Here is a 72,089-nt window from a genome sequence, read left to right as displayed (position 1 = left end):
TGAAACTGGTGCATTTTTTGACACTTACACATCTGTTTGAAGATGCGGTTAATCACAATGTTATCGACTTCTCTATAACTTAACTGATAGGGATGTACTAAGATGAAGATGTTAAGATGTGAGTTATAGTTTTTATTCCCACTAACTTGTAGCGTAAACCTTCCTCCCTGAACTTATCAGATCACATAATTGCTATTGGTGTATCACAACCTAAAAGCATTGCACTGAGAAGGTGCCGCCGTCACTTGGCTGGCAATCACACCTTTTTATCTAGGTCCTGATGTAGGTGCTAGAGTTGTGCAGAGAGTGGTAGCAAATGGACATAGGATTGAGAGATGTACGCCAGGTTGAACATGAAAACTGATATTTAAATTTTTAGTAAGCTGTGGATTTTCACAATATTACTGACGTCATAGTACTTATTATCAAGGCTCAGAAAATGTGTTTTTCATTGCTGTGCTTACGTTAGAAAATATTCAAGTTCTAATGGACTAACAGTGGACTTTTCCATCTGCAGAATATACTGAATGACCAGAGGTGGCAGTGTTGCAGAGGAGAATTTGTCTGCGTTGCCCGGACCGCGCTCCCCCCACCCCCCCAAAAAACAAGAAGCCATTCCTCAGCACTCTGCTTCCCTTCATCAATTTACGTGGTACGTCAAACTCACGTTGAATACTTTTTCTTGTCATTAAATAAGTTCATAGCATCTGAGGGCCCGGAGACCCTTTTTACTGCGGTTTTTGGCATGATTATATTTGTCACGACTGTAGCAAAATGGATGACGTTACGGTTATCATCATATTTAATCAAAGACTTAGTCTCCAAAGCTGACAAAGCCTGATTTAGATACCTGTGCTAACAATGTGTTTTCAGAGGACATTACTGTCTTTAGGGCTGGAATGAATTGCCTTAATTTGGAGCGATGGCGTTACTTTCTCATGGAGTGAATCTCATTTGACCGTTTCTCTGCACTCTGTATGTGCGACTCTGATACTCCAGATGGATTGCTGTTTAGGATACTTTGCTGTCTTCCAACTCCATCCCATTTTCAAAAGGGGCCCAATGCTTTCCCAGTACACCGCCTAGCTGCCTTGCACTCATAATTACATATAGTTACCTAGTGCATAATTGCTGGTGTCTCCTCCTCCTGTGTTTCCTAGTCAGCCAGGGCGATTGGTCACGTGCTGTCCTGACATCATAAAGCTAGAGCAGGATGTCATCTGACATGAGGAACAATCAGTTGCCTAGCAAGCACTAAGATGCATTTATCATGGTATTGAAATGGGTTGCAGGGAAAACAGGGCATCCAGCTGAAGACCTAGATGGTGAAATGAATGAAACTGGTGCATTATTTGACACTTGCACATCTGTTTGAAGATGCGGTTAATCACAATGTTATCGACTTCTCTATAACTTAACTGATAGGGATGTACTAAGATGAAGATGTTAAGATGTGGGTTATAGTTTTTATTCCCACTAACTTGTAGCGTAAACCTTCCTCCCTGAACTTATCAGATCACATAATTGCTATTGGTGTAATCCAACCTAAAAGCATTGCACTGAGAAGGTGCCGCCGTCACTTGGCTGGCAATCACACCTTTTTATCTAGGTCCTGATGTAGGTGCTAGAGTTGTGCAGAGAGTGGTAGCAAATGGGCATAGGATTGAGAGATGTACGCCAGGTTGAACATGAACACTGATATTTAAATTTTTAGTAAGCTGTGGATTTTCACAATATTACTGACATCATAGTACTTATTATCAAGGCTCAGAAAATGTGTTTTTCATTGCTGTGCTTACGTTAGAAAATATTCAAGTTCCAATGGACTAACAGTGGACTTTTCCATCTGCAGAATATACTGAATGACCAGAGGTGGCAGTGTTGCAGAAGAGAATTTGTCTGCGTTGCTGAGACCGCCCCCCCCAAAAAAAAGATAAGCCATTCCTCAGCAGTCTGCCTTCCTTCATCAATTTACATGGTAAGTCAAACTCACGTTGAATACTTTCTCTTGTCATTAAATAAGTTCATAGCATCTGATGGCCCTGAGTACCTTTCTAGTGGGGTTTGTGGCATGATTATGATTCTGTCACAACTGTAGCAAAATGGATGACGTTACGGTTATCATCATATTTAATCAAAGACTTTGTCTCCAAAGCTGACACAGCCTGATTTAGATACCTGTGCTAACAATGTGTTTTCAGAGGACATTACTGTCTTTAAGGCTGGAATGAATTGCCTTAATTTGGAGCGATGGCGTTACTTTCTCATGGAGTGAATCTCATTTGACCGGTTTCCGTGCACTCTGTATGTGCGACTCTGATACTCCAGATGGATTGCTGTTTAGGATACTCTGCGGTCTTGCAACTCCATCCCATTTTCAAAAGGAGCCCAATGCTTTCCCAGTACACAGCCTAGCTGCCTTGCACTCATAATTACAAATAGTTACCTAGTGCATAATTGCTGGTGTCTCCTCCTCCTGTGTTTCCTAGTCAGCCAGGGCGATTGGTCACGTGCTGTCCTGACATCATAAAGCTAGAGCAGGATGTCATCTGACATGAGGAACAATCAGTTGCCTAGCAAGCACTAAGATGCATTTATCATGGTATTGAAATGGGTTGCAGGGAAAACAGGGCATCCAGCTGAAGACCTAGATGGTGAAATGAATGAAACTGGTGCATTATTTGACACTTGCACATCTGTTTGAAGATGCGGTTAATCTCAAGGTTCTCGACTTCTCTATAACTTAACTGATAGGGATGTACTACTAAGATGAAGATGTTAAGATGTGGTTTATAGTTATTATTCCCACTAACTTGTAGCGTAAACCTGCCTCCCTGAACTTATCAGATCACGTAATTGCTATTGGTGTATCACAACCTAAAAGCATTGCACTGAGAAGGTGACGCAGTTACTTGGCTGGCAATCACACCTTTTTATCTAGGTCCTGATGTAGGTGCTAGAGTTGTGCAGAGAGTGGCAGCAAATGGGCATAGTATTGAGAGATGTACGCCAGGTTGAACATGAAAACTGATATTTAAATTGTTAGTAAGCTGTGGATTTTCACAATATTACTGACATCATAGTACTTATTATCAAGGCTCAGAAAATCTGTTTTCCATTGCTGTGCACACGTTAGAAAATATTCAAGTTCTAATGGACTAACAGTGGACTTTTCCATCTACAGAATATACTGAATGACCAGAGGTGGCAGTGTTGCAGAAGAGAATTTGTCTGCGTTGCCGAGACCGCCCCCCCAAAAAAAAAGAAAACAAGAAGCCATTCCTCAGCACTCTGCCTTCCTTCATCAATTTACATGGTAAGTCAAACTCACGTTGAATACTTTCTCTTGTCATTAAATAAGTTCATAGCATCTGATGGCCCTGAGTACCTTTCTAGTGGGGTTTGTGGCATGATTATATTTCTGTCACAACTGTAGCAAAATGGATGACGTTATGGTTATCATCATATTTAATCTAAGACTTTGTCTCCAAAGCTGACAAAGCCTGATTTAGATAACTGTGCTAACAATGTGTCTTCAGAGGATATTACTGTCCTTGAGGCTGGAATGAATTGCCTTAATTTGGAGCGATGGCGTTACTTTCTCATGGAGTGAATCTCATTTGACCGGTTTCCGTGCACTCTGTATGTGCGACTCTGATACTCCAGATGGATTGCTGTTTAGGATACTCTGCGGTCTTGCAACTCCATCCCATTTTCAAAAGGAGCCCAATGCTTTCCCAGTACACAGCCTAGCTGCCTTGCACTCATAATTACAAATAGTTACCTAGTGCATAATTGCTGGTGTCTCCTCCTCCTGTGTTTCCTCGTCACTCCGGGCGATTTTTCACATGCTGTCCTGACATCATAAAGCTAGAGCAGGATGTCATCTGACATGAGGAACAATCATTTGCCTAGCAAGCACTAAGATACATTTACCATGGTATTGAAATGGGTTGCAGGGTAAACAGGGTGTCCAGCTGAAGACCTAGATGGTGAGATGAATGAAACTAGTGCATTATTTGAGACTTGCGCATCTGTTTGAAGATGTGGTTAATCTCAAGGTTCTCGACTTCTCTAGAACTTAACTGATAGGATGTACTAAGATGAAGATGTTAAGATGTGGTTTATAGTTATTATTCCCACTAACTTGTAGCGTAAACCTTCCTCCCTGATTTTATCAGATCACATAATTGCTATTGGTGTATCACAACCTAAAAGCATTGCACTGAGAAGGTGACGCAGTCACTTGGCTGGCAATCACACCTTTTTATCTAGGTCCTGATGTAGGTGCTAGAGTTGTGCAGAGAGTGGCAGCAAATGGGCATAGGATTGAGAGATGTACGCCTGGTTGAACATGAAAACTGATATTTATATTTTTAGTAAGCTGTGGATTTTCACAATATTACTGACCTCATAGTACTTATTATCAAGGCTCAGAAAATTTGTTTTTCATTGCTGTGCTTACGTTAGAAAATATTCAAGTTCTAATGGACTAACAGTGGACTTTTCCATCTGCAGAATATACTGAATGACCAGAGGTGGCAGTGTTGCAGAAGAGAATTTGTCTGCGTTGCTGAGACCGCCCCCCCCCCAAAAAAAGAGAAGCCATTCCTCAGCACTCTGCCTTCCTTCATCAATTTACATGGTAAGTCAAACTCACGTTGAATACTTTCTCTTGTCATTAAATAAGTTCATAGCATCTGATGGCCCTGAGTACCTTTCTAGTGGGGTTTGTGGCATGATTATATTTCTGTCACAACTGTAGCAAAATGGATGAATTTACGGTTATCATCATATTTAATCAAAGACTTTGTCTCCAAAGCTGACAAAGCCTGATTTAGATACCTGTGCTAACAATGTGTTTTCAGAGGACATTACTGTCTTTAGGGCTGGAATGAATTGCCTTAATTTGGAGCGATGGCGTTACTTTCTCATGGAGTGAATCTCATTTGACCGTTTCTCTGCACTCTGTATGTGCGACTCTGATACTCCAGATGGATTGCTGTTTAGGATACTCTGCTGTCTTCCAACTCCATCCCATTTTCAAAAGGGGCCCAATGCTTTCCCAGTACACCGCCTAGTTGCCTTGCACTCATAATTACATATAGTTACCTAGTGCATAATTGCTGGTGTCTCCTCCTCCTGTGTTTCCTAGTCAGCCAGGGCGATTGGTCACGTGCTGTCCTGACATCATAAAGCTAGAGCAGGATGTCATCTGACATGAGGAACAATCAGTTGCCTAGCAAGCACTAAGATGCATTTATCATGGTATTGAAATGGGTTGCAGGGAAAACAGGTCATCCAGCTGAAGACCTAGATGGTGAAATGAATGAAACTGGTGCATTATTTGACACTTGCACATCTGTTTGAAGATGCGGTTAATCACAATGTTATCGACTTCTCTATAACTTAACTGATAGGGATGTACTAAGATGAAGATGTTAAGATGTGGGTTATAGTTTTTATTCCCACTAACTTGTAGCGTAAACCTTCCTCCCTGAACTTATCAGATCACATAATTGCTATTGGTGTATCACAACCTAAAAGCATTGCACTGAGAAGGTGCCGCCGTCACTTGGCTGGCAATCACACCTTTTTATCTAGGTCCTGATGTAGGTGCTAGAGTTGTGCAGAGAGTGGTAGCAAATGGGCATAGGATTGAGAGATGTACGCCAGGTTGAACATGAACACTGATATTTAAATTTTTAGTATGCTGTGGATTTTCACAATATTACTGACATCATAGTACTTATTATCAAGGCTCAGAAAATGTGTTTTTCATTGCTGTGCTTACGTTAGAAAATATTCAAGTTCCAATGGACTAACAGTGGACTTTTCCATCTGCAGAATATACTGAATGACCAGAGGTGGCAGTTTTGCAGAAGAGAATTTGTCTGCGTTGCTGAGACCGCCCCCCCCCAAAAAAAAGATAAGCCATTCCTCAGCAGTCTGCCTTCCTTCATCAATTTACATGGTAAGTCAAACTCACGTTGAATACTTTCTCTTGTCATTAAATAAGTTCATAGCATCTGATGGCCCTGAGTACCTTTCTAGTGGGGTTTGTGGCATGATTATATTTCTGTCACAACTGTAGCAAAATGGATGACGTTATGGTTATCATCATATTTAATCTAAGACTTTGTCTCCAAAGCTGACAAAGCCTGATTTAGATACCTGTGCTAACAATGTGTCTTCAGAGGATATTACTGTCCTTAAGGCTGGAATGAATTGCCTTAATTTGGAGCGATGGCGTTACTTTCTCATGGAGTGAATCTCATTTGACCGGTTTCCGTGCACTCTGTATGTGCGACTCTGATACTCCAGATGGATTGCTGTTTAGGATACTCTGCGGTCTTGCAACTCCATCCCATTTTCAAAAGGAGCCCAATGCTTTCCCAGTACACAGCCTAGCTGCCTTGCACTCATAATTACAAATAGTTACCTAGTGCATAATTGCTGGTGTCTCCTCCTCCTGTGTTTCCTCGTCACTCCGGGCGATTTTTCACATGCTGTCCTGACATCATAAAGCTAGAGCAGGATGTCATCTGACATGAGGAACAATCATTTGCCTAGCAAGCACTAAGATACATTTACCATGGTATTGAAATGGGTTGCAGGGTAAACAGGGTGTCCAGCTGAAGACCTAGATGGTGAGATGAATGAAACTGGTGCATTATTTGAGACTTGCGCATCTGTTTGAAGATGTGGTTAATCTCAAGGTTCTCGACTTCTCTATAACTTAACTGATAGGGATGTACTACTAAGATGAAGATGTTAAGATGTGGTTTATAGTTATTATTCCCACTAACTTGTAGCGTAAACCTTCCTCCCTGAACTTATCAGATCACGTAATTGCTATTGGTGTATCACAACCTAAAAGCATTGCACTGAGAAGGTGACGCAGTTACTTGGCTGGCAATCACACCTTTTTATCTAGGTCCTGATGTAGGTGCTAGAGTTGTGCAGAGAGTGGCAGCAAATGGGCATAGTATTGAGAGATGTACGCCAGGTTGAACATGAAAACTGATATTTAAATTTTTAGTAAGCTGTGGATTTTCACAATATTACTGACATCATAGTACTTATTATCAAGGCTCAGAAAATTTGTTTTTTATTGCTGTGCTTACGTTAGAAAATATTCAAGTTCTAATGGACTAACAGTGGACTTTTCCATCTGCAGAATATACTGAATGACCAGAGGTGGCAGTGTTGCAGAAGAGAATTGGTCTGCGTTGCTGAGACCGCCCCCCCCAAAAAAAAGAAAACAAGAAGCCATTCCTCAGCACTCTGCCTTCCTTCATCAATTTACATGGTAAGTCAAACTCACGTTGAATACTTTCTCTTGTCATTAAATAAGTTCATAGCATCTGATGGCCCTGAGTACCTTTCTAGTGGGGTTTGTGGCATGATTATATTTCTGTCACAACTGTAGCAAAATGGATGACGTTATGGTTATCATCATATTTAATCTAAGACTTTGTCTCCAAAGCTGACAAAGCCTGATTTAGATACCTGTGCTAACAATGTGTCTTCAGAGGATATTACTGTCCTTAAGGCTGGAATGAATTGCCTTAATTTGGAGCGATGGCGTTACTTTCTCATGGAGTGAATCTCATTTGACCGGTTTCCGTGCACTCTGTATGTGCGACTCTGATACTCCAGATGGATTGCTGTTTAGGATACTCTGCGGTCTTGCAACTCCATCCCATTTTCAAAAGGAGCCCAATGCTTTCCCAGTACACAGCCTAGCTGCCTTGCACTCATAATTACAAATAGTTACCTAGTGCATAATTGCTGGTGTCTCCTCCTCCTGTGTTTCCTCGTCACTCCGGGCGATTTTTCACATGCTGTCCTGACATCATAAAGCTAGAGCAGGATGTCATCTGACATGAGGAACAATCATTTGCCTAGCAAGCACTAAGATACATTTACCATGGTATTGAAATGGGTTGCAGGGTAAACAGGGTGTCCAGCTGAAGACCTAGATGGTGAGATGAATGAAACTGGTGCATTATTTGAGACTTGCGCATCTGTTTGAAGATGTGGTTAATCTCAAGGTTCTCGACTTCTCTAGAACTTAACTGATAGGATGTACTAAGATGAAGATGTTAAGATGTGGTTTATAGTTATTATTCCCACTAACTTGTAGCGTAAACCTTCCTCCCTGATTTTATCAGATCACATAATTGCTATTGGTGTATCACAACCTAAAAGCATTGCACTGAGAAGGTGACGCAGTCACTTGGCTGGCAATCACACCTTTTTATCTAGGTCCTGATGTAGGTGCTAGAGTTGTGCAGAGAGTGGCAGCAAATGGGCATAGGATTGAGAGATGTACGCCAGGTTGAACATGAAAACTGATATTTATATTTTTAGTAAGCTGTGGATTTTCACAATATTACTGACATCATAGTACTTATTATCAAGGCTCAGAAAATTTGTTTTTCATTGCTGTGCTTACGTTAGAAAATATTCAAGTTCTAATGGACTAACAGTGGACTTTTCCATCTGCAGAATATACTGAATGACCAGAGGTGGCAGTGTTGCAGAAGAGAATTTGTCTGCGTTGCTGAGACCGCCCCCCCCCAAAAAAAAGAGAAGCCATTCCTCAGCACTCTGCCTTCCTTCATCAATTTACATGGTAAGTCAAACTCACGTTGAATACTTTCTCTTGTCATTAAATAAGTTCAAAGCATCTGATGGCCCTGAGTACCTTTCTAATGGGGTTTGTGGCATGATTATATTTCTGTCACAACTGTAGCAAAATGGATGACGTTACGGTTATCATCATATTTAATCAAAGACTTTGTCTCCAAAGCTGACAAAGCCTGATTTAGATACCTGTGCTAACAATGTGTTTTCAGAGGACATTACTGTCTTTAGGGCTGGAATGAATTGCCTTAATTTGGAGCGATGGCGTTACTTTCTCATGGAGTGAATCTCATTTGACCGTTTCTCTGCACTCTGTATGTGCGACTCTGATACTCCAGATGGATTGCTGTTTAGGATACTCTGCTGTCTTCCAACTCCATCCCATTTTCAAAAGGGGCCCAATGCTTTCCCAGTACACCGCCTAGCTGCCTTGCACTCATAATTACATATAGTTACCTAGTGCATAATTGCTGGTGTCTCCTCCTCCTGTGTTTCCTAGTCAGCCAGGGCGATTGGTCACGTGCTGTCCTGACATCATAAAGCTAGAGCAGGATGTCATCTGACATGAGGAACAATCAGTTGCCTAGCAAGCACTAAGATGCATTTATCATGGTATTGAAAAGGGTTGCAGGGAAAACAGGGCATCCAGCTGCAGACCTAGATGGTGAAATGAATGAAACTGGTGCATTATTTGACACTTGCACATCTGTTTGAAGATGCGGTTAATCACAATGTTATCGACTTCTCTATAACTTAACTGATAGGGATGTACTAAGATGAAGATGTTAAGATGTGGGTTATAGTTTTTATTCCCACTAACTTGTAGCGTAAACCTTCCTCCCTGAACTTATCAGATCACATAATTGCTATTGGTGTATCACAACCTAAAAGCATTGCACTGAGAAGGTGCCGCCGTCACTTGGCTGGCAATCACACCTTTTTATCTAGGTCCTGATGTAGGTGCTAGAGTTGTGCAGAGAGTGGTAGCAAATGGGCATAGGATTGAGAGATGTACGCCAGGTTGAACATGAACACTGATATTTAAATTTTTAGTATGCTGTGGATTTTCACAATATTACTGACATCATAGTACTTATTATCAAGGCTCAGAAAATGTGTTTTTCATTGCTGTGCTTACGTTAGAAAATATTCAAGTTCCAATGGACTAACAGTGGACTTTTCCATCTGCAGAATATACTGAATGACCAGAGGTGGCAGTTTTGCAGAAGAGAATTTGTCTGCGTTGCTGAGACCGCCCCCCCCCCCCAAAAAAAAGATAAGCCATTCCTCAGCAGTCTGCCTTCCTTCATCAATTTACATGGTAAGTCAAACTCACGTTGAATACTTTCTCTTGTCATTAAATAAGTTCATAGCATCTGATGGCCCTGAGTACCTTTCTAGTGGGGTTTGTGGCATGATTATGATTCTGTCACAACTGTAGCAAAATGGATGACGTTACGGTTATCATCATATTTAATCAAAGACTTTGTCTCCAAAGCTGACACAGCCTGATTTAGATACCTGTGCTAACAATGTGTTTTCAGAGGACATTACTGTCTTTAAGGCTGGAATGAATTGCCTTAATTTGGAGCGATGGCGTTACTTTCTCATGGAGTGAATCTCATTTGACCGTTTCTCTGCACTCTGTATTTGCGACTCTGATACTCCAGATGGATTGCTGTTTAGGATACTCTGCTGTCTTCCAACTCCATCCCATTTTCAAAAGGGGCCCAATGCTTTCCCAGTACACCGCCTAGCTGCCTTGCACTTATAATTACATATAGTTTCCTAGTGCATAATTGCTGGTGTCTCCTCCTCCTGTGTTTCCTAGTCAGCCAGGGCGATTGGTCACGTGCTGTCCTGACATCATAAAGCTAGAGCAGGATGTCATCTGACATGAGGAACAATCAGTTGCCTAGCAAGCACTAAGATGCATTTATCATGGTATTGAAATGGGTTGCAGGGAAAACAGGGCATCCAGCTGAAGACCTAGATGGTGAAATGAATGAAACTGGTGCATTATTTGACACTTGCACATCTGTTTGAAGATGCGGTTAATCTCAAGGTTCTCGACTTCTCTATAACTTAACTGATAGGGATGTACTACTAAGATGAAGATGTCAAGATGTGGTTTATAGTTATTATTCCCACTAACTTGTAGCGTAAACCTTCCTCCCTGAACTTATCAGATCACGTAATTGCTATTGGTGTATCACAACCTAAAAGCATTGCACTGAGAAGGTGACGCAGTTACTTGGCTGGCAATCACACCTTTTTATCTAGGTCCTGATGTAGGTGCTAGAGTTGTGCAGAGAGTGGCAGCAAATGGGCATAGTATTGAGAGATGTACGCCAGGTTGAACATGAAAACTGATATTTAAATTTTTAGTAAGCTGTGGATTTTCACAATATTACTGACATCATAGTACTTATTATCAAGGCTCAGAAAATTTGTTTTTTATTGCTGTGCTTACGTTAGAAAATATTCAAGTTCTAATGGACTAACAGTGGACTTTTCCATCTGCAGAATATACTGAATGACCAGAGGTGGCAGTGTTGCAGAAGAGAATTGGTCTGCGTTGCTGAGACCGCCCCCCCCAAAAAAAAGAAAACAAGAAGCCATTCCTCAGCACTCTGCCTTCCTTCATCAATTTACATGGTAAGTCAAACTCACGTTGAATACTTTCTCTTGTCATTAAATAAGTTCATAGCATCTGATGGCCCTGAGTACCTTTCTAGTGGGGTTTGTGGCATGATTATATTTCTGTCACAACTGTAGCAAAATGGATGACGTTATGGTTATCATCATATTTAATCTAAGACTTTGTCTCCAAAGCTGACAAAGCCTGATTTAGATACCTGTGCTAACAATGTGTCTTCAGAGGATATTACTGTCCTTAAGGCTGGAATGAATTGCCTTAATTTGGAGCGATGGCGTTACTTTCTCATGGAGTGAATCTCATTTGACCGGTTTCCGTGCACTCTGTATGTGCGACTCTGATACTCCAGATGGATTGCTGTTTAGGATACTCTGCGGTCTTGCAACTCCATCCCATTTTCAAAAGGAGCCCAATGCTTTCCCAGTACACAGCCTAGCTGCCTTGCACTCATAATTACAAATAGTTACCTAGTGCATAATTGCTGGTGTCTCCTCCTCCTGTGTTTCCTCGTCACTCCGGGTGATTTTTCACATGCTGTCCTGACATCATAAAGCTAGAGCAGGATGTCATCTGACATGAGGAACAATCATTTGCCTAGCAAGCACTAAGATACATTTACCATGGTATTGAAATGGGTTGCAGGGTAAACAGGGTGTCCAGCTGAAGACCTAGATGGTGAGATGAATGAAACTGGTGCATTATTTGAGACTTGCGCATCTGTTTGAAGATGTGGTTAATCTCAAGGTTCTCGACTTCTCTAGAACTTAACTGATAGGATGTACTAAGATGAAGATGTTAAGATGTGGTTTATAGTTATTATTCCCACTAACTTGTAGCGTAAACCTTCCTCCCTGATTTTATCAGATCACATAATTGCTATTGGTGTATCACAACCTAAAAGCATTGCACTGAGAAGGTGACGCAGTCACTTGGCTGGCAATCACACCTTTTTATCTAGGTCCTGATGTAGGTGCTAGAGTTGTGCAGAGAGTGGCAGCAAATGGGCATAGGATTGAGAGATGTACGCCAGGTTGAACATGAAAACTGATATTTATATTTTTAGTAAGCTGTGGATTTTCACAATATTACTGACATCATAGTACTTATTATCAAGGCTCAGAAAATTTGTTTTTCATTGCTGTGCTTACGTTAGAAAATATTCAAGTTCTAATGGACTAACAGTGGACTTTTCCATCTGCAGAATATACTGAATGACCAGAGGTGGCAGTGTTGCAGAAGAGAATTTGTCTGCGTTGCTGAGACCGCCCCCCCCCAAAAAAAAGAGAAGCCATTCCTCAGCACTCTGCCTTCCTTCATCAATTTACATGGTAAGTCAAACTCACGTTGAATACTTTCTCTTGTCATTAAATAAGTTCAAAGCATCTGATGGCCCTGAGTACCTTTCTAATGGGGTTTGTGGCATGATTATATTTCTGTCACAACTGTAGCAAAATGGATGACGTTACGGTTATCATCATATTTAATCAAAGACTTTGTCTCCAAAGCTGACAAAGCCTGATTTAGATACCTGTGCTAACAATGTGTTTTCAGAGGACATTACTGTCTTTAGGGCTGGAATGAATTGCCTTAATTTGGAGCGATGGCGTTACTTTCTCATGGAGTGAATCTCATTTGACCGTTTCTCTGCACTCTGTATGTGCGACTCTGATACTCCAGATGGATTGCTGTTTAGGATACTCTGCTGTCTTCCAACTCCATCCCATTTTCAAAAGGGGCCCAATGCTTTCCCAGTACACCGCCTAGCTGCCTTGCACTCATAATTACATATAGTTACCTAGTGCATAATTGCTGGTGTCTCCTCCTCCTGTGTTTCCTAGTCAGCCAGGGCGATTGGTCACGTGCTGTCCTGACATCATAAAGCTAGAGCAGGATGTCATCTGACATGAGGAACAATCAGTTGCCTAGCAAGCACTAAGATGCATTTATCATGGTATTGAAATGGGTTGCAGGGAAAACAGGGCATCCAGCTGCAGACCTAGATGGTGAAATGAATGAAACTGGTGCATTATTTGACACTTGCACATCTGTTTGAAGATGCGGTTAATCACAATGTTATCGACTTCTCTATAACTTAACTGATAGGGATGTACTAAGATGAAGATGTTAAGATGTGGGTTATAGTTTTTATTCCCACTAACTTGTAGCGTAAACCTTCCTCCCTGAACTTATCAGATCACATAATTGCTATTGGTGTATCACAACCTAAAAGCATTGCACTGAGAAGGTGCCGCCGTCACTTGGCTGGCAATCACACCTTTTTATCTAGGTCCTGATGTAGGTGCTAGAGTTGTGCAGAGAGTGGTAGCAAATGGGCATAGGATTGAGAGATGTACGCCAGGTTGAACATGAACACTGATATTTAAATTTTTAGTATGCTGTGGATTTTCACAATATTACTGACATCATAGTACTTATTATCAAGGCTCAGAAAATGTGTTTTTCATTGCTGTGCTTACGTTAGAAAATATTCAAGTTCCAATGGACTAACAGTGGACTTTTCCATCTGCAGAATATACTGAATGACCAGAGGTGGCAGTTTTGCAGAAGAGAATTTGTCTGCGTTGCTGAGACCGCCCCCCCCCCCCCAAAAAAAAGATAAGCCATTCCTCAGCAGTCTGCCTTCCTTCATCAATTTACATGGTAAGTCAAACTCACGTTGAATACTTTCTCTTGTCATTAAATAAGTTCATAGCATCTGATGGCCCTGAGTACCTTTCTAGTGGGGTTTGTGGCATGATTATGATTCTGTCACAACTGTAGCAAAATGGATGACGTTACGGTTATCATCATATTTAATCAAAGACTTTGTCTCCAAAGCTGACACAGCCTGATTTAGATACCTGTGCTAACAATGTGTTTTCAGAGGACATTACTGTCTTTAAGGCTGGAATGAATTGCCTTAATTTGGAGCGATGGCGTTACTTTCTCATGGAGTGAATCTCATTTGACCGTTTCTCTGCACTCTGTATTTGCGACTCTGATACTCCAGATGGATTGCTGTTTAGGATACTCTGCTGTCTTCCAACTCCATCCCATTTTCAAAAGGGGCCCAATGCTTTCCCAGTACACCGCCTAGCTGCCTTGCACTCATAATTACATATAGTTTCCTAGTGCATAATTGCTGGTGTCTCCTCCTCCTGTGTTTCCTAGTCAGCCAGGGCGATTGGTCACGTGCTGTCCTGACATCATAAAGCTAGAGCAGGATGTCATCTGACATGAGGAACAATCAGTTGCCTAGCAAGCACTAAGATGCATTTATCATGGTATTGAAATGGGTTGCAGGGAAAACAGGGCATCCAGCTGAAGACCTAGATGGTGAAATGAATGAAACTGGTGCATTATTTGACACTTGCACATCTGTTTGAAGATGCGGTTAATCTCAAGGTTCTCGACTTCTCTATAACTTAACTGATAGGGATGTACTACTAAGATGAAGATGTCAAGATGTGGTTTATAGTTATTATTCCCACTAACTTGTAGCGTAAACCTTCCTCCCTGAACTTATCAGATCACGTAATTGCTATTGGTGTATCACAACCTAAAAGCATTGCACTGAGAAGGTGACGCAGTTACTTGGCTGGCAATCACACCTTTTTATCTAGGTCCTGATGTAGGTGCTAGAGTTGTGCAGAGAGTGGCAGCAAATGGGCATAGTATTGAGAGATGTACGCCAGGTTGAACATGAAAACTGATATTTAAATTTTTAGTAAGCTGTGGATTTTCACAATATTACTGACATCATAGTACTTATTATCAAGGCTCAGAAAATTTGTTTTTTATTGCTGTGCTTACGTTAGAAAATATTCAAGTTCTAATGGACTAACAGTGGACTTTTCCATCTGCAGAATATACTGAATGACCAGAGGTGGCAGTGTTGCAGAAGAGAATTGGTCTGCGTTGCTGAGACCGCCCCCCCCCAAAAAAAGAAAACAAGAAGCCATTCCTCAGCACTCTGCCTTCCTTCATCAATTTACATGGTAAGTCAAACTCACGTTGAATACTTTCTCTTGTCATTAAATAAGTTCAAAGCATCTGATGGCCCTGAGTACCTTTCTAATGGGGTTTGTGGCATGATTATATTTCTGTCACAACTGTAGCAAAATGGATGACGTTACGGTTATCATCATATTTAATCAAAGACTTTGTCTCCAAAGCTGACAAAGCCTGATTTAGATACCTGTGCTAACAATGTGTTTTCAGAGGACATTACTGTCTTTAGGGCTGGAATGAATTGCCTTAATTTGGAGCGATGGCGTTACTTTCTCATGGAGTGAATCTCATTTGACCGTTTCTCTGCACTCTGTATGTGCGACTCTGATACTCCAGATGGATTGCTGTTTAGGATACTCTGCTGTCTTCCAACTCCATCCCATTTTCAAAAGGGGCCCAATGCTTTCCCAGTACACCGCCTAGCTGCCTTGCACTCATAATTACATATAGTTACCTAGTGCATAATTGCTGGTGTCTCCTCCTCCTGTGTTTCCTAGTCAGCCAGGGCGATTGGTCACGTGCTGTCCTGACATCATAAAGCTAGAGCAGGATGTCATCTGACATGAGGAACAATCAGTTGCCTAGCAAGCACTAAGATGCATTTATCATGGTATTGAAATGGGTTGCAGGGAAAACAGGGCATCCAGCTGAAGACCTAGATGGTGAAATGAATGAAACTGGTGCATTTTTTGACACTTACACATCTGTTTGAAGATGCGGTTAATCACAATGTTATCGACTTCTCTATAACTTAACTGATAGGGATGTACTAAGATGAAGATGTTAAGATGTGGGTTATAGTTTTTATTCCCACTAACTTGTAGCGTAAACCTTCCTCCCTGAACTTATCAGATCACATAATTGCTATTGGTGTATCACAACCTAAAAGCATTGCACTGAGAAGGTGCCGCCGTCACTTGGCTGGCAATCACACCTTTTTATCTAGGTCCTGATGTAGGTGCTAGAGTTGTGCAGAGAGTGGTAGCAAATGGACATAGGATTGAGAGATGTACGCCAGGTTGAACATGAAAACTGATATTTAAATTTTTAGTAAGCTGTGGATTTTCACAATATTACTGACGTCATAGTACTTATTATCAAGGCTCAGAAAATGTGTTTTTCATTGCTGTGCTTACGTTAGAAAATATTCAAGTTCTAATGGACTAACAGTGGACTTTTCCATCTGCAGAATATACTGAATGACCAGAGGTGGCAGTGTTGCAGAGGAGAATTTGTCTGCGTTGCCCGGACCGCGCTCCCCCCACCCCCCCAAAAAACAAGAAGCCATTCCTCAGCACTCTGCTTCCCTTCATCAATTTACGTGGTACGTCAAACTCACGTTGAATACTTTTTCTTGTCATTAAATAAGTTCATAGCATCTGAGGGCCCGGAGACCCTTTTTACTGCGGTTTTTGGCATGATTATATTTGTCACGACTGTAGCAAAATGGATGACGTTACGGTTATCATCATATTTAATCAAAGACTTAGTCTCCAAAGCTGACAAAGCCTGATTTAGATACCTGTGCTAACAATGTGTTTTCAGAGGACATTACTGTCTTTAGGGCTGGAATGAATTGCCTTAATTTGGAGCGATGGCGTTACTTTCTCATGGAGTGAATCTCATTTGACCGTTTCTCTGCACTCTGTATGTGCGACTCTGATACTCCAGATGGATTGCTGTTTAGGATACTTTGCTGTCTTCCAACTCCATCCCATTTTCAAAAGGGGCCCAATGCTTTCCCAGTACACCGCCTAGCTGCCTTGCACTCATAATTACATATAGTTACCTAGTGCATAATTGCTGGTGTCTCCTCCTCCTGTGTTTCCTAGTCAGCCAGGGCGATTGGTCACGTGCTGTCCTGACATCATAAAGCTAGAGCAGGATGTCATCTGACATGAGGAACAATCAGTTGCCTAGCAAGCACTAAGATGCATTTATCATGGTATTGAAATGGGTTGCAGGGAAAACAGGGCATCCAGCTGAAGACCTAGATGGTGAAATGAATGAAACTGGTGCATTATTTGACACTTGCACATCTGTTTGAAGATGCGGTTAATCACAATGTTATCGACTTCTCTATAACTTAACTGATAGGGATGTACTAAGATGAAGATGTTAAGATGTGGGTTATAGTTTTTATTCCCACTAACTTGTAGCGTAAACCTTCCTCCCTGAACTTATCAGATCACATAATTGCTATTGGTGTAATCCAACCTAAAAGCATTGCACTGAGAAGGTGCCGCCGTCACTTGGCTGGCAATCACACCTTTTTATCTAGGTCCTGATGTAGGTGCTAGAGTTGTGCAGAGAGTGGTAGCAAATGGGCATAGGATTGAGAGATGTACGCCAGGTTGAACATGAACACTGATATTTAAATTTTTAGTAAGCTGTGGATTTTCACAATATTACTGACATCATAGTACTTATTATCAAGGCTCAGAAAATGTGTTTTTCATTGCTGTGCTTACGTTAGAAAATATTCAAGTTCCAATGGACTAACAGTGGACTTTTCCATCTGCAGAATATACTGAATGACCAGAGGTGGCAGTGTTGCAGAAGAGAATTTGTCTGCGTTGCTGAGACCGCCCCCCCCAAAAAAAAGATAAGCCATTCCTCAGCAGTCTGCCTTCCTTCATCAATTTACATGGTAAGTCAAACTCACGTTGAATACTTTCTCTTGTCATTAAATAAGTTCATAGCATCTGATGGCCCTGAGTACCTTTCTAGTGGGGTTTGTGGCATGATTATGATTCTGTCACAACTGTAGCAAAATGGATGACGTTACGGTTATCATCATATTTAATCAAAGACTTTGTCTCCAAAGCTGACACAGCCTGATTTAGATACCTGTGCTAACAATGTGTTTTCAGAGGACATTACTGTCTTTAAGGCTGGAATGAATTGCCTTAATTTGGAGCGATGGCGTTACTTTCTCATGGAGTGAATCTCATTTGACCGGTTTCCGTGCACTCTGTATGTGCGACTCTGATACTCCAGATGGATTGCTGTTTAGGATACTCTGCGGTCTTGCAACTCCATCCCATTTTCAAAAGGAGCCCAATGCTTTCCCAGTACACAGCCTAGCTGCCTTGCACTCATAATTACAAATAGTTACCTAGTGCATAATTGCTGGTGTCTCCTCCTCCTGTGTTTCCTAGTCAGCCAGGGCGATTGGTCACGTGCTGTCCTGACATCATAAAGCTAGAGCAGGATGTCATCTGACATGAGGAACAATCAGTTGCCTAGCAAGCACTAAGATGCATTTATCATGGTATTGAAATGGGTTGCAGGGAAAACAGGGCATCCAGCTGAAGACCTAGATGGTGAAATGAATGAAACTGGTGCATTATTTGACACTTGCACATCTGTTTGAAGATGCGGTTAATCTCAAGGTTCTCGACTTCTCTATAACTTAACTGATAGGGATGTACTACTAAGATGAAGATGTTAAGATGTGGTTTATAGTTATTATTCCCACTAACTTGTAGCGTAAACCTGCCTCCCTGAACTTATCAGATCACGTAATTGCTATTGGTGTATCACAACCTAAAAGCATTGCACTGAGAAGGTGACGCAGTTACTTGGCTGGCAATCACACCTTTTTATCTAGGTCCTGATGTAGGTGCTAGAGTTGTGCAGAGAGTGGCAGCAAATGGGCATAGTATTGAGAGATGTACGCCAGGTTGAACATGAAAACTGATATTTAAATTGTTAGTAAGCTGTGGATTTTCACAATATTACTGACATCATAGTACTTATTATCAAGGCTCAGAAAATCTGTTTTCCATTGCTGTGCACACGTTAGAAAATATTCAAGTTCTAATGGACTAACAGTGGACTTTTCCATCTACAGAATATACTGAATGACCAGAGGTGGCAGTGTTGCAGAAGAGAATTTGTCTGCGTTGCCGAGACCGCCCCCCCAAAAAAAAAGAAAACAAGAAGCCATTCCTCAGCACTCTGCCTTCCTTCATCAATTTACATGGTAAGTCAAACTCACGTTGAATACTTTCTCTTGTCATTAAATAAGTTCATAGCATCTGATGGCCCTGAGTACCTTTCTAGTGGGGTTTGTGGCATGATTATATTTCTGTCACAACTGTAGCAAAATGGATGACGTTATGGTTATCATCATATTTAATCTAAGACTTTGTCTCCAAAGCTGACAAAGCCTGATTTAGATAACTGTGCTAACAATGTGTCTTCAGAGGATATTACTGTCCTTGAGGCTGGAATGAATTGCCTTAATTTGGAGCGATGGCGTTACTTTCTCATGGAGTGAATCTCATTTGACCGGTTTCCGTGCACTCTGTATGTGCGACTCTGATACTCCAGATGGATTGCTGTTTAGGATACTCTGCGGTCTTGCAACTCCATCCCATTTTCAAAAGGAGCCCAATGCTTTCCCAGTACACAGCCTAGCTGCCTTGCACTCATAATTACAAATAGTTACCTAGTGCATAATTGCTGGTGTCTCCTCCTCCTGTGTTTCCTCGTCACTCCGGGCGATTTTTCACATGCTGTCCTGACATCATAAAGCTAGAGCAGGATGTCATCTGACATGAGGAACAATCATTTGCCTAGCAAGCACTAAGATACATTTACCATGGTATTGAAATGGGTTGCAGGGTAAACAGGGTGTCCAGCTGAAGACCTAGATGGTGAGATGAATGAAACTAGTGCATTATTTGAGACTTGCGCATCTGTTTGAAGATGTGGTTAATCTCAAGGTTCTCGACTTCTCTAGAACTTAACTGATAGGATGTACTAAGATGAAGATGTTAAGATGTGGTTTATAGTTATTATTCCCACTAACTTGTAGCGTAAACCTTCCTCCCTGATTTTATCAGATCACATAATTGCTATTGGTGTATCACAACCTAAAAGCATTGCACTGAGAAGGTGACGCAGTCACTTGGCTGGCAATCACACCTTTTTATCTAGGTCCTGATGTAGGTGCTAGAGTTGTGCAGAGAGTGGCAGCAAATGGGCATAGGATTGAGAGATGTACGCCTGGTTGAACATGAAAACTGATATTTATATTTTTAGTAAGCTGTGGATTTTCACAATATTACTGACCTCATAGTACTTATTATCAAGGCTCAGAAAATTTGTTTTTCATTGCTGTGCTTACGTTAGAAAATATTCAAGTTCTAATGGACTAACAGTGGACTTTTCCATCTGCAGAATATACTGAATGACCAGAGGTGGCAGTGTTGCAGAAGAGAATTTGTCTGCGTTGCTGAGACCGCCCCCCCCCCAAAAAAAGAGAAGCCATTCCTCAGCACTCTGCCTTCCTTCATCAATTTACATGGTAAGTCAAACTCACGTTGAATACTTTCTCTTGTCATTAAATAAGTTCATAGCATCTGATGGCCCTGAGTACCTTTCTAGTGGGGTTTGTGGCATGATTATATTTCTGTCACAACTGTAGCAAAATGGATGAATTTACGGTTATCATCATATTTAATCAAAGACTTTGTCTCCAAAGCTGACAAAGCCTGATTTAGATACCTGTGCTAACAATGTGTTTTCAGAGGACATTACTGTCTTTAGGGCTGGAATGAATTGCCTTAATTTGGAGCGATGGCGTTACTTTCTCATGGAGTGAATCTCATTTGACCGTTTCTCTGCACTCTGTATGTGCGACTCTGATACTCCAGATGGATTGCTGTTTAGGATACTCTGCTGTCTTCCAACTCCATCCCATTTTCAAAAGGGGCCCAATGCTTTCCCAGTACACCGCCTAGTTGCCTTGCACTCATAATTACATATAGTTACCTAGTGCATAATTGCTGGTGTCTCCTCCTCCTGTGTTTCCTAGTCAGCCAGGGCGATTGGTCACGTGCTGTCCTGACATCATAAAGCTAGAGCAGGATGTCATCTGACATGAGGAACAATCAGTTGCCTAGCAAGCACTAAGATGCATTTATCATGGTATTGAAATGGGTTGCAGGGAAAACAGGTCATCCAGCTGAAGACCTAGATGGTGAAATGAATGAAACTGGTGCATTATTTGACACTTGCACATCTGTTTGAAGATGCGGTTAATCACAATGTTATCGACTTCTCTATAACTTAACTGATAGGGATGTACTAAGATGAAGATGTTAAGATGTGGGTTATAGTTTTTATTCCCACTAACTTGTAGCGTAAACCTTCCTCCCTGAACTTATCAGATCACATAATTGCTATTGGTGTATCACAACCTAAAAGCATTGCACTGAGAAGGTGCCGCCGTCACTTGGCTGGCAATCACACCTTTTTATCTAGGTCCTGATGTAGGTGCTAGAGTTGTGCAGAGAGTGGTAGCAAATGGGCATAGGATTGAGAGATGTACGCCAGGTTGAACATGAACACTGATATTTAAATTTTTAGTATGCTGTGGATTTTCACAATATTACTGACATCATAGTACTTATTATCAAGGCTCAGAAAATGTGTTTTTCATTGCTGTGCTTACGTTAGAAAATATTCAAGTTCCAATGGACTAACAGTGGACTTTTCCATCTGCAGAATATACTGAATGACCAGAGGTGGCAGTTTTGCAGAAGAGAATTTGTCTGCGTTGCTGAGACCGCCCCCCCCCAAAAAAAAGATAAGCCATTCCTCAGCAGTCTGCCTTCCTTCATCAATTTACATGGTAAGTCAAACTCACGTTGAATACTTTCTCTTGTCATTAAATAAGTTCATAGCATCTGATGGCCCTGAGTACCTTTCTAGTGGGGTTTGTGGCATGATTATATTTCTGTCACAACTGTAGCAAAATGGATGACGTTATGGTTATCATCATATTTAATCTAAGACTTTGTCTCCAAAGCTGACAAAGCCTGATTTAGATACCTGTGCTAACAATGTGTCTTCAGAGGATATTACTGTCCTTAAGGCTGGAATGAATTGCCTTAATTTGGAGCGATGGCGTTACTTTCTCATGGAGTGAATCTCATTTGACCGGTTTCCGTGCACTCTGTATGTGCGACTCTGATACTCCAGATGGATTGCTGTTTAGGATACTCTGCGGTCTTGCAACTCCATCCCATTTTCAAAAGGAGCCCAATGCTTTCCCAGTACACAGCCTAGCTGCCTTGCACTCATAATTACAAATAGTTACCTAGTGCATAATTGCTGGTGTCTCCTCCTCCTGTGTTTCCTCGTCACTCCGGGCGATTTTTCACATGCTGTCCTGACATCATAAAGCTAGAGCAGGATGTCATCTGACATGAGGAACAATCATTTGCCTAGCAAGCACTAAGATACATTTACCATGGTATTGAAATGGGTTGCAGGGTAAACAGGGTGTCCAGCTGAAGACCTAGATGGTGAGATGAATGAAACTGGTGCATTATTTGAGACTTGCGCATCTGTTTGAAGATGTGGTTAATCTCAAGGTTCTCGACTTCTCTATAACTTAACTGATAGGGATGTACTACTAAGATGAAGATGTTAAGATGTGGTTTATAGTTATTATTCCCACTAACTTGTAGCGTAAACCTTCCTCCCTGAACTTATCAGATCACGTAATTGCTATTGGTGTATCACAACCTAAAAGCATTGCACTGAGAAGGTGACGCAGTTACTTGGCTGGCAATCACACCTTTTTATCTAGGTCCTGATGTAGGTGCTAGAGTTGTGCAGAGAGTGGCAGCAAATGGGCATAGTATTGAGAGATGTACGCCAGGTTGAACATGAAAACTGATATTTAAATTTTTAGTAAGCTGTGGATTTTCACAATATTACTGACATCATAGTACTTATTATCAAGGCTCAGAAAATTTGTTTTTTATTGCTGTGCTTACGTTAGAAAATATTCAAGTTCTAATGGACTAACAGTGGACTTTTCCATCTGCAGAATATACTGAATGACCAGAGGTGGCAGTGTTGCAGAAGAGAATTGGTCTGCGTTGCTGAGACCGCCCCCCCCAAAAAAAAGAAAACAAGAAGCCATTCCTCAGCACTCTGCCTTCCTTCATCAATTTACATGGTAAGTCAAACTCACGTTGAATACTTTCTCTTGTCATTAAATAAGTTCATAGCATCTGATGGCCCTGAGTACCTTTCTAGTGGGGTTTGTGGCATGATTATATTTCTGTCACAACTGTAGCAAAATGGATGACGTTATGGTTATCATCATATTTAATCTAAGACTTTGTCTCCAAAGCTGACAAAGCCTGATTTAGATACCTGTGCTAACAATGTGTCTTCAGAGGATATTACTGTCCTTAAGGCTGGAATGAATTGCCTTAATTTGGAGCGATGGCGTTACTTTCTCATGGAGTGAATCTCATTTGACCGGTTTCCGTGCACTCTGTATGTGCGACTCTGATACTCCAGATGGATTGCTGTTTAGGATACTCTGCGGTCTTGCAACTCCATCCCATTTTCAAAAGGAGCCCAATGCTTTCCCAGTACACAGCCTAGCTGCCTTGCACTCATAATTACAAATAGTTACCTAGTGCATAATTGCTGGTGTCTCCTCCTCCTGTGTTTCCTCGTCACTCCGGGCGATTTTTCACATGCTGTCCTGACATCATAAAGCTAGAGCAGGATGTCATCTGACATGAGGAACAATCATTTGCCTAGCAAGCACTAAGATACATTTACCATGGTATTGAAATGGGTTGCAGGGTAAACAGGGTGTCCAGCTGAAGACCTAGATGGTGAGATGAATGAAACTGGTGCATTATTTGAGACTTGCGCATCTGTTTGAAGATGTGGTTAATCTCAAGGTTCTCGACTTCTCTAGAACTTAACTGATAGGATGTACTAAGATGAAGATGTTAAGATGTGGTTTATAGTTATTATTCCCACTAACTTGTAGCGTAAACCTTCCTCCCTGATTTTATCAGATCACATAATTGCTATTGGTGTATCACAACCTAAAAGCATTGCACTGAGAAGGTGACGCAGTCACTTGGCTGGCAATCACACCTTTTTATCTAGGTCCTGATGTAGGTGCTAGAGTTGTGCAGAGAGTGGCAGCAAATGGGCATAGGATTGAGAGATGTACGCCAGGTTGAACATGAAAACTGATATTTATATTTTTAGTAAGCTGTGGATTTTCACAATATTACTGACATCATAGTACTTATTATCAAGGCTCAGAAAATTTGTTTTTCATTGCTGTGCTTACGTTAGAAAATATTCAAGTTCTAATGGACTAACAGTGGACTTTTCCATCTGCAGAATATACTGAATGACCAGAGGTGGCAGTGTTGCAGAAGAGAATTTGTCTGCGTTGCTGAGACCGCCCCCCCCCAAAAAAAAGAGAAGCCATTCCTCAGCACTCTGCCTTCCTTCATCAATTTACATGGTAAGTCAAACTCACGTTGAATACTTTCTCTTGTCATTAAATAAGTTCAAAGCATCTGATGGCCCTGAGTACCTTTCTAATGGGGTTTGTGGCATGATTATATTTCTGTCACAACTGTAGCAAAATGGATGACGTTACGGTTATCATCATATTTAATCAAAGACTTTGTCTCCAAAGCTGACAAAGCCTGATTTAGATACCTGTGCTAACAATGTGTTTTCAGAGGACATTACTGTCTTTAGGGCTGGAATGAATTGCCTTAATTTGGAGCGATGGCGTTACTTTCTCATGGAGTGAATCTCATTTGACCGTTTCTCTGCACTCTGTATGTGCGACTCTGATACTCCAGATGGATTGCTGTTTAGGATACTCTGCTGTCTTCCAACTCCATCCCATTTTCAAAAGGGGCCCAATGCTTTCCCAGTACACCGCCTAGCTGCCTTGCACTCATAATTACATATAGTTACCTAGTGCATAATTGCTGGTGTCTCCTCCTCCTGTGTTTCCTAGTCAGCCAGGGCGATTGGTCACGTGCTGTCCTGACATCATAAAGCTAGAGCAGGATGTCATCTGACATGAGGAACAATCAGTTGCCTAGCAAGCACTAAGATGCATTTATCATGGTATTGAAATGGGTTGCAGGGAAAACAGGGCATCCAGCTGAAGACCTAGATGGTGAAATGAATGAAACTGGTGCATTTTTTGACACTTACACATCTGTTTGAAGATGCGGTTAATCACAATGTTATCGACTTCTCTATAACTTAACTGATAGGGATGTACTAAGATGAAGATGTTAAGATGTGGGTTATAGTTTTTATTCCCACTAACTTGTAGCGTAAACCTTCCTCCCTGAACTTATCAGATCACATAATTGCTATTGGTGTATCACAACCTAAAAGCATTGCACTGAGAAGGTGCCGCCGTCACTTGGCTGGCAATCACACCTTTTTATCTAGGTCCTGATGTAGGTGCTAGAGTTGTGCAGAGAGTGGTAGCAAATGGGCATAGGATTGAGAGATGTACGCCAGGTTGAACATGAACACTGATATTTAAATTTTTAGTAAGCTGTGGATTTTCACAATATTACTGACATCATAGTACTTATTATCAAGGCTCAGAAAATGTGTTTTTCATTGCTGTGCTTACGTTAGAAAATATTCAAGTTCCAATGGACTAACAGTGGACTTTTCCATCTGCAGAATATACTGAATGACCAGAGGTGGCAGTGTTGCAGAAGAGAATTTGTCTGCGTTGCTGAGACCGCCCCCCCCCAAAAAAAAGATAAGCCATTCCTCAGCAGTCTGCCTTCCTTCATCAATTTACATGGTAAGTCAAACTCACGTTGAATACTTTCTCTTGTCATTAAATAAGTTCATAGCATCTGATGGCCCTGAGTACCTTTCTAGTGGGGTTTGTGGCATGATTATGATTCTGTCACAACTGTAGCAAAATGGATGACGTTACGGTTATCATCATATTTAATCAAAGACTTTGTCTCCAAAGCTGACACAGCCTGATTTAGATACCTGTGCTAACAATGTGTTTTCAGAGGACATTACTGTCTTTAAGGCTGGAATGAATTGCCTTAATTTGGAGCGATGGCGTTACTTTCTCATGGAGTGAATCTCATTTGACCGTTTCTCTGCACTCTGTATTTGCGACTCTGATACTCCAGATGGATTGCTGTTTAGGATACTCTGCTGTCTTCCAACTCCATCCCATTTTCAAAAGGGGCCCAATGCTTTCCCAGTACACCGCCTAGCTGCCTTGCACTCATAATTACATATAGTTTCCTAGTGCATAATTGCTGGTGTCTCCTCCTCCTGTGTTTCCTAGTCAGCCAGGGCGATTGGTCACGTGCTGTCCTGACATCATAAAGCTAGAGCAGGATGTCATCTGACATGAGGAACAATCAGTTGCCTAGCAAGCACTAAGATGCATTTATCATGGTATTGAAATGGGTTGCAGGGAAAACAGGGCATCCAGCTGAAGACCTAGATGGTGAAATGAATGAAACTGGTGCATTATTTGACACTTGCACATCTGTTTGAAGATGCGGTTAATCTCAAGGTTCTCGACTTCTCTATAACTTAACTGATAGGGATGTACTACTAAGATGAAGATGTTAAGATGTGGTTTATAGTTATTATTCCCACTAACTTGTAGCGTAAACCTGCCTCCCTGAACTTATCAGATCACGTAATTGCTATTGGTGTATCACAACCTAAAAGCATTGCACTGAGAAGGTGACGCAGTTACTTGGCTGGCAATCACACCTTTTTATCTAGGTCCTGATGTAGGTGCTAGAGTTGTGCAGAGAGTGGCAGCAAATGGGCATAGGATTGAGAGATGTACGCCAGGTTGAACATGAAAACTGATATTTAAATTGTTAGTAAGCTGTGGATTTTCACAATATTACTGACATCATAGTACTTATTATCAAGGCTCAGAAAATCTGTTTTCCATTGCTGTGCACACGTTAGAAAATATTCAAGTTCTAATGGACTAACAGTGGACTTTTCCATCTACAGAATATACTGAATGACCAGAGGTGGCAGTGTTGCAGAAGAGAATTTGTCTGCGTTGCCGAGACCGCCCCCCCCAAAAAAAAGAAAACAAGAAGCCATTCCTCAGCACTCTGCCTTCCTTCATCAATTTACATGGTAAGTCAAACTCACGTTGAATACTTTCTCTTGTCATTAAATAAGTTCATAGCATCTGATGGCCCTGAGTACCTTTCTAGTGGGGTTTGTGGCATGATTATATTTCTGTCACAACTGTAGCAAAATGGATGACGTTATGGTTATCATCATATTTAATCTAAGACTTTGTCTCCAAAGCTGACAAAGCCTGATTTAGATACCTGTGCTAACAATGTGTCTTCAGAGGATATTACTGTCCTTGAGGCTGGAATGAATTGCCTTAATTTGGAGCGATGGCGTTACTTTTTCATGGAGTGAATCTCATTTGACCGGTTTCCGTGCACTCTGTATGTGCGACTCTGATACTCCAGATGGATTGCTGTTTAGGATACTCTGCGGTCTTGCAACTCCATCCCATTTTCAAAAGGAGCCCAATGCTTTCCCAGTACACAGCCTAGCTGCCTTGCACTCATAATTACAAATAGTTACCTAGTGCATAATTGCTGGTGTCTCCTCCTCCTGTGTTTCCTCGTCACTCCGGGCGATTTTTCACATGCTGTCCTGACATCATAAAGCTAGAGCAGGATGTCATCTGACATGAGGAACAATCATTTGCCTAGCAAGCACTAAGATACATTTGCCATGGTATTGAAATGGGTTGCAGGGTAAACAGGGTGTCCAGCTGAAGACCTAGATGGTGAGATGAATGAAACTGGTGCATTATTTGAGACTTGCGCATCTGTTTGAAGATGTGGTTAATCTCAAGGTTCTCGACTTCTCTAGAACTTAACTGATAGGATGTACTAAGATGAAGATGTTAAGATGTGGTTTATAGTTTTTATTCCCACTAACTTGTAGCGTAAACCTTCCTCCCTGAACTTATCAGATCACATAATTGCTATTGGTGTATCACAACCTAAAAGCATTGCACTGAGAAGGTGCCGCCGTCACTTGGCTGGCAATCACACCTTTTTATCTAGGTCCTGATGTAGGTGCTAGAGTTGTGCAGAGAGTGGTAGCAAATGGGCATAGGATTGAGAGATGTACGCCAGGTTGAACATGAACACTGATATTTAAATTTTTAGTAAGCTGTGGATTTTCACAATATTACTGACCTCATAGTACTTATTATCAAGGCTCAGAAAATTTGTTTTTCATTGCTGTGCTTACGTTAGAAAATATTCAAGTTCTAATGGACTAACAGTGGACTTTTCCATCTGCAGAATATACTGAATGACCAGAGGTGGCAGTGTTGCAGAAGAGAGTTTGTCTGCGTTGCTGAGACCGCCCCCCCCCAAAAAAAAGAGAAGCCATTCCTCAGCACTCTGCCTTCCTTCATCAATTTACATGGTAAGTCAAACTCACGTTGAATACTTTCTCTTGTCATTAAATAAGTTCATAGCATCTGATGGCCCTGAGTACCTTTCTAGTGGGGTTTGTGGCATGATTATATTTCTGTCACAACTGTAGCAAAATGGATGACGTTACGGTTATCATCATATTTAATCAAAGACTTTGTCTCCAAAGCTGACAAAGCCTGATTTAGATACCTGTGCTAACAATGTGTTTTCAGAGGACATTACTGTCTTTAGGGCTGGAATGAATTGCCTTAATTTGGAGCGATGGCGTTACTTTCTCATGGAGTGAATCTCATTTGACCGTTTCTCTGCACTCTGTATGTGCGACTCTGATACTCCAGATGGATTGCTGTTTAGGATACTCTGCTGTCTTCCAACTCCATCCCATTTTCAAAAGGGGCCCAATGCTTTCCCAGTACACCGCCTAGTTGCCTTGCACTCATAATTACATATAGTTACCTAGTGCATAATTGCTGGTGTCTCCTCCTCCTGTGTTTCCTAGTCAGCCAGGGCGATTGGTCACGTGCTGTCCTGACATCATAAAGCTAGAGCAGGATGTCATCTGACATGAGGAACAATCAGTTGCCTAGCAAGCATTAAGATGCATTTATCATGGTATTGAAATGGGTTGCAGGGAAAACAGGGCATCCAGCTGAAGACCTAGATGGTGAAATGAATGAAACTGGTGCATTATTTGACACTTGCACATCTGTTTGAAGATGCGGTTAATCACAATGTTATTGACTTCTCTATAACTTAACTGATAGGGATGTACTAAGATGAAGATGTTAAGATGTGGGTTATAGTTTTTATTCCCACTAACTTGTAGCGTAAACCTTCCTCCCTGAACTTATCAGATCACATAATTGCTATTGGTGTATCACAACCTAAAAGCATTGCACTGAGAAGGTGCCGCCGTCACTTGGCTGGCAATCACACCTTTTTATCTAGGTCCTGATGTAGGTGCTAGAGTTGTGCAGAGAGTGGTAGCAAATGGGCATAGGATTGAGAGATGTACGCCAGGTTGAACATGAACACTGATATTTAAATTTTTAGTAAGCTGTGGATTTTCACAATATTACTGACATCATAGTACTTATTATCAAGGCTCAGAAAATGTGTTTTTCATTGCTGTGCTTACGTTAGAAAATATTCAAGTTCCAATGGACTAACAGTGGACTTTTCCATCTGCAGAATATACTGAATGACCAGAGGTGGCAGTGTTGCAGAAGAGAATTTGTCTGCGTTGCTGAGACCGCCCCCCCAAAAAAAAAGAAAACAAGAAGCCATTCCTCAGCACTCTGCCTTCCTTCATCAATTTACATGGTAAGTCAAACTCACGTTGAATACTTTCTCTTGTCATTAAATAAGTTCATAGCATCTGATGGCCCTGAGTACCTTTCTAGTGGGGTTTGTGGCATGATTATATTTCTGTCACAACTGTAGCAAAATGGATGACGTTATGGTTATCATCATATTTAATCAAAGACTTTGTCTCCAAAGCTGACAAAGCCTGATTTAGATACCTGTGCTAACAATGTGTCTTCAGACGATATTACTGTCCTTAAGGCTGGAATGAATTGCCTTAATTTGGAGCGATGGCGTTACTTTCTCATGGAGTGAATCTCATTTGACCGGTTTCCGTGCACTCTGTATGTGCGACTCTGATACTCCAGATGGATTGCTGTTTAGGATACTCTGCGGTCTTGCAACTCCATCCCATTTTCAAAAGGAGCCCAATGCTTTCCCAGTACACAGCCTAGCTGCCTTGCACTCATAATTACAAATAGTTACCTAGTGCATAATTGCTGGTGTCTCCTCCTCCTGTGTTTCCTAGTCAGCCAGGGCGATTGGTCACGTGCTGTCCTGACATCATAAAGCTAGAGCAGGATGTCATCTGACATGAGGAACAATCAGTTGCCTAGCAAGCACTAAGATGCATTTATCATGGTATTGAAATGGGTTGCAGGGAAAACAGGGCATCCAGCTGAAGACCTAGATGGTGACATGAATGTGCCAGACTCATCCTCGACATCCCACGAACCAGCCACATCTCCGGACATCTGAGAGACCTTCACTGGCTCCCCGTCAACAAAAGAATCACCTTCCGCCTCCTCACCCACGCACACAAAGCCCTACACGACCAAGGCCCGAGCTACCTCAACAGCCGAGTCAACTTCTACGCTCCCAAACGCCACCTCCGATCAGCCAACCACGCCCTCGCCGCCGTCCCCCGCATCCGAAGAGCGACTACAGGAGGAAGGTCCTTCTCCTACCTGGCCGCCAAGACCTGGAACTCCCTCCCGACCGACCTGCGCCTGACCCAAGACCACCTCTCCTTCAGGAAGAAGCTGAAGACCTGGCTGTTCGAGCAGTAGCGGCTCCCCCCCCCAGCGCCTTGAGACCCTACGGGTATGTAGCGCGCTTTATAAGTGTCACTGATTGATTGATTGAATGAAACTGGTGCATTATTTGACACTTGCACATCTGTTTGAAGATGCGGTTAATCACAATGTTATCGACTTCTCTATAACTTAACTGATAGGGATGTACTAAGATGAAGATGTTAAGATGTGGGTTATAGTTTTTATTCCCACTAACTTGTAGCGTAAACCTTCCTCCCTGAACTTATCAGATCACATAATTGCTATTGGTGTATCACAACCTAAAAGCATTGCACTGAGAAGGTGCCGCCGTCACTTGGCTGGCAATCACACCTTTTTATCTAGGTCCTGATGTAGGTGCTAGAGTTGTGCAGAGAGTGGTAGCAAATGGGCATAGGATTGAGAGATGTACGCCAGGTTGAACATGAACACTGATATTTAAATTTTTAGTAAGCTGTGGATTTTCACAATATTACTGACATCATAGTACTTATTATCAAGGCTCAGAAAATGTGTTTTTCATTGCTGTGCTTACGTTAGAAAATATTCAAGTTCCAATGGACTAACAGTGGACTTTTCCATCTGCAGAATATACTGAATGACCAGAGGTGGCAGTGTTGCAGAAGAGAATTTGTCTGCGTTGCCCGGACCGCCCCCCCCACCCCCCCCCCCCACCCCCCAAAAAAAACAAGAAGCCATTCCTCAGCACTCTGCCTTCCTTCATCAATTTACATGGTAAGTCAAACTCACGTTGAATACTTTTTCTTGTCATTAAATAAGTTCATAGCATCTGAGGGCCCGGAGTACCTTTTTACTGCAGTTTTTGGCATGATTATATTTCTGTCACGACTGTAGCAAAATGGATGACGTTTCGGTGATCATCATATTTTATCAATGACTTTGTCTCCAAAGCTGACAAAGCCTGATTTAGATACCTGTGCTAACAATGTGTCTTCAGAGGACATTACTGTCCTTAAGCTGGAATGAATTGCCTTAATTTGGAGCGATGGCGTTACTTTCTCATGGAGTGAATCTCATTTGACCGGTTTCCCTGCACTCTGTATGTGCGACTCTGATACTCCAGATGGATTGCTGTTTAGGATACTCTGCGGTCTTGCAACTCCATCCCATTTTCAAAAGGAGCCCAATGCTTTCCCAGTACACAGCCTAGCTGCCTTGCACTCATAATTACAAATAGTTACCTAGTGCATAATTGCTGGTGTCTCCTCCTCCTGTGTTTCCTCGTCACTCCGGGCGATTTTTCACATGCTGTCCTGACATCATAAAGCTAGAGCAGGATGTCATCTGACATGAGGAACAATCAGTTGCCTAGCAGGCACTAAGATGCATTTATCATGGTATTGAAATGGTTTGCAGGGTAAACAGGGCGTCCAGCTGAAGACCTAGATGGTGAGATGAATTAAACTGGTGCATTATTTGAGACTTGCGCATCTGTTTGAAGATGTGGTTAATCTCAAGGTTCTCGACTTCTCTATAACTTAACTGATAGGGATGTACTAAGATGAAGATGTTAAGATGTGGTTTATAGTTATTATTCCCACTAACTTGTAGCGTAAACCTTCCTCCCTGAACTTATCAGATCACATAATTGCTATTGGTGTATCACAACCTAAAAGCATTGCACTGAGAAGGTGACACAGTCACTTGGCTGGCAATCACACCTTTTTCTCTAGGTCCTGATGTAGGTGCTAGAGTTGTGCAGAGAGTGGCAGCAAATGGGCATAGGATTGAGAGATGTACGCCAGGTTGAACATGAAAACTGATATTTAAATTGTTAGTAAGCTGTGGATTTTCACAATATTACTGACATCATAGTACTTATTATCAAGGCTCAGAAAATCTGTTTTCCATTGCTGTGCACACGTTAGAAAATATTCAAGTTCTAATGGACTAACAGTGGACTTTACCATCTGCAGAATATACTGAATGACCAGAGGTGGCAGTGTTGCAGAAGAGAATTTGTCTGCGTTGCTGAGACCGCCCCCCCCCAAAAAAAGAGAAGCCATTCCTCAGCAGTCTGCCTTCCTTCATCAATTTACATGGTAAGTCAAACTCACGTTGAATACTTTCTCTTGTCATTAAATAAGTTCATAGCATCTGATGGCCCTGAGTACCTTTCTAGTGGGGTTTGTGGCATGATTATGATTCTGTCACAACTGTAGCAAAATGGATGACGTTACGGTTATCATCATATTTAATCAAAGACTTTGTCTCCAAAGCTGACAGCCTGATTTAGATACCTGTGCTAACAATGTGTTTTCAGAGGACATTACTGTCTTTAAGGCTGGAATGAATTGCCTTAATTTGGAGCGATGGCGTTACTTTCTCATGGAGTTAATCTCATTTGACCGTTTCTCTGCACTCTGTATGTGCGACTCTGATACTCCAGATGGATTGCTGTTTAGGATACACTGCTGTCTTCCAACTCCATCCCATTTTCAAAAGGGGCCCAATGCTTTCCCAGTACACCGCCTAGCTGCCTTGCACTCCTAATTACATATAGTTTCCTAGTGCATAATTGCTGGTGTCTCCTCCTCCTGTGTTTCCTAGTCAGCCAGGGCGATTGGTCACGTGCTGTCCTGACATCATGAAGCTAGAGCAGGATGTCATCTGACATGAGGAACAATCAGTTGCCTAGCAAGCACTAAGATGCATTTATCATGGTATTGAAATGGGTTGCAGGGAAAACAGGGCATCCAGCTGAAGACCTAGATGGTGAAATGAAGGAAACTGGTGCATTATTTGACACTTGCACATCTGTTTGAAGATGCGGTTAATCTCAAGGTTCTCGACTTCTCTATAACTTAACTGATAGGGATGTACTACTAAGATGAAGATGTTAAGATGTGGTTTATAGTTATTATTCCCACTAACTTGTAGCGTAAACCTTCCTCCCTGAACTTATCAGATCACGTAATTGCTATTGGTGTATCACAACCTAAAAGCATTGCACTGAGAAGGTGACGCAGTTACTTGGCTGGCAATCACACCTTTTTATCTAGGTCCTGATGTAGGTGCTAGAGTTGTGCAGAGAGTGGCAGCAAATGGGCATAGTATTGAGAGATGTGCGCCAGGTTGAACATGAAAACTGATATTTAAATTTTTAGTAAGCTGTGGATTTTCACAATATTACTGACATCATAGTACTTATTATCAAGGCTCAGAAAATTTGTTTTTCATTGCTGTGCTTACGTTAGAAAATATTCAAGTTCTAATGGACTAACAGTGGACTTTTCCATCTTCAGAATATACTGAATGACCAGAGGTGGCAGTGTTGCAGAAGAGAATTTGTCTGCGTTGCCCGGACCGCCCCCTCCCACCCCCCAAAAAAACAAGAAGCCATTCCTCAGCACTCTGCCTTCCTTCATCAATTTACATGGTAAGTCAAACTCACGTTGAATACTTTTTCTTGTCATTAAATAAGTTCATAGCATCTGAGGGCCCGGAGTACCTTTTTACTGCGGTTTTTGGCATGATTATATTTCTGTCACGACTGTAGCAAAATGGATGACGTTTCGGTGATCATCATATTTTATCAATGACTTTGTCTCCAAAGCTGACAAAGCCTGATTTAGATACCTGTGCTAACAATGTGTCTTCAGAGGACATTACTGTCCTTAAGCTGGAATGAATTGCCTTAATTTGGAGCGATGGCGTTACTTTCTCATGGAGTGAATCTCATTTGACCGGTTTCCGTGCACTCTGTATGTGCGACTCTGATACTCCAGATGGATTGCTGTTTAGGATACTCTGCGGTCTTGCAACTCCATCCCATTTTCAAAAGGAGCCCAATGCTTTCCCAGTACACAGCCTAGCTGCCTTGCACTCATAATTACAAATAGTTACCTAGTGCATAATTGCTGGTGTCTCCTCCTCCTGTGTTTCCTAGTCACTCTGGGCGATTTTTCACATGCTGTCCTGACATCATAAAGCTAGAGCAGGATGTCATCTGACATGAGGAACAATCAGTTGCCTAGCAGGCACTAAGATGCATTTATCATGGTATTGAAATGGGTTGCAGGGTAAACAGGGCGTCCAGCTGAAGACCTAGATGGTGAGATGAATTAAACTGGTGCATTATTTGAGACTTGCGCATCTGTTTGAAGATGTGGTTAATCTCAAGGTTCTCGACTTCTCTATAACTTAACTGATAGGGATGTACTAAGATGAAGATGTTAAGATGTGGTTTATAGTTATTATTCCCACTAACTTGTAGCGTAAACCTTCCTCCCTGAACTTATCAGATCACATAATTGCTATTGGTGTATCACAACCTAAAAGCATTGCACTGAGAAGGTGACACAGTCACTTGGCTGGCAATCACACCTTTTTATCTAGGTCCTGATGTAGGTGCTAGAGTTGTGCAGAGAGTGGCAGCAAATGGGCATAGGATTGAGAGATGTACGCCAGGTTGAACATGAAAACTGATATTTAAATTGTTAGTAAGCTGTGGATTTTCACAATATTACTGACATCATAGTACTTATTATCAAGGCTCAGAAAATCTGTTTTCCATTGCTGTGCACACGTTAGAAAATATTCAAGTTCTAATGGACTAACAGTGGACTTTACCATCTGCAGAATATACTGAATGACCAGAGGTGGCAGTGTTGCAGAAGAGAATTTGTCTGCGTTGCTGAGACCGCCCCCCCCCCAAAAAAAGAGAAGCCATTCCTCAGCACTCTGCCTTCCTTCATCAATTTACATGGTAAGTCAAACTCACGTTGAATACTTTCTCTTGTCATTAAATAAGTTCATAGCATCTGATGGCCCTGAGTACCTTTCTAGTGGGGTTTGTGGCATGATTATATTTCTGTCACAACTGTAGCAAAATGGATGACGTTATGGTTATCATCATATTTAATCTAAGACTTTGTCTCCAAAGCTGACAAAGCCTGATTTAGATACCTGTGCTAACAATGTGTCTTCAGAGGATATTACTGTCCTTGAGGCTGGAATGAATTGCCTTAATTTGGAGCGATGGCGTTACTTTCTCATGGAGTGAATCTCATTTGACCGGTTTCCGTGCACTCTGTATGTGCGACTCTGATACTCCAGATGGATTGCTGTTTAGGATACTCTGCGGTCTTGCAACTCCATCCCATTTTCAAAAGGAGCCCAATGCTTTCCCAGTACACAGCCTAGCTGCCTTGCACTCATAATTACAAATAGTTACCTAGTGCATAATTGCTGGTGTCTCCTCCTCCTGTGTTTCCTCGTCACTCCGGGCGATTTTTCACATGCTGTCCTGACATCATAAAGCTAGAGCAGGATGTCATCTGACATGAGGAACAATCATTTGCCTAGCAAGCACTAAGATACATTTGCCATGGTATTGAAATGGGTTGCAGGGTAAACAGGGTGTCCAGCTGAAGACCTAGATGGTGAGATGAATGAAACTGGTGCATTATTTGAGACTTGCGCATCTGTTTGAAGATGTGGTTAATCTCAAGGTTCTCGACTTCTCTAGAACTTAACTGATAGGATGTACTAAGATGAAGATGTGGTTTATAGTTTTTATTCCCACTAACTTGTAGCGTAAACCTTCCTCCCTGAACTTATCAGATCACATAATTGCTATTGGTGTATCACAACCTAAAAGCATTGCACTGAGAAGGTGCCGCCGTCACTTGGCTGGCAATCACACCTTTTTATCTAGGTCCTGATGTAGGTGCTAGAGTTGTGCAGAGAGTGGTAGCAAATGGGCATAGGATTGAGAGATGTACGCCAGGTTGAACATGAACACTGATATTTAAATTTTTAGTAAGCTGTGGATTTTCACAATATTACTGACCTCATAGTACTTATTATCAAGGCTCAGAAAATTTGTTTTTCATTGCTGTGCTTACGTTAGAAAATATTCAAGTTCTAATGGACTAACAGTGGACTTTTCCATCTGCAGAATATACTGAATGACCAGAGGTGGCAGTGTTGCAGAAGAGAATTTGTCTGCGTTGCTGAGACCGCCCCCCCCAAAAAAAAGAAAACAAGAAGCCATTCCTCAGCACTCTGCCTTCCTTCATCAATTTACATGGTAAGTCAAACTCACGTTGAATACTTTCTCTTGTCATTAAATAAGTTCATAGCATCTGATGGCCCTGAGTACCTTTCTAGTGGGGTTTGTGGCATGATTATATTTCTGTCACAACTGTAGCAAAATGGATGACGTTATGGTTATCATCATATTTAATCAAAGACTTTGTCTCCAAAGCTGACAAAGCCTGATTTAGATACCTGTGCTAACAATGTGTCTTCAGACGATATTACTGTCCTTAAGGCTGGAATGAATTGCCTTAATTTGGAGCGATGGCGTTACTTTCTCATGGAGTGAATCTCATTTGACCGGTTTCCGTGCACTCTGTATGTGCGACTCTGATACTCCAGATGGATTGCTGTTTAGGATACTCTGCGGTCTTGCAACTCCATCCCATTTTCAAAAGGAGCCCAATGCTTTCCCAGTACACAGCCTAGCTGCCTTGCACTCATAATTACAAATAGTTACCTAGTGCATAATTGCTGGTGTCTCCTCCTCCTGTGTTTCCTAGTCAGCCAGGGCGATTGGTCACGTGCTGTCCTGACATCATAAAGCTAGAGCAGGATGTCATCTGACATGAGGAACAATCAGTTGCCTAGCAAGCACTAAGATGCATTTATCATGGTATTGAAATGGGTTGCAGGGAAAACAGGGCATCCAGCTGAAGACCTAGATGGTGACATGAATGTGCCAGACTCATCCTCGACATCCCACGAACCAGCCACATCTCCGGACATCTGAGAGACCTTCACTGGCTCCCCGTCAACAAAAGAATCACCTTCCGCCTCCTCACCCACGCACACAAAGCCCTACACGACCAAGGCCCGAGCTACCTCAACAGCCGAGTCAACTTCTACGCTCCCAAACGCCACCTCCGATCAGCCAACCACGCCCTCGCCGCCGTCCCCCGCATCCGAAGAGCGACTACAGGAGGAAGGTCCTTCTCCTACCTGGCCGCCAAGACCTGGAACTCCCTCCCGACCGACCTGCGCCTGACCCAAGACCACCTCTCCTTCAGGAAGAAGCTGAAGACCTGGCTGTTCGAGCAGTAGCGGCTCCCCCCCCCAGCGCCTTGAGACCCTACGGGTATGTAGCGCGCTTTATAAGTGTCACTGATTGATTGATTGAATGAAACTGGTGCATTATTTGACACTTGCACATCTGTTTGAAGATGCGGTTAATCACAATGTTATCGACTTCTCTATAACTTAACTGATAGGGATGTACTAAGATGAAGATGTTAAGATGTGGGTTATAGTTTTTATTCCCACTAACTTGTAGCGTAAACCTTCCTCCCTGAACTTATCAGATCACATAATTGCTATTGGTGTATCACAACCTAAAAGCATTGCACTGAGAAGGTGCCGCCGTCACTTGGCTGGCAATCACACCTTTTTATCTAGGTCCTGATGTAGGTGCTAGAGTTGTGCAGAGAGTGGTAGCAAATGGGCATAGGATTGAGAGATGTACGCCAGGTTGAACATGAACACTGATATTTAAATTTTTAGTAAGCTGTGGATTTTCACAATATTACTGACATCATAGTACTTATTATCAAGGCTCAGAAAATGTGTTTTTCATTGCTGTGCTTACGTTAGAAAATATTCAAGTTCCAATGGACTAACAGTGGACTTTTCCATCTGCAGAATATACTGAATGACCAGAGGTGGCAGTGTTGCAGAAGAGAATTTGTCTGCGTTGCCCGGACCGCCCCCCCACCCCCCAAAAAAAACAAGAAGCCATTCCTCAGCACTCTGCCTTCCTTCATCAATTTACATGGTAAGTCAAACTCACGTTGAATACTTTTTCTTGTCATTAAATAAGTTCATAGCATCTGAGGGCCCGGAGTACCTTTTTACTGCAGTTTTTGGCATGATTATATTTCTGTCACGACTGTAGCAAAATGGATGACGTTTCGGTGATCATCATATTTTATCAATGACTTTGTCTCCAAAGCTGACAAAGCCTGATTTAGATACCTGTGCTAACAATGTGTCTTCAGAGGACATTACTGTCCTTAAGCTGGAATGAATTGCCTTAATTTGGAGCGATGGCGTTACTTTCTCATGGAGTGAATCTCATTTGACCGGTTTCCCTGCACTCTGTATGTGCGACTCTGATACTCCAGATGGATTGCTGTTTAGGATACTCTGCGGTCTTGCAACTCCATCCCATTTTCAAAAGGAGCCCAATGCTTTCCCAGTACACAGCCTAGCTGCCTTGCACTCATAATTACAAATAGTTACCTAGTGCATAATTGCTGGTGTCTCCTCCTCCTGTGTTTCCTCGTCACTCCGGGCGATTTTTCACATGCTGTCCTGACATCATAAAGCTAGAGCAGGATGTCATCTGACATGAGGAACAATCAGTTGCCTAGCAGGCACTAAGATGCATTTATCATGGTATTGAAATGGGTTGCAGGGTAAACAGGGCGTCCAGCTGAAGACCTAGATGGTGAGATGAATTAAACTGGTGCATTATTTGAGACTTGCGCATCTGTTTGAAGATGTGGTTAATCTCAAGGTTCTCGACTTCTCTATAACTTAACTGATAGGGATGTACTAAGATGAAGATGTTAAGATGTGGTTTATAGTTATTATTCCCACTAACTTGTAGCGTAAACCTTCCTCCCTGAACTTATCAGATCACATAATTGCTATTGGTGTATCACAACCTAAAAGCATTGCACTGAGAAGGTGACACAGTCACTTGGCTGGCAATCACACCTTTTTATCTAGGTCCTGATGTAGGTGCTAGAGTTGTGCAGAGAGTGGCAGCAAATGGGCATAGGATTGAGAGATGTACGCCAGGTTGAACATGAAAACTGATATTTAAATTGTTAGTAAGCTGTGGATTTTCACAATATTACTGACATCATAGTACTTATTATCAAGGCTCAGAAAATTTGTTTTTCATTGCTGTGCTTACGTTAGAAAATATTCAAGTTCTAATGGACTAACAGTGGACTTTTCCATCTGCAGAATATACTGAATGACCAGAGGTGGCAGTGTTGCAGAAGAGAATTTGTCTGCGTTGCTGAGACCGCCCCCCCCCCCAAAAAAAAGAGAAGCCATTCCTCAGCACTCTGACTTCCTTCATCAATTTACATGGTAAGTCAAACTCACGTTGAATACTTTCTCTTGTCATTAAATAAGTTCAAAGCATCTGATGGCCCTGAGTACCTTTCTAATGGGGTTTGTGGCATGATTATATTTCTGTCACAACTGTAGCAAAATGGATGACGTTACGGTTATCATCATATTTAATCAAAGACTTTGTCTCCAAAGCTGACAAAGCCTGATTTAGATACCTGTGCTAACAATGTGTTTTCAGAGGACATTACTGTCTTTAGGGCTGGAATGAATTGCCTTAATTTGGAGCGATGGCGTTACTTTCTCATGGAGTGAATCTCATTTGACCGTTTCTCTGCACTCTGTATGTGCGACTCTGATACTCCAGATGGATTGCTGTTTAGGATACTCTGCTGTCTTCCAACTCCATCCCATTTTCAAAAGGGGCCCAATGCTTTCCCAGTACACCGCCTAGCTGCCTTGCACTCATAATTACATATAGTTACCTAGTGCATAATTGCTGGTGTCTCCTCCTCCTGTGTTTCCTAGTCAGCCAGGGCGATTGGTCACGTGCTGTCCTGACATCATAAAGCTAGAGCAGGATGTCATCTGACATGAGGAACAATCAGTTGCCTAGCAAGCACTAAGATGCATTTATCATGGTATTGAAATGGGTTGCAGGGAAAACAGGGCATCCAGCTGAATACCTAGATGGTGAAATGAATGAAACTGGTGCATTTTTTGACACTTGCACATCTGTTTGAAGATGCGGTTAATCACAATGTTATCGACTTCTCTATAACTTAACTGATAGGGATGTACTAAGATGAAGATGTTAAGATGTGGGTTATAGTTTTTATTCCCACTAACTTGTAGCGTAAACCTTCCTCCCTGAACTTATCAGATCACATAATTGCTATTGGTGTATCACAACCTAAAAGCATTGCACTGAGAAGGTGCCGCCGTCACTTGGCTGGCAATCACACCTTTTTATCTAGGTCCTGATGTAGGTGCTAGAGTTGTGCAGAGAGTGGTAGCAAATGGGCATAGGATTGAGAGATGTACGCCAGGTTGAACATGAACACTGATATTTAAATTTTTAGTAAGCTGTGGATTTTCACAATATTACTGACATCATAGTACTTATTATCAAGGCTCAGAAAATGTGTTTTTCATTGCTGTGCTTACGTTAGAAAATATTCAAGTTCCAATGGACTAACAGTGGACTTTTCCATCTGCAGAATATACTGAATGACCAGAGGTGGCAGTGTTGCAGAAGAGAATTTGTCTGCGTTGCCGAGACCGCCCCCCCCAAAAAAAAGAAAACAAGAAGCCATTCCTCAGCACTCTGCCTTCCTTCATCAATTTACATGGTAAGTCAAACTCACGTTGAATACTTTCTCTTGTCATTAAATAAGTTCATAGCATCTGATGGCCCTGAGTACCTTTCTAGTGGGGTTTGTGGCATGATTATATTTCTGTCACAACTGTAGCAAAATGGATGACGTTATGGTTATCATCATATTTAATCTAAGACTTTGTCTCCAAAGCTGACAAAGCCTGATTTAGATACCTGTGCTAACAATGTGTCTTCAGAGGATATTACTGTCCTTGAGGCTGGAATGAATTGCCTTAATTTGGAGCGATGGCGTTACTTTCTCATGGAGTGAATCTCATTTGACCGGTTTCCCTGCACTCTGTATGTGCGACTCTGATACTCCAGATGGATTGCTGTTTAGGATACTCTGCGGTCTTGCAACTCCATCCCATTTTCAAAAGGAGCCCAATGCTTTCCCAGTACACAGCCTAGCTGCCTTGCACTCATAATTACAAATAGTTACCTAGTGCATAATTGCTGGTGTCTCCTCCTCCTGTGTTTCCTAGTCAGCCAGGGCGATTGGTCACGTGCTGTCCTGACATCATAAAGCTAGAGCAGGATGTCATCTGACATGAGGAACAATCATTTGCCTAGCAAGCACTAAGATACATTTACCATGGTATTGAAATGGGTTGCAGGGTAAACAGGGTGTCCAGCTGAAGACCTAGATGGTGAGATGAATGAAACTGGTGCATTATTTGAGACTTGCGCATCTGTTTGAAGATGCGGTTAATCACAATGTTATCGACTTCTCTATAACTTAACTGATAGGGATGTACTAAGATGAAGATGTTAAGATGTGGGTTATAGTTTTTATTCCCACTAACTTGTAGCGTAAACCTTCCTCCCTGAACTTATCAGATCACATAATTGCTATTGGTGTATCACAACCTAAAAGCATTGCACTGAGAAGGTGCCGCCGTCACTTGGCTGGCAATCACACCTTTTTATCTAGGTCCTGATGTAGGTGCTAGAGTTGTGCAGAGAGTGGTAGCAAATGGGCATAGGATTGAGAGATGTACGCCAGGTTGAACATGAACACTGATATTTAAATTTTTAGTAAGCTGTGGATTTTCACAATATTACTGACATCATAGTACTTATTATCAAGGCTCAGAAAATGTGTTTTTCATTGCTGTGCTTACGTTAGAAAATATTCAAGTTCCAATGGACTAACAGTGGACTTTTCCATCTGCAGAATATACTGAATGACCAGAGGTGGCAGTGTTGCAGAAGAGAATTTGTCTGCGTTGCCCGGACCGCCCCCCCCACCCCCCCCCCCCCCACCCCCCAAAAAAAACAAGAAGCCATTCCTCAGCACTCTGCCTTCCTTCATCAATTTACATGGTAAGTCAAACTCACGTTGAATACTTTTTCTTGTCATTAAATAAGTTCATAGCATCTGAGGGCCCGGAGTACCTTTTTACTGCAGTTTTTGGCATGATTATATTTCTGTCACGACTGTAGCAAAATGGATGACGTTTCGGTGATCATCATATTTTATCAATGACTTTGTCTCCAAAGCTGACAAAGCCTGATTTAGATACCTGTGCTAACAATGTGTCTTCAGAGGACATTACTGTCCTTAAGCTGGAATGAATTGCCTTAATTTGGAGCGATGGCGTTACTTTCTCATGGAGTGAATCTCATTTGACCGGTTTCCCTGCACTCTGTATGTGCGACTCTGATACTCCAGATGGATTGCTGTTTAGGATACTCTGCGGTCTTGCAACTCCATCCCATTTTCAAAAGGAGCCCAATGCTTTCCCAGTACACAGCCTAGCTGCCTTGCACTCATAATTACAAATAGTTACCTAGTGCATAATTGCTGGTGTCTCCTCCTCCTGTGTTTCCTCGTCACTCCGGGCGATTTTTCACATGCTGTCCTGACATCATAAAGCTAGAGCAGGATGTCATCTGACATGAGGAACAATCAGTTGCCTAGCAAGCACTAAGATGCATTTATCATGGTATTGAAATGGGTTGCAGGGAAAACAGGGCATCCAGCTGAAGACCTAGATGGTGAGATGAATGAAACTGGTGCATTATTTGACACTTGCACATCTGTTTGAAGATGCGGTTAATCACAATGTTCTCGACTTCTCTATAACTTAACTGATAGGGATGTACTAAGATGAAGATGTTAAGATGTGGGTTATAGTTTTTATTCCCACTAACTTGTAGCGTAAACCTTCCTCCCTGAACTTATCAGATCACATAATTGCTATTGGTGTATCACAACCTAAAAGCATTGCACTGAGAAGGTGCCGCCGTCACTTGGCTGGCAATCACACCTTTTTATCTAGGTCCTGATGTAGGTGCTAGAGTTGTGCAGAGAATGGTAGCAAATGGGCATAGGATTGAGAGATGTACGCCAGGTTGAACATGAACACTGATATTTAAATTTTTAGTAAGCTGTGGATTTTCACAATATTACTGACATCATAGTACTTATTATCAAGGCTCAGAAAATTTGAATTTCATTGCTGTGCTTACGTTAGAAAATATTCAAGTTCTAATGGACTAACAGTGGACTTTTCCATCTGCAGACTATACTGAATGACCAGAGGTGGCAGTGTTGCAGAAGAGAATTTGTCTGCGTTGCCCGGACCGCCCCCCCCCCACCCCCCAAAAAAAACAAGAAGCCATTCCTCAGCACTCTGCCTTCCTTCATCAATTTACATGGTAAGTCAAACTCACGTTGAATACTTTTTCTTGTCATTAAATAAGTTCATAGCATCTGAGGGCCCGGAGTACCTTTTTACTGCAGTTTTTGGCATGATTATATTTCTGTCACGACTGTAGCAAAATGGATGACGTTTCGGTGATCATCATATTTTATCAATGACTTTGTCTCCAAAGCTGACAAAGCCTGATTTAGATACCTGTGCTAACAATGTGTCTTCAGAGGACATTACTGTCCTTAAGCTGGAATGAATTGCCTTAATTTGGAGCGATGGCGTTACTTTCTCATGGAGTGAATCTCATTTGACCGGTTTCCCTGCACTCTGTATGTGCGACTCTGATACTCCAGATGGATTGCTGTTTAGGATACTCTGCGGTCTTGCAACTCCATCCCATTTTCAAAAGGAGCCCAATGCTTTCCCAGTACACAGCCTAGCTGCCTTGCACTCATAATTACAAATAGTTACCTAGTGCATAATTGCTGGTGTCTCCTCCTCCTGTGTTTCCTCGTCACTCCGGGCGATTTTTCACATGCTGTCCTGACATCATAAAGCTAGAGCAGGATGTCATCTGACATGAGGAACAATCAGTTGCCTAGCAGGCACTAAGATGCATTTATCATGGTATTGAAATGGTTTGCAGGGTAAACAGGGCGTCCAGCTGAAGACCTAGATGGTGAGATGAATTAAACTGGTGCATTATTTGAGACTTGCGCATCTGTTTGAAGATGTGGTTAATCTCAAGGTTCTCGACTTCTCTATAACTTAACTGATAGGGATGTACTAAGATGAAGATGTTAAGATGTGGTTTATAGTTATTATTCCCACTAACTTGTAGCGTAAACCTTCCTCCCTGAACTTATCAGATCACATAATTGCTATTGGTGTATCACAACCTAAAAGCATTGCACTGAGAAGGTGACACAGTCACTTGGCTGGCAATCACACCTTTTTATCTAGGTCCTGATGTAGGTGCTAGAGTTGTGCAGAGAGTGGCAGCAAATGGGCATAGGATTGAGAGATGTACGCCAGGTTGAACATGAAAACTGATATTTAAATTGTTAGTAAGCTGTGGATTTTCACAATATTACTGACATCATAGTACTTATTATCAAGGCTCAGAAAATCTGTTTTCCATTGCTGTGCACACGTTAGAAAATATTCAAGTTCTAATGGACTAACAGTGGACTTTACCATCTGCAGAATATACTGAATGACCAGAGGTGGCAGTGTTGCAGAAGAGAATTTGTCTGCGTTGCTGAGACCGCCCCCCCCAAAAAAAAGAGAAGCCATTCCTCAGCAGTCTGCCTTCCTTCATCAATTTACATGGTAAGTCAAACTCACGTTGAATACTTTCTCTTGTCATTAAATAAGTTCATAGCATCTGATGGCCCTGAGTACCTTTCTAGTGGGGTTTGTGGCATGATTATGATTCTGTCACAACTGTAGCAAAATGGATGACGTTACGGTTATCATCATATTTAATCAAAGACTTTGTCTCCAAAGCTGACAGCCTGATTTAGATACCTGTGCTAACAATGTGTTTTCAGAGGACATTACTGTCTTTAAGGCTGGAATGAATTGCCTTAATTTGGAGCGATGGCGTTACTTTCTCATGGAGTTAATCTCATTTGACCGTTTCTCTGCACTCTGTATGTGCGACTCTGATACTCCAGATGGATTGCTGTTTAGGATACACTGCTGTCTTCCAACTCCATCCCATTTTCAAAAGGGGCCCAATGCTTTCCCAGTACACCGCCTAGCTGCCTTGCACTCCTAATTACATATAGTTTCCTAGTGCATAATTGCTGGTGTCTCCTCCTCCTGTGTTTCCTAGTCAGCCAGGGCGATTGGTCACGTGCTGTCCTGACATCATGAAGCTAGAGCAGGATGTCATCTGACATGAGGAACAATCAGTTGCCTAGCAAGCACTAAGATGCATTTATCATGGTATTGAAATGGGTTGCAGGGAAAACAGGGCATCCAGCTGAAGACCTAGATGGTGAAATGAAGGAAACTGGTGCATTATTTGACACTTGCACATCTGTTTGAAGATGCGGTTAATCTCAAGGTTCTCGACTTCTCTAGAACTTAACTGATAGGATGTACTAAGATGAAGATGTGGTTTATAGTTTTTATTCCCACTAACTTGTAGCGTAAACCTTCCTCCCTGAACTTATCAGATCACATAATTGCTATTGGTGTATCACAACCTAAAAGCATTGCACTGAGAAGGTGACACAGTCACTTGGCTGGCAATCACACCTTTTTATCTAGGTCCTGATGTAGGTGCTAGAGTTGTGCAGAGAGTGGCAGCAAATGGGCATAGGATTGAGAGATGTACGCCAGGTTGAACATGAAAACTGATATTTAAATTGTTAGTAAGCTGTGGATTTTCACAATATTACTGACATCATAGTACTTATTATCAAGGCTCAGAAAATCTGTTTTCCATTGCTGTGCACACGTTAGAAAATATTCAAGTTCTAATGGACTAACAGTGGACTTTTCCATCTGCAGAATATACTGAATGACCAGAGGTGGCAGTGTTGCAGAAGAGAATTTGTCTGCGTTGCTGAGACCGCCCCCCCCAAAAAAAAGAGAAGCCATTCCTCAGCACTCTGCCTTTCTTCATCAATTTACATGGTAAGTCAAACTCACGTTGAATACTTTTTCTTGTCATTAAATAAGTTAATGCATCTGAGGGCCCGGAGTACCTTTCTAGTGGGGTTTTTGGCATGATTATATTTCTGTCACAACTGTAGCAATATGGATGACGTTTCGGTGATCATCATATTTTATCAAAGACTTTGTCTCCAAAGCTGACAAAGCCTGATTTAGATACCTGTGCTAACAATGTGTTTTCAGAGGACATTACTGTCTTTAAGGCTGGAATGAATTGCCTTAATTTGGAGCGATGGCGTTACTTTCTCATGGAGTGAATCTCATTTGACCGTTTCTCTGCACTCTGTATGTGCGACTCTGATACTCCAGATGGATTGCTGTTTAGGATACTCTGCGGTCTTGCAACTCCATCCCATTTTCAAAAGGAGCCCAATGCTTTCCCAGTACACAGCCTAGCTGGCTTGCACGCATAATTACATATAGTTACCTAGTGCATAATTGCTGGTGTCTCCTCCTCCTGTGTTTCCTCGTCACTCCGGGCGATTTTTCACATGCTGTCCTGACATCATAAAGCTAGAGCAGGATGTCATCTGACATGAGGAACAATCAGTTGCCTAGAAAGCACTAAGATGCATTTATCATGGTATTGAAATGGGTTGCAGGGAAAACAGGGCATCCAGCTGAAGACCTAGATGGTGAGATGAATGAAACTGGTGCATTATTTGACAATTGCACATCTGTTTGAAGATGCGGTTAATCACAATGTTATCGACTTCTCTATAACTTAACTGATAGGGATGTACTAAGATGAAGATGTTAAGATGTGGGTTATAGTTTTTATTCCCACTAACTTGTAGCGTAAACCTTCCTCCCTGAACTTATCAGATCACATAATTGCTATTGGTGTATCACAACCTAAAAGCATTGCACTGAGAAGGTGCCGCCGTCACTTGGCTGGCAATCACACCTTTTTATCTAGGTCCTGATGTAGGTGCTAGAGTTGTGCAGAGAATGGTAGCAAATGGGCATAGGATTGAGAGATGTACGCCAGGTTGAACATGAACACTGATATTTAAATTTTTTGTAAGCTGTGGATTTTCACAATATTACTGACATCATAGTACTTATTATCAAGGCTCAGAAAATGTGTTTTTCATTGCTGTGCTTACGTTAGAAAATATTCAAGTTCTAATGGACTAACAGTGGACTTTTCCATCTGCAGAATATACTGAATGACCAGAGGTGGCAGTGTTGCAGAAGAGAATTTGTCTGCGTTGCCCGGACCGCCCCCCCCCCCACCCCCCCAAAAAAACAAGAAGCCATTCCTCAGCACTCTGCCTTCCTTCATCAATTTACATGGTAAGTCAAACTCACGTTGAATACTTTTTCTTGTCATTAAATAAGTTCATAGCATCTGAGGGCCCGGAGTACCTTTTTACTGCGGTTTTTGGCATGATTATATTTGTCACGACTGTAGCAAAATGGATGAAGTTTCGGTGATCATCATATTTTATCAATGACTTTGTCTCCAAAGCTGACAAAGCCTGATTTAGATACCTGTGCTAACAATGTGTTTTCAGAGGACATTACTGTCTTTAAGGCTGGAATGAATTGCCTTAATTTGGAGCGATGTCATTACTTTCTCATGGAGTGAATCTCATTTGACCGTTTCTCTGCACTCTGTATGTGCGACTCTGATACTCCAGATGGATTGCTGTTTAGGATACTCTGCTGTCTTCCAACTCCATCCCATTTTCAAAAGGGGCCCAATGCTTTCCCAGTACACCGCCTAGCTGCCTTGCACTCATAATTACATATAGTTTCCTAGTGCATAATTGCTGGTGTCTCCTCCTCCGTGTTTCCTAGTCAGCCAGGGCGATTGGTCACGTGCTGTCCTGACATCATAAAGCTCGAGCAGGATGTCATCTGACATGAGGAACAATCAGTTGCCTAGCAAGCACTAAGATGCATTTATCATGGTATTGAAATGGGTTGCAGGGAAAACAGGGCTTCCAGCTGAAGACCTAGATGGTGAAATGAATGAAACTGGTGCATTATTTGACACTTGCACATCTGTTTGAAGATGCGGTTAATCACAATGTTCTCGACTTCTCTATAACTTAACTGATAGGGATGTACTAAGATGAAGATGTTAAGATGTGGGTTATAGTTTTTATTCCCACTAACTTGTAGCGTAAACCTTCCTCCCTGAACTTATCAGATCACATAATTGCTATTGGTGTATCACAACCTAAAAGCATTGCACTGAGAAGGTGCCGCCGTCACTTGGCTGGCAATCACACCTTTTTATCTAGGTCCTGATGTAGGTGCTAGAGTTGTGCAGAGAGTGGTAGCAAATGGGCATAGGATTGAGAGATGTACGCCAGGTTGAACATGAACACTGATATTTCAATTTTTAGTAAGCTGTGGATTTTCACAATATTACTGACATCATAGTACTTATTATCAAGGCTCAGAAAATGTGTTTTTCATTGCTGTGCTTACGTTAGAAAATATTCAAGTTCTAATGGACTAACAGTGGACTTTTCCATCTGCAGAATATACTGAATGACCAGAGGTGGCAGTGTTGCAGAAGAGAATTTGTCTGCGTTGCCCGGACCGGCCCCCCCCACCCCCCAAAAAAAACAAGAAGCCATTCCTCAGCACTCTGCCTTCCTTCATCAATTTACATGGTAAGTCAAACTCACGTTGAATACTTTTTCTTGTCATTAAATAAGTTAATGCATCTGAGGGCCCGGAGTACCTTTTTACTGCAGTTTTTGGCATGATTATATTTCTGTCACGACTGTAGCAAAATGGATGACGTTTCGGTGATCATCATATTTTATCAATGACTTTGTCTCCAAAGCTGACAAAGCCTGATTTAGATACCTGTGCTAACAATGTGTCTTCAGAGGACATTACTGTCCTTAAGCTGGAATGAATTGCCTTAATTTGGAGCGATGGCGTTACTTTCTCATGGAGTGAATCTCATTTGACCGTTTCTCTGCACTCTGTATGTGCGACTCTGATACTCCAGATGGATTGCTGTTTAGGATACTCTGCTGTCTTCCAACTCCATCCCATTTTCAAAAGGGGCCCAATGCTTTCCCAGTACACCGCCTAGCTGCCTTGCACTCATAATTACATATAGTTTCCTAGTGCATAATTGCTGGTGTCTCCTCCTCCTGTGTTTCCTAGTCAGCCAGGGCGATTGGTCACGTGCTGTCCTGACATCATAAAGCTAGAGCAGGATGTCATCTGACATGAGGAACAATCAGTTGCCTAGCAAGCACTAAGATGCATTTATCATGGTATTGAAATGGGTTGCAGGGAAAACAGGGCATCCAGCTGAAGACCTAGATGGTGAAATGAATGAAACTGGTGCATTATTTGACACTTGCACATCTGTTTGAAGATGCGGTTAATCTCAAGGTTCTCGACTTCTCTATAACTTAACTGATAGGGATGTACTACTAAGATGAAGATGTTAAGATGTGGTTTATAGTTATTATTCCCACTAACTTGTAGCATAAACCTTCCTCCCTGAACTTATCAGATCACGTAATTGCTATTGGTGTATCACAACCTAAAAGCATTGCACTGAGAAGGTGACGCAGTTACTTGGCTGGCAATCACACCTTTTTATCTAGGTCCTGATGTAGATGCTAGAGTTGTGCAGAGAGTGGCAGCAAATGGGCATAGTATCGAGAGATGTACGCCAGGTTGAACATGAAAACTGATATTTAAATTTTTAGTAAGCTGTGGATTTTCACAATATTACTGACATCATAGTACTTATTATCAAGGCTCAGAAAATTTGTTTTTCATTGCTGTGCTTACGTTAGAAAATATTCAAGTTCTAATGGACTAACAGTGGACTTTTCCATCTGCAGAATATACTGAATGACCAGAGGTGGCAGTGTTGCAGAAGAGAATTTGTCTGCGTTGCTGAGACCGCCCCCCCCCCCAAAAAAAGAGAAGCCATTCCTCAGCACTCTGCCTTCCTTCATCAATTTACATGGTAAGTCAAACTCACGTTGAATACTTTCTCTTGTCATTAAATAAGTTTGTAGCATCTGATGGCCCTGAGTACCTTTCTAGTGGGGTTTGTGGCATGATTATATTTCTGTCACAACTGTAGCAAAATGGATGACGTTACGGTTATCATCATATTTAATCAAAGACTTTGTCTCCAAAGCTGACAAAGCCTGATTTAGATACCTGTGCTAACAATGTGTTTTCAGAGGACATTACTGTCTTTAAGGCTGGAATGAATTGCCTTAATTTGGAGCGATGGCGTTACTTTCTCATGGAGTGAATCTCATTTGACCGTTTCTCTGCACTCTGTATGTGCGACTCTGATACTCCAGATGGATTGCTGTTTAGGATACTCTGCTGTCTTCCAACTCCATCCCATTTTCAAAAGGGGCCCAATGCTTTCCCAGTACACCGCCTAGCTGCCTTGCACTCATAATTACATATAGTTTCCTAGTGCATAATTGCTGGTGTCTCCTCCTCCTGTGTTTCCTAGTCAGCCAGGGCGATTGGTCACGTGCTGTCCTGACATCATAAAGCTAGAGCAGGATGTCATCTGACATGAGGAACAATCAGTTGCCTAGCAAGCACTAAGATGCATTTATCATGGTATTGAAATGGGTTGCAGGGTAAACAGGGCGTCCAGCTGAAGACCTAGATGGTGAGATGAATTAAACTGGTGCATTATTTGAGACTTGCGCATCTGTTTGAAGATGTGGTTAATCTCAAGGCTCTCGACTTCTCTATAACTTAACTGATAGGGATGTACTAAGATGAAGATGTTAAGATGTGGTTTATAGTTATTATTCCCACTAACTTGTAGCGTAAACCTTCCTCCTTGAACTTATCAGATCACATAATTGCTATTGGTGTATCACAACCTAAAAGCATTGCACTGAGAAGGTGACGCAGTCACTTGGCTGGCAATCACACCTTTTTATCTAGGTCCTGATGTAGGTGCTAGAGTTGTGCAGAGAGTGGCAGCAAATGGGCATAGGATTGAGAGATGTACGCCAGGTTGAACATGAAAACTGATATTTAAATTTTTAGTAAGCTGTGGATTTTCACAATATTACTGACATCATAGTACTTATTAGCAAGGCTCAGAAAATCTGTTTTCCATTGCTGTGCACACGTTAGAAAATATTCAAGTTCTAATGGACTAACAGTGGACTTTTCCATCTGCAGAATATACTGAATGACCAGAGGTGGCAGTGTTGCAGAAGAGAATTTGTCTGCGTTGCCCGGACCGCCCCCCCCCCCCACCCCCCAAAAAAAACAGGAAGCCATTCCTCAGCACTCTGCCTTCCTTCATCAATTTACATGGTAAGTCAAACTCACGTTGAATACTTTTTCTTGTCATTAAATAAGTTCATAGCATCTGAGGGCCCGGAGTACCTTTTTACTGCCGTTTTTGGCATGATTATATTTGTCACGACTGTAGCAAAATGGATGACGTTTCGGTGATCATCATATTTTATCAATGACTTTGTCTCCAAAGCTGACAAAGCCTGATTTAGATACCTGTGCTAACAATGTGTCTTCAGAGGACATTACTGTCCTTAAGCTGGAATGAATTGCCTTAATTTGGAGCGATGGCGTTACTTTCTCATGGAGTGAATCTCATTTGACCGGTTTCCGTGCACTCTGTATGTGCGACTCTGATACTCCAGATGGATTGCTGTTTAGGATTGTCTGCGGTCTTGCAACTCCATCCCATTTTCAAAAGGAGCCCAATGCTTTCCCAGTACACAGCCTAGCTGGCTTGCACTCATAATTACATATCGTTACCTAGTGCATAATTGCTGGTTTCTCCTCCTCCTGTGTTTCCTCGTCACTCCAGGCGATTTTTCACATGCTGTCCTGACATCATAAAGCTAGAGCAGGATGTCATCTGACATGAGGAACAATCAGTTGCCTAGCAAGCACTAAGATGCATTTATCATGGTATTGAAATGGGTTGCAGGGAAAACAGGGCATCCAGCTGAAGACCTAGATGGTGAGATGAATGAAACTGGTGCATTATTTGACACTTGCACATCTGTTTGAAGATGCGGTTAATCACAATGTTCTCGACTTCTCTATAACTTAACTGATAGGGATGTACTAAGATGAAGATGTTAAGATGTGGGTTATAGTTTTTATTCCCACTAACTTGTAGCGTAAACCTTCCTCCCTGAACTTATCAGATCACATAATTGCTATTGGTGTATCACAACCTAAAAGCATTGCACTGAGAAGGTGCCGCCGTCACTTGGCTGGCAATCACACCTTTTTATCTAGGTCCTGATGTAGGTGCTAGAGTTGTGCAGAGAATGGTAGCAAATGGGCATAGGATTGAGAGATGTACGCCAGGTTGAACATGAACACTGATATTTAAATTTTTAGTAAGCTGTGGATTTTCACAATATTACTGACATCATAGTACTTATTATCAAGGCTCAGAAAATTTGAATTTCATTGCTGTGCTTACGTTAGAAAATATTCAAGTTCTAATGGACTAACAGTGGACTTTTCCATCTGCAGACTATACTGAATGACCAGAGGTGGCAGTGTTGCAGAAGAGAATTTGTCTGCGTTGCCCGGACCGCCCCCCCCACCCCCCAAAAAAAACAAGAAGCCATTCCTCAGCACTCTGCCTTCCTTCATCAATTTACATGGTAAGTCAAACTCACGTTGAATACTTTTTCTTGTCATTAAATAAGTTCATAGCATCTGAGGGCCCGGAGTACCTTTTTACTGCGGTTTTTGGCATGATTATTTTTCTGTCACGACTGTAGCAAAATGGATGACGTTTCGGTGATCATCATATTTTATCAATGACTTTGTCTCCAAAGCTGACAAAGCCTGATTTAGATACCTGTGCTAACAATGTGTCTTCAGAGGACATTACTGTCCTTAAGCTGGAATGAATTGCCTTAATTTGGAGCGATGGCGTTACTTTCTCATGGAGTGAATCTCATTTAACCGGTTTCCCTGCACTCTGTATGTGCGACTCTGATACTCCAGATGGATTGCTGTTTAGGATACTCTGCGGTCTTGCAACTCCATCCCATTTTCAAAAGGAGCCCAATGCTTTCCCAGTACACAGCCTAGCTGGCTTGCACTCATAATTACATATAGTTACCTAGTGCATAATTGCTGGTGTCTCCTCCTCCTCTGTTTCCTCGTCACTCCGGGCGATTTTTCACATGCTGTCCTGACATCATAAAGCTAGAGCAGGATGTCATCTGACATGAGGAACAATCAGTTGCCTAGCAAGCACTAAGATGCATTTATCATGGTATTGAAATGGGTTGCAGGGTAAACAGGGCGTCCAGCTGAAGACCTAGATGGTGAGATGAATTAAACTGGTGCATTATTTGAGACTTGCGCATCTGTTTGAAGATGTGGTTAATCTCAAGGCTCTCGACTTCTCTTAAACTTAACTGATAGGGATGTACTAAGATGAAGATGTTAAGATGTGGTTTATAGTTATTATTCCCACTAACTTGTAGCGTAAACCTTCCTCCTTGAACTTATCAGATCACATAATTGCTATTGGTGTATCACAACCTAAAAGCATTGCACTGAGAAGGTGACGCAGTCACTTGGCTGGCAATCACACCTTTTTATCTAGGTCCTGATGTAGGTGCTAGAGTTGTGCAGAGAGTGGTAGCAAATGGGCATAGGATTGAGAGATGTACGCCAGGTTGAACATGAACACTGATATTTAAATTTTTAGTAAGCTGTGGATTTTCACAATATTACTGACATCATAGTACTTATTATCAAGGCTCAGAAAATGTGTTTTTCATTGCTGTGCTTACGTTAGAAAATATTCAAGTTCTAATGGACTAACAGTGGACTTTTCCATCTGCAGAATATACTGAATGACCAGAGGTGGCAGTGTTGCAGAAGAGAATTTGTCTGCGTTGCCCGGACCGCCCCCCCCCCACCCCCCAAAAAAAACAAGAAGCCATTCCTCAGCACTCTGCCTTCCTTCATCAATTTACATGGTAAGTCAAACTCACGTTGAATACTTTTTCTTGTCATTAAATAAGTTAATGCATCTGAGGGCCCGGAGTACCTTTTTACTGCAGTTTTTGGCATGATTATATTTCTGTCACGACTGTAGCAAAATGGATGACGTTTCGGTGATCATCATATTTTATCAATGACTTTGTCTCCAAAGCTGACAAAGCCTGATTTAGATACCTGTGCTAACAATGTGTCTTCAGAGGACATTACTGTCCTTAAGCTGGAATGAATTGCCTTAATTTGGAGCGATGGCGTTACTTTCTCATGGAGTGAATCTCATTTGACCGGTTTCCGTGCACTCTGTATGTGCGACTCTGATACTCCAGATGGATTGCTGTTTAGGATTGTCTGCGGTCTTGCAACTCCATCCCATTTTCAAAAGGAGCCCAATGCTTTCCCAGTACACAGCCTAGCTGGCTTGCACTCATAATTACATATCGTTACCTAGTGCATAATTGCTGGTTTCTCCTCCTCCTGTGTTTCCTCGTCACTCCAGGCGATTTTTCACATGCTGTCCTGACATCATAAAGCTAGAGCAGGATGTCATCTGACATGAGGAACAATCAGTTGCCTAGCAAGCACTAAGATGCATTTATCATGGTATTGAAATGGGTTGCAGGGAAAACAGGGCATCCAGCTGAAGACCTAGATGGTGAGATGAATGAAACTGGTGCATTATTTGACACTTGCACATCTGTTTGAAGATGCGGTTAATCACAATGTTCTCGACTTCTCTATAACTTAACTGATAGGGATGTACTAAGATGAAGATGTTAAGATGTGGGTTATAGTTTTTATTCCCACTAACTTGTAGCGTAAACCTTCCTCCCTGAACTTATCAGATCACATAATTGCTATTGGTGTATCACAACCTAAAAGCATTGCACTGAGAAGGTGCCGCCGTCACTTGGCTGGCAATCACACCTTTTTATCTAGGTCCTGATGTAGGTGCTAGAGTTGTGCAGAGAATGGTAGCAAATGGGCATAGGATTGAGAGATGTACGCCAGGTTGAACATGAACACTGATATTTAAATTTTTAGTAAGCTGTGGATTTTCACAATATTACTGACATCATAGTACTTATTATCAAGGCTCAGAAAATTTGAATTTCATTGCTGTGCTTACGTTAGAAAATATTCAAGTTCTAATGGACTAACAGTGGACTTTTCCATCTGCAGAATATACTGAATGACCAGAGGTGGCAGTGTTGCAGAAGAGAATTTGTCTGCGTTGCCCGGACCGCCCCCCCCCCCCACCCCCCAAAAAAAACAGGAAGCCATTCCTCAGCACTCTGCCTTCCTTCATCAATTTACATGGTAAGTCAAACTCACGTTGAATACTTTTTGTTGTCATTAAATAAGTTCATAGCATCTGAGGGCCCGGAGTACCTTTTTACTGCCGTTTTTGGCATGATTATATTTGTCACGACTGTAGCAAAATGGATGACGTTTCGGTGATCATCATATTTTATCAATGACTTTGTCTCCAAAGCTGACAAAGCCTGATTTAGATACCTGTGCTAACAATGTGTCTTCAGAGGACATTACTGTCCTTAAGCTGGAATGAATTGCCTTAATTTGGAGCGATGGCGTTACTTTCTCATGGAGTGAATCTCATTTGACCGGTTTCCGTGCACTCTGTATGTGCGACTCTGATACTCCAGATGGATTGCTGTTTAGGATTGTCTGCGGTCTTGCAACTCCATCCCATTTTCAAAAGGAGCCCAATGCTTTCCCAGTACACAGCCTAGCTGGCTTGCACTCATAATTACATATCGTTACCTAGTGCATAATTGCTGGTTTCTCCTCCTCCTGTGTTTCCTCGTCACTCCAGGCGATTTTTCACATGCTGTCCTGACATCATAAAGCTAGAGCAGGATGTCATCTGACATGAGGAACAATCAGTTGCCTAGCAAGCACTAAGATGCATTTATCATGGTATTGAAATGGGTTGCAGGGAAAACAGCGCATCCAGCTGAAGACCTAGATGGTGAGATGAATGAAACTGGTGCATTATTTGACACTTGCACATCTGTTTGAAGATGCGGTTAATCACAATGTTCTCGACTTCTCTATAACTTAACTGATAGGGATGTACTAAGATGAAGATGTTAAGATGTGGGTTATAGTTTTTATTCCCACTAACTTGTAGCGTAAACCTTCCTCCCTGAACTTATCAGATCACATAATTGCTATTGGTGTATCACAACCTAAAAGCATTGCACTGAGAAGGTGCCGCCGTCACTTGGCTGGCAATCACACCTTTTTATCTAGGTCCTGATGTAGGTGCTAGAGTTGTGCAGAGAATGGTAGCAAATGGGCATAGGATTGAGAGATGTACGCCAGGTTGAACATGAACACTGATATTTAAATTTTTAGTAAGCTGTGGATTTTCACAATATTACTGACATCATAGTACTTATTATCAAGGCTCAGAAAATTTGAATTTCATTGCTGTGCTTACGTTAGAAAATATTCAAGTTCTAATGGACTAACAGTGGACTTTTCCATCTGCAGACTATACTGAATGACCAGAGGTGGCAGTGTTGCAGAAGAGAATTTGTCTGCGTTGCCCGGACCGCCCCCCCCCACCCCCCAAAAAAAACAAGAAGCCATTCCTCAGCACTCTGCCTTCCTTCATCAATTTACATGGTAAGTCAAACTCACGTTGAATACTTTTTCTTGTCATTAAATAAGTTCATAGCATCTGAGGGCCCGGAGTACCTTTTTACTGCGGTTTTTGGCATGATTATTTTTCTGTCACGACTGTAGCAAAATGGATGACGTTTCGGTGATCATCATATTTTATCAATGACTTTGTCTCCAAAGCTGACAAAGCCTGATTTAGATACCTGTGCTAACAATGTGTCTTCAGAGGACATTACTGTCCTTAAGCTGGAATGAATTGCCTTAATTTGGAGCGATGGCGTTACTTTCTCATGGAGTGAATCTCATTTAACCGGTTTCCCTGCACTCTGTATGTGCGACTCTGATACTCCAGATGGATTGCTGTTTAGGATACTCTGCGGTCTTGCAACTCCATCCCATTTTCAAAAGGAGCCCAATGCTTTCCCAGTACACAGCCTAGCTGGCTTGCACTCATAATTACATATAGTTACCTAGTGCATAATTGCTGGTGTCTCCTCCTCCTCTGTTTCCTCGTCACTCCGGGCGATTTTTCACATGCTGTCCTGACATCATAAAGCTAGAGCAGGATGTCATCTGACATGAGGAACAATCAGTTGCCTAGCAAGCACTAAGATGCATTTATCATGGTATTGAAATGGGTTGCAGGGTAAACAGGGCGTCCAGCTGAAGACCTAGATGGTGAGATGAATTAAACTGGTGCATTATTTGAGACTTGCGCATCTGTTTGAAGATGTGGTTAATCTCAAGGCTCTCGACTTCTCTTAAACTTAACTGATAGGGATGTACTAAGATGAAGATGTTAAGATGTGGTTTATAGTTATTATTCCCACTAACTTGTAGCGTAAACCTTCCTCCTTGAACTTATCAGATCACATAATTGCTATTGGTGTATCACAACCTAAAAGCATTGCACTGAGAAGGTGACGCAGTCACTTGGCTGGCAATCACACCTTTTTATCTAGGTCCTGATGTAGGTGCTAGAGTTGTGCAGAGAGTGGTAGCAAATGGGCATAGGATTGAGAGATGTACGCCAGGTTGAACATGAACACTGATATTTAAATTTTTAGTAAGCTGTGGATTTTCACAATATTACTGACATCATAGTACTTATTATCAAGGCTCAGAAAATGTGTTTTTCATTGCTGTGCTTACGTTAGAAAATATTCAAGTTCTAATGGACTAACAGTGGACTTTTCCATCTGCAGAATATACTGAATGACCAGAGGTGGCAGTGTTGCAGAAGAGAATTTGTCTGCGTTGCCCGGACCGCCCCCCCCCCCACCCCCCAAAAAAAACAAGAAGCCATTCCTCAGCACTCTGCCTTCCTTCATCAATTTACATGGTAAGTCAAACTCACGTTGAATACTTTTTCTTGTCATTAAATAAGTTAATGCATCTGAGGGCCCGGAGTACCTTTTTACTGCAGTTTTTGGCATGATTATATTTCTGTCACGACTGTAGCAAAATGGATGACGTTTCGGTGATCATCATATTTTATCAATGACTTTGTCTCCAAAGCTGACAAAGCCTGATTTAGATACCTGTGCTAACAATGTGTCTTCAGAGGACATTACTGTCCTTAAGCTGGAATGAATTGCCTTAATTTGGAGCGATGGCGTTACTTTCTCATGGAGTGAATCTCATTTGACCGGTTTCCGTGCACTCTGTATGTGCGACTCTGATACTCCAGATGGATTGCTGTTTAGGATTGTCTGCGGTCTTGCAACTCCATCCCATTTTCAAAAGGAGCCCAATGCTTTCCCAGTACACAGCCTAGCTGGCTTGCACTCATAATTACATATCGTTACCTAGTGCATAATTGCTGGTTTCTCCTCCTCCTGTGTTTCCTCGTCACTCCAGGCGATTTTTCACATGCTGTCCTGACATCATAAAGCTAGAGCAGGATGTCATCTGACATGAGGAACAATCAGTTGCCTAGCAAGCACTAAGATGCATTTATCATGGTATTGAAATGGGTTGCAGGGAAAACAGGGCATCCAGCTGAAGACCTAGATGGTGAGATGAATGAAACTGGTGCATTATTTGACACTTGCACATCTGTTTGAAGATGCGGTTAATCACAATGTTCTCGACTTCTCTATAACTTAACTGATAGGGATGTACTAAGATGAAGATGTTAAGATGTGGGTTATAGTTTTTATTCCCACTAACTTGTAGCGTAAACCTTCCTCCCTGAACTTATCAGATCACATAATTGCTATTGGTGTATCACAACCTAAAAGCATTGCACTGAGAAGGTGCCGCCGTCACTTGGCTGGCAATCACACCTTTTTATCTAGGTCCTGATGTAGGTGCTAGAGTTGTGCAGAGAATGGTAGCAAATGGGCATAGGATTGAGAGATGTACGCCAGGTTGAACATGAACACTGATATTTAAATTTTTAGTAAGCTGTGGATTTTCACAATATTACTGACATCATAGTACTTATTATCAAGGCTCAGAAAATTTGAATTTCATTGCTGTGCTTACGTTAGAAAATATTCAAGTTCTAATGGACTAACAGTGGACTTTTCCATCTGCAGACTATACTGAATGACCAGAGGTGGCAGTGTTGCAGAAGAGAATTTGTCTGCGTTGCCCGGACCGCCCCCCCCCCACCCCCCAAAAAAAACAAGAAGCCATTCCTCAGCACTCTGCCTTCCTTCATCAATTTACATGGTAAGTCAAACTCACGTTGAATACTTTTTCTCGTCATTAAATAAGTTCATAGCATCTGAGGGCCCGGAGTACCTTTTTACTGCGGTTTTTGGCATGATTATATTTCTGTCACGACTGTAGCAAAATGGATGACGTTTCGGTGATCATCATATTTTATCAATGACTTTGTCTCCAAAGCTGACAAAGCCTGATTTAGATACCTGTGCTAACAATGTGTCTTCAGAGGACATTACTGTCCTTAAGCTGGAATGAATTGCCTTAATTTGGAGCGATGGCGTTACTTTCTCATGGAGTGAATCTCATTTAACCGGTTTCCCTGCACTCTGTATGTGCGACTCTGATACTCCAGATGGATTGCTGTTTAGGATACTCTGCGGTCTTGCAACTCCATCCCATTTTCAAAAGGAGCCCAATGCTTTCCCAGTACACAGCCTAGCTGGCTTGCACTCATAATTACATATAGTTACCTAGTGCATAATTGCTGGTGTCTCCTCCTCCTGTGTTTCCTCGTCACTCCGGGCGATTTTTCACATGCTGTCCTGACATCATAAAGCTAGAGCAGGATGTCATCTGACATGAGGAACAATCAGTTGCCTAGCAAGCACTAAGATGCATTTATCATGGTATTGAAATGGGTTGCAGGGTAAACAGGGCGTCCAGCTGAAGACCTAGATGGTGAGATGAATTAAACTGGTGCATTATTTGAGACTTGCGCATCTGTTTGAAGATGTGGTTAATCTCAAGGCTCTCGACTTCTCTATAACTTAACTGATAGGGATGTACTAAGATGAAGATGTTAAGATGTGGTTTATAGTTATTATTCCCACTAACTTGTAGCGTAAACCTTCCTCCTTGAACTTATCAGATCACATAATTGCTATTGGTGTATCACAACCTAAAAGCATTGCACTGAGAAGGTGACGCAGTCACTTGGCTGGCAATCACACCTTTTTATCTAGGTCCTGATGTAGGTGCTAGAGTTGTGCAGAGAGTGGCAGCAAATGGGCATAGGATTGAGAGATGTACGCCAGGTTGAACATGAAAACTGATATTTAAATTTTTAGTAAGCTGTGGATTTTCACAATATTACTGACATAGTACTTATTATCAAGGCTCAGAAAATCTGTTTTCCATTGCTGTGCACACGTTAGAAAATATTCAAGTTCTAATGGACTAACAGTGGACTTTTCCATCTGCAGAATATACTGAATGACCAGAGGTGGCAGTGTTGCAGAAGAGAATTTGTCTGCGTTGCCCGGACCGCCCCCCCCCCACCCCCCAAAAAAAACAGGAAGCCATTCCTCAGCACTCTGCCTTCCTTCATCAATTTACATGGTAAGTCAAACTCACGTTGAATACTTTTTCTTGTCATTAAATAAGTTCATAGCATCTGAGGGCCCGGAGTACCTTTTTACTGCGGTTTTTGGCATGATTATATTTCTGTCACGACTGTAGCAAAATGGATGACGTTTCGGTGATCATCATATTTTATCAATGACTTTGTCTCCAAAGCTGACAAAGCCTGATTTAGATACCTGTGCTAACAATGTGTCTTCAGAGGACATTACTGTCCTTAAGCTGGAATGAATTGCCTTAATTTGGAGCGATGGCGTTACTTTCTCATGGAGTGAATCTCATTTGACCGGTTTCCGTGCACTCTGTATGTGCGACTCTGATACTCCAGATGGATTGCTGTTTAGGATTGTCTGCGGTCTTGCAACTCCATCCCATTTTCAAAAGGAGCCCAATGCTTTCCCAGTACACAGCCTAGCTGGCTTGCACTCATAATTACATATCGTTACCTAGTGCATAATTGCTGGTTTCTCCTCCTCCTGTGTTTCCTCGTCACTCCAGGCGATTTTTCACATGCTGTCCTGACATCATAAAGCTAGAGCAGGATGTCATCTGACATGAGGAACAATCAGTTGCCTAGCAAGCACTAAGATGCATTTATCATGGTATTGAAATGGGTTGCAGGGAAAACAGGGCATCCAGCTGAAGACCTAGATGGTGAGATGAATGAAACTGGTGCATTATTTGACACTTGCACATCTGTTTGAAGATGCGGTTAATCACAATGTTCTCGACTTCTCTATAACTTAACTGATAGGGATGTACTAAGATGAAGATGTTAAGATGTGGGTTATAGTTTTTATTCCCACTAACTTGTAGCGTAAACCTTCCTCCCTGAACTTATCAGATCACATAATTGCTATTGGTGTATCACAACCTAAAAGCATTGCACTGAGAAGGTGCCGCCGTCACTTGGCTGGCAATCACACCTTTTTATCTAGGTCCTGATGTAGGTGCTAGAGTTGTGCAGAGAATGGTAGCAAATGGGCATAGGATTGAGAGATGTACGCCAGGTTGAACATGAACACTGATATTTAAATTTTTAGTAAGCTGTGGATTTTCACAATATTACTGACATCATAGTACTTATTATCAAGGCTCAGAAAATTTGAATTTCATTGCTGTGCTTACGTTAGAAAATATTCAAGTTCTAATGGACTAACAGTGGACTTTTCCATCTGCAGACTATACTGAATGACCAGAGGTGGCAGTGTTGCAGAAGAGAATTTGTCTGCGTTGCCCGGACCGCCCCCCCCCACCCCCCAAAAAAAACAAGAAGCCATTCCTCAGCACTCTGCCTTCCTTCATCAATTTACATGGTAAGTCAAACTCACGTTGAATACTTTTTCTTGTCATTAAATAAGTTCATAGCATCTGAGGGCCCGGAGTACCTTTTTACTGCGGTTTTTGGCATGATTATTTTTCTGTCACGACTGTAGCAAAATGGATGACGTTTCGGTGATCATCATATTTTATCAATGACTTTGTCTCCAAAGCTGACAAAGCCTGATTTAGATACCTGTGCTAACAATGTGTCTTCAGAGGACATTACTGTCCTTAAGCTGGAATGAATTGCCTTAATTTGGAGCGATGGCGTTACTTTCTCATGGAGTGAATCTCATTTAACCGGTTTCCCTGCACTCTGTATGTGCGACTCTGATACTCCAGATGGATTGCTGTTTAGGATACTCTGCGGTCTTGCAACTCCATCCCATTTTCAAAAGGAGCCCAATGCTTTCCCAGTACACAGCCTAGCTGGCTTGCACTCATAATTACATATAGTTACCTAGTGCATAATTGCTGGTGTCTCCTCCTCCTCTGTTTCCTCGTCACTCCGGGCGATTTTTCACATGCTGTCCTGACATCATAAAGCTAGAGCAGGATGTCATCTGACATGAGGAACAATCAGTTGCCTAGCAAGCACTAAGATGCATTTATCATGGTATTGAAATGGGTTGCAGGGTAAACAGGGCGTCCAGCTGAAGACCTAGATGGTGAGATGAATTAAACTGGTGCATTATTTGAGACTTGCGCATCTGTTTGAAGATGTGGTTAATCTCAAGGCTCTCGACTTCTCTATAACTTAACTGATAGGGATGTACTAAGATGAAGATGTTAAGATGTGGTTTATAGTTATTATTCCCACTAACTTGTAGCGTAAACCTTCCTCCTTGAACTTATCAGATCACATAATTGCTATTGGTGTATCACAACCTAAAAGCATTGCACTGAGAAGGTGACGCAGTCACTTGGCTGGCAATCACACCTTTTTATCTAGGTCCTGATGTAGGTGCTAGAGTTGTGCAGAGAGTGGTAGCAAATGGGCATAGGATTGAGAGATGTACGCCAGGTTGAACATGAACACTGATATTTAAATTTTTAGTAAGTTGTGGATTTTCACAATATTACTGACATCATAGTACTTATTATCAAGGCTCAGAAAATGTGTTTTTCATTGCTGTGCTTACGTTAGAAAATATTCAATATATTCAAGTTCTAATGGACTAACAGTGGACTTTTCCATCTGCAGAATATACTGAATGACCAGAGGTGGCAGTGTTGCAGAAGAGAATTTGTCTGCGTTGCCCGGACCGCCCCCCCCCCCAAAAAAAACAAGAAGCCATTCCTCAGCACTCTGCCTTTCTTCATCAATTTACATGGTAAGTCAAACTCACGTTGAATACTTTTTCTTGTCATTAAATAAGTTAATGCATCTGAGGGCCCGGAGTACCTTTTTACTGCCGTTTTTGGCATGATTATATTTGTCACGACTGTAGCAAAATGGATGACGTTTCGGTGATCATCATATTTTATCAATGACTTTGTCTCCAAAGCTGACAAAGCCTGATTTAGATACCTGTGCTAACAATGTGTCTTCAGAGGACATTACTGTCCTTAAGCTGGAATGAATTGCCTTAATTTGGAGCGATGGCGTTACTTTCTCATGGAGTGAATCTCATTTGACCGGTTTCCGTGCACTCTGTATGTGCGACTCTGATACTCCAGATGGATTGCTGTTTAGGATTGTCTGCGGTCTTGCAACTCCATCCCATTTTCAAAAGGAGCCCAATGCTTTCCCAGTACACAGCCTAGCTGGCTTGCACTCATAATTACATATCGTTACCTAGTGCATAATTGCTGGTTTCTCCTCCTCCTGTGTTTCCTCGTCACTCTGGGCGATTTTTCACATGCTGTCCTGACATCATAAAGCTAGAGCAGGATGTCATCTGACATGAGGAACAATCAGTTGCTTAGCAAGCACTAAGATGCATTTATCATGGTATTGAAATGGGTTGCAGGGAAAACAGGGCATCCAGCTGAAGACCTAGATGGTGAGATGAATGAAACTGGTGCATTATTTGACACTTGCACATCTGTTTGAAGATGCGGTTAATCACAATGTTCTCGACTTCTCTATAACTTAACTGATAGGGATGTACTAAGATGAAGATGTTAAGATGTGGGTTATAGTTTTTATTCCCACTAACTTGTAGCGTAAACCTTCCTCCCTGAACTTATCAGATCACATAATTGCTATTGGTGTATCACATCCTAAAAGCATTGCACTGAGAAGGTGCCGCCGTCACTTGGCTGGCAATCACACCTTTTTATCTAGGTCCTGATGTAGGTGCTAGAGTTGTGCAGAGAATGGTAGCAAATGGGCATAGGATTGAGAGATGTACGCCAGGTTGAACATGAACACTGATATTTAAATTTTCAGTAAGCTGTGGATTTTCACAATATTACTGACATCATAGTACTTATTATCAAGGCTCAGAAAATTTGAATTTCATTGCTGTGCTTACGTTAGAAAATATTCAAGTTCTAATGGACTAACAGTGGACTTTTCCAACTGCAGACTATACTGAATGACCAGAGGTGGCAGTGTTGCAGAAGAGAATTTGTCTGCGTTGCCCGGACCGCCCCCCCCCCCCCCCCACCCCCCCAAAAAAACAAGAAGCCAATCCTCAGCACTCTGCCTTCCTTCATCAATTTACATGGTAAGTCAAACTCACGTTGAATACTTTTTCTTGTCATTAAATAAGTTCATAGCATCTGAGGGCCCGGAGTACCTTTTTACTGCGGTTTTTGGCATGATTATATTTCTGTCACGACTGTAGCAAAATGGATGACGTTTCGGTGATCATCATATTTTATCAATGACTTTGTCTCCAAAGCTGACAAAGCCTGATTTAGATACCTGTGCTAACAATGTGTCTTCAGAGGACATTACTGTCCTTAAGCTGGAATGAATTGCCTTAATTTGGAGCGATGGCGTTACTTTCTCATGGAGTGAATCTCATTTAACCGGTTTCCCTGCACTCTGTATGTGCGACTCTGATACTCCAGATGGATTGCTGTTTAGGATACTCTGCGGTCTTGCAACTCCATCCCATTTTCAAAAGGAGCCCAATGCTTTCCCAGTACACAGCCTAGCTGGCTTGCACTCATAATTACATATAGTTACCTAGTGCATAATTGCTGGTGTCTCCTCCTCCTGTGTTTCCTCGTCACTCCGGGCGATTTTTCACATGCTGTCCTGACATCATAAAGCTAGAGCAGGATGTCATCTGACATGAGGAACAATCAGTTGCCTAGCAAGCACTAAGATGCATTTATCATGGTATTGAAATGGGTTGCAGGGTAAACAGGGCGTCCAGCTGAAGACCTAGATGGTGAGATGAATTAAACTGGTGCATTATTTGAGACTTGCGCATCTGTTTGAAGATGTGGTTAATCTCAAGGCTCTCGACTTCTCTATAACTTAACTGATAGGGATGTACTAAGATGAAGATGTTAAGATGTGGTTTATAGTTATTATTCCCACTAACTTGTAGCGTAAACCTTCCTCCTTGAACTTATCAGATCACATAATTGCTATTGGTGTATCACAACCTAAAAGCATTGCACTGAGAAGGTGACCCAGTCACTTGGCTGGCAATCACACCTTTTTATCTAGGTCCTGATGTAGGTGCTAGAGTTGTGCAGAGAGTGGCAGCAAATGGGCATAGGATTGAGAGATGTACGCCAAGTTGAACATGAAAACTGATATTTAAATTTTTAGTAAGCTGTGGATTTTCACAATATTACTGACATCATAGTACTTATTATCAAGGCTCAGAAAATCTGTTTTCCATTGCTGTGCACACGTTAGAAAATATTCAAGTTCTAATGGACTAACAGTGGACTTTTCCATCTGCAGAATATACTGAATGACCAGAGGTGGCAGTGTTGCAGAAGAGAATTTGTCTGCGTTGCTGAGACCGCCCCCCCCCCAAAAAAAGAGAAGCCATTCCTCAGCACTCTGCCTTCCTTCATCAATTTACATGGTAAGTCAAACTCACGTTGAATACTTTCTCTTGTCATTAAATAAGTTCATAGCATCTGATGGCCCTGAGTACCTTTCTAGAGGGGTTTGTGGCATGATTATATTTCTGTCACAACTGTAGCAAAATGGATGACGTTACGGTTATCATCATATTTAATCAAAGACTTTGTCTCCAAAGCTGACAAAGCCTGATTTAGATACCTGTGCTAACAATGTGTCTTCAGAGGACATTACTGTCCTTAAGCTGGAATGAATTGCCTTAATTTGGAGCGATGGCGTTACTTTCTCATGGAGTGAATCTCATTTGACCGGTTTCCGTGCACTCTGTATGTGCGACTCTGATACTCCAGATGGATTGCTGTTTAGGATTGTCTGCGGTCTTGCAACTCCATCCCATTTTCAAAAGGAGCCCAATGCTTTCCCAGTACACAGCCTAGCTGGCTTGCACTCATAATTACATATCGTTACCTAGTGCATAATTGCTGGTTTCTCCTCCTCCTGTGTTTCCTCGTCACTCCGGGCGATTTTTCACATGCTGTCCTGACATCATAAAGCTAGAGCAGGATGTCATCTGACATGAGGAACAATCAGTTGCCTAGCAAGCACTAAGATGCATTTATCATGGTATTGAAATGGGTTGCAGGGAAAACAGGGCATCCAGCTGAAGACCTAGATGGTGAGATGAATGAAACTGGTGCATTATTTGACACTTGCACATCTGTTTGAAGATGCGGTTAATCACAATGTTCTCGACTTCTCTATAACTTAACTGATAGGGATGTACTAAGATGAAGATGTTAAGATGTGGGTTATAGTTTTTATTCCCACTAACTTGTAGCGTAAACCTTCCTCCCTGAACTTATCAGATCACATAATTGCTATTGGTGTATCACAACCTAAAAGCATTGCACTGAGAAGTTGCCGCCGTCACTTGGCTGGCAATCACACCTTTTTATCTAGGTCCTGATGTAGGTGCTAGAGTTGTGCAGAGAATGGTAGCAAATGGGCATAGGATTGAGAGATGTACGCCAGGTTGAACATTAACACTGATATTTAAATTTTTAGTAAGCTGTGGATTTTCACAATATTACTGACATCATAGTACTTATTATCAAGGCTCAGAAAATCTGTTTTCCATTGCTGTGCACACGTTAGAAAATATTCAAGTTCTAATGGACTAACAGTGGACTTTTCCATCTGCAGAATATACTGAATGACCAGAGGTGGCAGTGTTGCAGAAGAGAATTTGTCTGCGTTGCCCGGACCGCCCCCCCCCCCCCCGACCCCCCAAAAAAAACAGGAAGCCATTCCTCAGCACTCTGCCTTCCTTCATCAATTTACATGGTAAGTCAAACTCACGTTGAATACTTTTTCTTGTCATTAAATAAGTTCATAGCATCTGAGGGCCCGGAGTACCTTTTTACTGCCGTTTTTGGCATGATTATATTTGTCACGACTGTAGCAAAATGGATGACGTTTCGGTGATCATCATATTTTATCAATGACTTTGTCTCCAAAGCTGACAAAGCCTGATTTAGATACCTGTGCTAACAATGTGTCTTCAGAGGACATTACTGTCCTTAAGCTGGAATGAATTGCCTTAATTTGGAGCGATGGCGTTACTTTCTCATGGAGTGAATCTCATTTGACCGGTTTCCGTGCACTCTGTATGTGCGACTCTGATACTCCAGATTGATTGCTGTTTAGGATTGTCTGCGGTCTTGCAACTCCATCCCATTTTCAAAAGGAGCCCAATGCTTTCCCAGTACACAGCCTAGCTGGCTTGCACTCATAATTACATATCGTTACCTAGTGCATAATTGCTGGTTTCTCCTCCTCCTGTGTTTCCTCGTCACTCCGGGCGATTTTTCACATGCTGTCCTGACATCATAAAGCTAGAGCAGGATGTCATCTGACATGAGGAACAATCAGTTGCCTAGCAAGCACTAAGATGCATTTATCATGGTATTGAAATGGGTTGCAGGGAAAACAGGGCATCCAGCTGAAGACCTAGATGGTGAGATGAATGAAACTGGTGCATTATTTGACACTTGCACATCTGTTTGAAGATGCGGTTAATCACAATGTTATCGACTTCTCTATAACTTAACTGATAGGGATGTACTAAGATGAAGATGTTAAGATGTGGATTATAGTTTTTATTCCCACTAACTTGTAGCGTAAACCTTCCTCCCTGAACTTATCAGATCACATAATTGCTATTGGTGTATCACAACCTAAAAGCATTGCACTGAGAAGGTGCCGCCGTCACTTGGCTGGCAATCACACCTTTTTATCTAGGTCCTGATGTAGGTGCTAGAGTTGTGCAGAGAGTGGCAGCAAATGGGCATAGGATTGAGAGATGTACGCCAGGTTGAACATGAACACTGATATTGAAATTTTTAGTAAGCTGTGGATTTTCACAATATTACTGACATCATAGTACTTATTATCAAGGCTCAGAAAATTTGAATTTCATTGCTGTGCTTACGTTAGAAAATATTCAAGTTCTAATGGACTAACAGTGGACTTTTCCATCTGCAGACTATACTGAATGACCAGAGGTGGCAGTGTTGCAGAAGAGAATTTGTCTGCGTTGCCCGGACCGCCCCCCCCCACCCCCCAAAAAAAACAAGAAGCCATTCCTCAGCACTCTGCCTTCCTTCATCAATTTACATGGTAAGTCAAACTCACGTTGAATACCTTTTCTTGTCATTAAATAAGTTCATAGCATCTGAGGGCCCGGAGTACCTTTTTACTGCGGTTTTTGGCATGATTATATTTCTGTCACGACTGTAGCAAAATGGATGACGTTTCGGTGATCATCATATTTTATCAATGACTTTGTCTCCAAAGCTGACAAAGCCTGATTTAGATACCTGTGCTAACAATGTGTCTTCAGAGGACATTACTGTCCTTAAGCTGGAATGAATTGCCTTAATTTGGAGCGATGGCGTTACTTTCTCATGGAGTGAATCTCATTTAACCGGTTTCCCTGCACTCTGTATGTGCGACTCTGATACTCCAGATGGATTGCTGTTTAGGATACTCTGCGGTCTTGCAACTCCATCCCATTTTCAAAAGGAGCCCAATGCTTTCCCAGTACACAGCCTAGCTGGCTTGCACTCATAATTACATATAGTTACCTAGTGCATAATTGCTGGTGTCTCCTCCTCCTGTGTTTCCTCGTCACTCCGGGCGATTTTTCACATGCTGTCCTGACATCATAAAGCTAGAGCAGGATGTCATCTGACATGAGGAACAATCAGTTGCCTAGCAAGCACTAAGATGCATTTATCATGGTATTGAAATGGGTTGCAGGGTAAACAGGGCGTCCAGCTGAAGACCTAGATGGTGAGATGAATTAAACTGGTGCATTATTTGAGACTTGCGCATCTGTTTGAAGATGTGGTTAATCTCAAGGCTCTCGACTTCTCTATAACTTAACTGATAGGGATGTACTAAGATGAAGATGTTAAGATGTGGTTTATAGTTATTATTCCCACTAACTTGTAGCGTAAACCTTCCTCCTTGAACTTATCAGATCACATAATTGCTATTGGTGTATCACAACCTAAAAGCATTGCACTGAGAAGGTGACGCAGTCACTTGGCTGGCAATCACACCTTTTTATCTAGGTCCTGATGTAGGTGCTAGAGTTGTGCAGAGAGTGGCAGCAAATGGGCATAGGATTGAGAGATGTACGCCAGGTTGAACATGAAAACTGATATTTAAATTTTTAGTAAGCTGTGGATTTTCACAATATTACTGACATCATAGTACTTATTATCAAGGCTCAGAAAATCTGTTTTCCATTGCTGTGCACACGTTAGAAAATATTCAAGTTCTAATGGACTAACAGTGGACTTTTCCATCTGCAGAATATACTGAATGACCAGAGGTGGCAGTGTTGCAGAAGAGAATTTGTCTGCGTTGCCCGGACCGCCCCCCCCCCCCACCCCCCAAAAAAAACAGGAAGCCATTCCTCAGCACTCTGCCTTCCTTCATCAATTTACATGGTAAGTCAAACTCACGTTGAATACTTTTTCTTGTCATTAAATAAGTTCATAGCATCTGAGGGCCCGGAGTACCTTTTTACTGCCGTTTTTGGCATGATTATATTTGTCACGACTGTAGCAAAATGGATGACGTTTCGGTGATCATCATATTTTATCAATGACTTTGTCTCCAAAGCTGACAAAGCCTGATTTAGATACCTGTGCTAACAATGTGTCTTCAGAGGACATTACTGTCCTTAAGCTGGAATGAATTGCCTTAATTTGGAGCGATGGCGTTACTTTCTCATGGAGTGAATCTCATTTGACCGGTTTCCGTGCACTCTGTATGTGCGACTCTGATACTCCAGATGGATTGCTGTTTAGGATTGTCTGCGGTCTTGCAACTCCATCCCATTTTCAAAAGGAGCCCAATGCTTTCCCAGTACACAGCCTAGCTGGCTTGCACTCATAATTACATATCGTTACCTAGTGCATAATTGCTGGTTTCTCCTCCTCCTGTGTTTCCTCGTCACTCCAGGCGATTTTTCACATGCTGTCCTGACATCATAAAGCTAGAGCAGGATGTCATCTGACATGAGGAACAATCAGTTGCCTAGCAAGCACTAAGATGCATTTATCATGGTATTGAAATGGGTTGCAGGGAAAACAGGGCATCCAGCTGAAGACCTAGATGGTGAGATGAATGAAACTGGTGCATTATTTGACACTTGCACATCTGTTTGAAGATGCGGTTAATCACAATGTTCTCGACTTCTCTATAACTTAACTGATAGGGATGTACTAAGATGAAGATGTTAAGATGTGGGTTATAGTTTTTATTCCCACTAACTTGTAGCGTAAACCTTCCTCCCTGAACTTATCAGATCACATAATTGCTATTGGTGTATCACAACCTAAAAGCATTGCACTGAGAAGGTGCCGCCGTCACTTGGCTGGCAATCACACCTTTTTATCTAGGTCCTGATGTAGGTGCTAGAGTTGTGCAGAGAATGGTAGCAAATGGGCATAGGATTGAGAGATGTACGCCAGGTTGAACATGAACACTGATATTTAAATTTTTAGTAAGCTGTGGATTTTCACAATATTACTGACATCATAGTACTTATTATCAAGGCTCAGAAAATTTGAATTTCATTGCTGTGCTTACGTTAGAAAATATTCAAGTTC

The sequence above is a fragment of the Lissotriton vulgaris genome, chromosome 7, assembly GCF_964263255.1.
Source record: "Lissotriton vulgaris chromosome 7, aLisVul1.2, whole genome shotgun sequence".
Lineage (NCBI taxonomy): Eukaryota > Metazoa > Chordata > Amphibia > Caudata > Salamandridae > Lissotriton > Lissotriton vulgaris.
The sequence above is the reverse complement of the archived record's forward strand: the minus strand, read 5'-3'. Positions refer to the sequence as shown.